We start from the raw sequence: 72,089 nt of genomic DNA, 5'->3' as shown, positions 1-72,089 counted from the left end.
TCCATGGGCGCTCAGAGCCCGGGAAAAAACAGAATGTCGTCATCCCAGCCCCAGGCTGAAACACATTATCGCCTTTCTCAAGTGGCCGATCAAGGGACTGTGGGCTTAGGCGCGTGACCTGGCCGCCCCCGTCTTTGTGATTTTTCCTCTGTTTGCCGAAAAGGAGATTCCCGGTCGGAATATTATCGCTTTTTTACGAGATAAATTGCATAAAAATTTATTTTAAACAGCGGTTGACATGCTTCGAAGTACGGTAATGGAATATTTCGATTTTTTTTTTGTCACGAATTGCGCCATGCGCGCGACCCTTATTTACCCTTTCAGATAGTGTCTGGGACGCACGAACAAAACGCCGCTATTCGCATATAACGATGGATTATTTTGGACCAAACCGACATTTGTTATTGAAGTAGCAGTCCTGGGAGTGCATTCTGACGAAGACAACAAAAGGTAATCAAACTTTTATAATAGTAAATCTGATATTGGTGAGTGCTAAACTTGCCGGGTGTCTAAATAGCTAGCCCGTGATGGCTGGGCTATGTACTTAGAATATTGAAAAATGTGCTTTCACCAAAAAGCTATTTTAAAATCGGACATATCGAGTGCATAGAGGAGTTCTGTATCTATAATTCTTAAAATAATTGTTATGCTTTTTGTGAACGTTTATCGTGAGTAATTTAGTAAATTGTTAGCAAATTCCCCGGAAGTTTGCGGGGGGTATGCTAGTTCTGAACGTCACATGCTAATGTAAAAAGCTGTTTTTTTTATATAAATATGAACTTGATTGAACAAAACATGCATGTATTGTATAACATAATGTCCTAGGTGTGTCATCTGATGAAGATCATCAAAGGTTAGTGCTGCATTTAGCTGTCTTCTGGGTTTTTGTGACATTATATATATATCCCGTGCTACTGGGTCGCGACTGTCCATATTTTCAAAAATTGTGGAAAGGAATACAGGACAAAGGAGATGGCTGTGCCAGTAATAGGGCATGCCAGGTACATTGTCCAGTGAAAATAAAATGAAACCGCTACCAAAGTACTCCCTGACCTATGAAAGGAAAATGTACAAGTTGGTACTTTACCTGCCTGACTCCATAGCCGACGCTCGAGTTCTCTTGGGAGAAGAAGGGGAATGAAACGACGAAGAGGCAGGAAACCCATTTGGGGTAAATGGGCAAGAAATGGTGGAAGGAACAGGAAGTGCAGGGCGAGGGGCCAGAATTTTTATGCCAATGAGATTTTTCCTTTTGAGTTAACACCATATAGGGGAAGGTTTGGTACTGCTCAGCTGAAAGACCCCACACTATGTCAAGGTAATAGATTGTGTACCTGTAAATCCTGCTAATGTACTCACCATTCCCCCCCCCCCCCCACCTTATACCAGGTCACAAAGTCCAATGATGTCACTGTGAAGCAGCTGTTGGTCCCAACCCAGTTTCGGAGGACAACGCTGAACCTTCGTCTGACTGGGGGTGTATGCGGATGTGGTAAGGTATTGTCAGGGGTGTCCTGACTGTCAGAGAACCTCACCCCTCCCTGATTTATGAAATCCCTTAATCCCATTGCCAGTGATAGACACACCATTCAATATAATTGCTATGGATTTAATTGGACAATTACCACGGTCTGCAAAGGGTTTTCAACATATACTGGTCGTAGTGGATTATGCCACCAGGTATCCCGAGGCTATTCCCCTGCGTAGTGCTAACACCAAGAGCATCGCCAGAGAGCTGCTACAGATGTTTTCCAGGGTAGGTTTACCCCGAGAGATCCTAACGGACCAAGATACGGTGTTCATGTCCAAGGTGATGAAAGATTATTGTCAATTGCTTCAAATCAAAAGGATATTGACCTCATTCTTTCAGTAGAGGATGCCTTGTTGCTCTTCAAAAGTGCTTTCCTCTCCATCTTAAATAAACATGCCCCATTCCAAAAAATGTAGAACTAAGAACAGATATAACCCTTGGTTCACCCCAGATTTGACTGGCATTGACCAGCACCAAAACATCCTGTGGCGTTCTGCATTAGCATCGAATATCCCCCGCGACATGCCACTTTTCAGGGATGTCAGGAACCAATATACACAGTCAGTTAGGAAAGCTAAGTCTAGCTTTCTCAAACAGAAATTTGCTTCCTGTGCACTAATTCCCCCAAAATTTGGGACACTGTAAAGTCCATGGAGAATAAGAGCACCTCCTCCCAGCTGCCCACTGCACTGAGGATAGGAAACACTGTCACCACCGATAAATCTACGATAATCGATAATTTCAATAAGCATTTTTCCACGGCTGGCCATGCTTTCCACCTGGCTACCCCTACCCTCGCCAACATGTCAGCACCCCCTGCAGCAACTTGCCCAACCCCCCACCATTTCTCCTTCACCCAAATTCAGAGTTTATGTTCTGAAAGAACTGCAAAATCTGGATCACTACAAATAAGCTGGGCTAGACAATCTGGAACCTCTTTCTAAAATTATCTGCCAAAATTGTTTCAACCCCTATTACTAGCCTATCCAATCTCTCTTTCGAATCATCTGAGATCCCCAAAGATTGAAAAGCTTCCGCAGTCATCCCCCTCTTCAAAGGGGGTGACACTCTAGACCCAAACTCTTATAGACCTATATCCATCCTGCCCTGCCTTTCTAAAATTTTCGAAAGCCAAGTTAATAAACAGATCACAGACCATTTCGAATCCCACTGTTCCTTCTCCACTATGCAATCTGGTTTCCGAGCTGGTCATGGGTGCACCCCAGCCACGCTCAAGGTCCTAAACAATATCATAACCGCCATTGATAAAAGACAATACTGTGCAGCCGTCTTCATCGACCTGGACAAGGCTTTCGACGCTGTCAATCACCGCATTCTTATCGGCAGACTCAATAGCCTTGGCTTCTCAAATGACTGCTTCGCCTGGTTCACCAACTACTTCTCAGAGTTCAGTGTGTCAGATCGGGGGGCCTGTTGTCTGGACAGTCTCTATGGGGGTGCCACAGGGTTCAATTCTCAGGCTGACTCTTTTCTCTGTATATATCAATGATGTTGCTCTTGCTGCTGGTGATTCTCTGATCCACCTCTACGCAGACGACACCATTCTGTATACATCTGGCCCTTCTTTGGACATTGTGCTAACAAACCTCCAAACGAGCTTCAACGCCATATAACACTCCTTCCGTGGCCTCCAACTGCTTTTAAATGCTAGTAAAACTAAGTGCATGCTCTTCAACCGATTGCTGCCTGCACCCTCCTGCCTGACTAGCATCACTACTCAAGACGGTTCGGACCTAGAATATGTGGACAACTACAAATACCTAGGTGTCTGGTTAGACTGTAAACTGTCCTTCCAGACTCACATTAAGCATCTCCAATCCAAAATGAAATCTAGAATCGGCTTCCTATTTCGCAACAAAGCCTCCTTCACTCAAGCTGCCAAACATACCCCCGTAAAACGGACTATCTTACCGATCCTTGACTTCGGCAATGTCATTTACAAAATAGCCCCCAATACTCTACTCAGAAAACTGGATGTAGTCTATCACCGTGGCATCCATTTTATCACCAAAGCCCCATATACTACCCACCACTGCGACCTCTATGCTCTCGTTGGCTGGCCCTCACTACATATCCGTCGCCAAACCCACTGGCTCCAGGTCATCTATAAGTCTTTACTAGGCAAAGACCCGCCTTATCTCAGCTCACTGGTCACCATAACAACACCCACCCGTAGCACGCACTCCAGCAGGTATATTGCACTGGTCATCCCCAAAGCCAACACTTTCTTTGGCCACCTTTCCTTCAGCTTACCGATCACTGTACCTGTACACAGCCAATCTCTAAATAGCACACCGACTACCTCATCCCCTTATTATTCATGTGTAGCTCTGTTGTTGTTTGTGTCGCACTGCTTTGCTTTATCTTGGCCAGGTCGCAGTTGTAAATGAGAACTCAACTGGCCTACCTGGTTAAATAAAGGTGAAATAAAAAGAAAAAAAGTGAAGACGGTCACTGCGATCCAGAATTGGCCTCGACCAGTAAATAACAGGTACGGGCTTTCCTGGGAATAAACGGTTATTAGACTTTTCATCCAGGGTTATGCATCATTTCAGGACTCCTGTTTGACCTGAACGGTAAGGCCCAACCTGCCACCCGGCTGAAGAGGCATTTCAGAACCTGAAAACAGCCATGTCGTATTTGCCGGATTTCTCGAAACCTCTGATTGTACAGACAGATGCATCAGACATTGGAATTGGAGCTGTACTCTCGCAGGAAGTTGATGGAGAGGAACATCCTGTGCTGTACATTAGCCGTAAGTTGATTGCCGGCGAAACCAAATATGCAACAGTGGAAAAAGAGTATTCAAATGGGCTCTGGAGTTTTAAGAAGAAAGGAAATTAAGATTTCAACGAGGGTTGAGTTTTTGTATATCAGGAACGTTGCCGAAGCCTGATAGTAATAGTAATAAACCGGTTTAACCCTTCACTTGGACTGGTGGTGTGTGTTTGTGTAAACCGCCTTACAAAGATCTTGGCGCCGAAACCACCACAGTATATCTTGTTATTACCTGAGCAGATCACTGTGAATCCAGAACTGAGAGCAAAGGTTCTCCCACACTCCCTCAGTGCAGGCTCAGACCCATTACAGATAACTCCAAACACTCTAGTGGTGCTTCCAGGTAGTACTGAAACAGTGGAGCCACAACCCAGCTGTCAACACACTACTGCAGCGACACGTGTACTGGCCCTGTCCCACTCCACAGCTCCCACAGTCCTCCACTCTCCCTGGTCGTTCCTCTCCACTCTACCAGCACAGCGACTGCCTCCTCCCACCAGCCTCACATCATCAGGCTCTGAGAAAAGAAAAGAGAGAGACAGTAATCTTACTATTTTCTCACTAAAACACACCTATATTGTCTCTCATATTCTTTACTCCAGCTGAGAAACAATGTTGATTGAGTGACAAACTGTTTCTTACCTGAGCAGGTGAGTCCAACAGCATTACCAGGTAGACAGGTGTTGTTTTTTCTGTCTGAGGTGTCACAGTCCAGGAGAAGGGACTCTTTGCCTTTACACTGGAACTCTTTATCCCAGGTCTGACCCTCACCTTCTCCATAGAGCCCCCCCTGTAGAGCTGCAGGAGCCCCACAGCCAAGCTCCCCACAGACTACCTCTGCATCCTGCCGGTCAAAGTCAGCTTCACACACTGAGACCCAGGACTGATTGGACTTCACCTCCACTCTCCCAGAGCAGAGACCAGCTCCATCCACAAGCCGCACAGACTCTGGAGAAAAAGACTTGGTTGAACATTAAATCAGTTTTGTTGATGACACGTTCATAGACTAGACACTAATGTTGAATAACATATTGTAGTTTGCTATATTTGATACTGTAAGAGGTAGAAATGGGTTCTTAGTCACTCAGAATAGGGTTGGGAATAATGCAATTAGGAGACAGGAATAAGTTCACTTCACTTTATAGAAAATAAACAGAAAATAAACAGCTGGACATCCATCAGGAAGCTTCACTTCAGTACCATCTGAACTGTAATGATCTGCCCATGAACATCTCCCATAAACATCTCCCATAAACCAATATGACAAACACAAATATAATGTTTAAATACATCTGACATCTCTCCCTCTATTTAAATGAAATAAAAACACATAAAACATGATACACGGTAATACTGTAAAATGTATAAATTAATCTCTGAATATGACCAGTCTCTTACCTGAACAGATCACATGATGATAATATCCCCCATTACAGACACTCGGCTCTCTTCCTATGATCACACACTGTCTTATAGAAGACTCATCTCCATAGCAACTACTTAGTGTGACTCTTCTTCTTCCATCTTCAAACAGAAGTCCTCTAGATTCAGCTACAGGATTCCCACAGTCCAGCTCTCTACACACAACCTTAACCTCTCTCATCATGCCCCACCACCTAGAACATAGACCCAACCACTCTCCTCTGTAGAAGACTTCCACTGTCCCAGAACAGGAAGTGGTCCCATTCACCAGTCTGACTGAGAGTTCAGCTGTAAACAGCAGAGAGGAAAACACAGTGGTGAGGACAGATGATGACAGTGATTCTGTTATTCTAACAGCAGTAATGCTTTGTGGTTGACAAGTATTAGTAGTTCCATAAAACACTACTTGTGATTGGGGTTTAGAATGGTTTGTATAGACACATAAATTTCTCCATGTGGGATAATAAAGTTGACTAATATTGAACTGCTATATCCCAGGAATGGCGCCGGAGGAAATGGCTGCCTTTTTATGGGCTCCTAACCAATTTATTTTTCGCGTTATTTGTAACTTATTTTGTATATAACGTTTCTGCCACCGTCTCTTATGACCGAAAAGAGCTTCTGTATATCAGGACAGCGATTACTCACCTCGTTTGGACAAAGATTTTTTCTTTAACCTGTTGGGGCTAGGGGGCAGTATTTGCACGGCCGGATAAAAACGTACCCAATTTAAACTGGTTACTACTCTTGCCCAGAAACGAGATTATGCATATAATTAGTAGATTTGGATAGAAAACACTCTAAACTTTCTAAAACTGTTTGAATGGTGTCTGTGAGTATAACAGAACTCATATGGCAGGCAAAAACCTGAGAAAAATTCAACCAGGAAGTGGGAAATCTGATGCTTGTAGTCTCAAGTCTTCAAGTCATTGCCTATCTAACACACAGTGACTTAGGGTTCATTTTGCACTTCCTAAGGCTTCCACTAGATGTCAACAGTCTTTAGAACCTAGTTTCAGGCTTTTGCGGTGAACACAGAGTGAACAAGAAGGCCGGGAAGTTGGTGACTCAGAAAATGACATGAGTTTTGTGGTGCGCATTAACGTGATGAGGTAGCTGTGTTCCATAACGTATTTCAAGACATTGGAATCGTCCGGTTGGAATATTATTGAAGTTTTATGTTAAAAAGGCCCTAAAGATTGATGCTATACAACGTTTGACATGTTTCAACGAATGTAAATATAACTTTTTTTGACTTTTCGTCGTGAAATTTTGGGTGCACTTCCTACAATTGGAGTAGCTCACTGAACGTGCAAACAACAAGGAGGTATTTGGACATAAATTATGGACTTTATCGAACAAAACAACATTTATTGTGGACCTGGGATTCTTGGAAGTGCCTTCTGGTGAAGATCATCAAAGGTAAGTGAATATTTATAATGCTATTTATGATTTTAGATGACTCCAAAATGGCAGGTATCTGTATTGCCTGGTGTATTTTTCTGAGAACCGTACTCAGATTATTGCAAAGTGTGCTTTCCCCGTGAAGCTTTTTTGAAATCTGTCACAGCGGTTGCATAAAGGAGATGTTTATCTGTAATTCTTTGAATAACAGTTTAATATTTTATCAATGTTTATGATGAGTATTTTTGTAAATTGTTGTGCTGATTCACCGGCAGTATTGGAGGCAAAATATTTTCTGAACATCACGCGCCAATGTAAAATGCTGTTTTTGGATATAAATTTGAACTTTATCGAACAAAACATACATGTATTGTCTAACATTGAGTCCTAGGAGTGTCATCGGATGAAGATCGTCAAAGGTTAGTGCTTAATTTTAGCTGAATTTCTGGTTTTTGTGACCCCTCTCCTGCTTGGAAAATGGCTGTGTGGTTTTTCTTGTGTTGTTGCTCTCCTAACATAATCTAACTTTATGCTTTCGCCGTAAAGCCTTTTTGAAATCGGACAATGTGGTTGGATTAAGGAGAGGTTTATCTTTAAAATGGTGTAAAATAGTTGTATATTTGAGAACTTAGAATTATGACATTTTGTTGTTTTGAATTTGGCGCTCTGAATTTTCACTGGCTGTTGAATAGTGTGAACCGTGGGTGGGACGGTAGCACGCAGCCCTGAGAAGTTAAGGGTCTCTGCCTTGGCCATGCTGTCAATCCAGCATGATTTTTGCTGCCCTCAAAAAAAACTGTTAACTCAGAACTGGGAAGAAACGAGCTCCGACTGGGAAAATACGTTTTGAATGGTCATCCAACTCGGAATTGTAAGTCTGGTATTCGGGCCTCTTTCTAGAGCATCGGCCTGACGTAATCATGATTCGACCTTGTTTTTTCAGAGTTCTCAGCTGTCTTGAAAGAACCATAAACACAGAGAATGCCAGACTTTGATGACAACATTTGCCCACTGTCACGTTGGTAAAAGGGGTGGGAGAGAAGCGCAGGAATGCATAATAGGGTTTTTTATGATACCCAAATTACAGCATGCAATGTAAAGGCACGGGAACGAAGACCAAACAAAAACGTACACAAAACACAGGGTTGAGACCCAAACAAAAGAGCGAAGAGTCCCTCGAATAAATACACGGGACGAGACCCGAAAACACACGCGCACAATGATACAACACGGGACGAGACCCGTAATCATCTGCACAATACATAATTTGTACATCTCAATTGTCAGTAGAAACCACATTTGTTTAAGCAAGTCAGCCATATCAGCTATTTGTTTCTATAAGGCAGTAAATGAGGCTGAATGAACTGTTTCGCTGCCAGACAAGGCTCCGCTGATAGCCAGGTGTAGCAGTGGTATATTGCATTTAATTCATTGTTTAGTATTGTGTTGTGTAGTGGCTTTGCTGGAATACATCCCACATTTTTGGAGCTGGCTGAGAGGGCCCTAGTGGAGCGGGCTGGCTGAGAGGGCCCTAGTGGAGCGGGCTGGCTGAGAGGGCCCTAGTGGAGCGGGCTGGCTGAGAGGGCCCTAGTGGAGCGGGCTGGCTGAGAGGGCCCTAGTGGAGCCAGCTGGCTGAGAGGGCCCTAGTGGAGCCAGCTGGCTGAGAGGGCCCTAGTGGAGCGGGCTGGCTGAGAGGGCCCTAGTGGAGCCAGCTGGCTGAGAGGGCCCTAGTGGAGCCAGCTGGCTGAGAGGGCCCTAGTGGAGCGGGCTGGGTGAGAGGGCCCTAGTGGAGCGGGCTGGCTGAGAGGGCCCTAGTGGAGCCAGCTGGCTGAGAGGGCCCTAGTGGAGCCAGCTGGCTGAGAGGGCCCTAGTGGAGCCAGCTGGCTGAGAGGGCCCTAGTGGAGCCAGCTGGCTGAGAGGGCCCTAGTGGAGCCAGCTGGCTGAGAGGGCCCTAGTGGAGCGGGCTGGGTGAGAGGGCCCTAGTGGAGCGGGCTGGGTGAGAGGGCCCTAGTGGAGCGGGCTGGCTGAGAGGGCCTTAGTGGAGCCAGCTGGCTGAGAGGGCCCTAGTGGAGCCAGCTGGCTGAGAGGGCCCTAGTGGAGCGGGCTGGCTGAGAGGGCCCTAGTGGAGCGGGCTGGCTGAGAGGGCCCTAGTGGAGCGGGCTGGCTGAGAGGGCCCTAGTGGAGCCAGCTGGCTGAGAGGGCCCTAGTGGAGCGGGCTGACTGAGAGGGCCCTAGTGGAGCGGGCTGGCTGAGAGGGCCTTAGTGGAGCCAGCTGACTGAGAGGGCCCTAGTGGAGCCAGCTGGCTGAGAGGGCCTTAGTGGAGCCGGCTGGCTGAGAGGACCCTAGTGGAGCGGGCTGGCTGAGAGGGCCCTAGTGGAGCCGGCTGGCTGAGAGGGCCCTAGTGGAGCCAGCTGGCTGAGAGGGCCCTAGTGGAGCCGGCTGGCTGACAGGGCCCTAGTGGAGCGGGCTGGCTGAGAGGGCCCTAGTGGAGCGGGCTGGCTGAGAGGGCCCTAGTGGAGCGGGCTGGCTGAGAGGGCCCTAGTGGAGCCAGCTGGCTGAGAGGGCCCTAGTGGAGCCAGCTGGCTCAGAGGCCCTAGTGGAGTGTTTCATTTTTGTATATAGTTAATATATGTTATTTTTAATATACTTTCTCTTTTGAAACTTTTGTGTTTTTAATGTTAACTGTTTGTGATTGTTGGGGAGAGACGAGAAATGAACATCAACATGACCTTTCATGATGTGATGGGGAAGATAGACTTATCGCTGGTATGGTGTAACAACACCCATGTGTACACACATTCCACTTCCATGTGAACATCTATTTGCAGATGAGTTTACAGTATATCTAGTTTAATAGATCAGCTTTTCTTTTTTTTCTCTATAGTTCAGTTCCAGAGGTCAGAAGTCAAGCTGAGCTGGGCCAACAGCGGAAACGATTACTGGTTAGGATGATATCACTGGTGAGAAGTCAGTTATTAAAATATATCTCCCTTCCTTTACTCTTTCTCTCTCCTCCACAAATATGTCTCTCCTCTACCCTCCTCTCTCCTCTGCCCTCCTCTCTCCCCAACACTCCTCTCTCCCCTACACTCCTCTCTCCCCTACACTCCTCTCTCCCCTACACTCCTCTCTCCTCCACCCTCCTCTGCCCTCCTCTCTCCCCAACACTCCTCTCTCCTCTGTCCTTCTCTCTCCTCTACCCTCCTCTCTCCTCTACCCTCCTCTCTCCTCTACCCTCCTCTCTCCTCTACACTCCTCTCTCCTCTACACTCCTCTCTCCCTCCCCTTATCTCTCTTAGCAACTTATCTTGGCTCCGTGGTTGAACACACTACAGCAAACTGACCTGGTAAAAAAACTCCACAGGAAACTGCTGACAGAGCAGCAACGTTTCACATCTCTCCTCCACCCTCCTCTCTCCTCTACCCTCCTCTCTCCACTACCCTCCTCTCTCCACTACCCTCCTCTCTCCACTACCCTCCTCTCTCCACTACCCTCCTCTCTCCACTACCCTCCTCTCTCCTCTACCCTCCTCTCTCCCCTACACTCCTCTCTCCTATACCCTCCTCCGCCCTCCTCTGCCCTCCTCTCTCCCCAACACTCCTCTCTCCTCTGTCCTTCTCTCTCCTCTACCCTCCTCTCTCCTCTACCCTCCTCTCTCCTCTACCCTCCTCTCTCCTCTACCCTCCTCTCTCCTCTACCCTCCTCTCTCCTCTACCCTCCTCTCTCCTATACCCTCCTCTCTCCTCTACCCTCCTCTCTCCCTCCCCTTATCTCTCTTAGCAACTTATCTTGGATCAGTGGTTGAACACACTACAGCAAACTGATCTGTTAAAAAAACTCCACAGGAAACTGCTGGCAGAGCAGCAACGTTTCACATAGTGTTCTATAATATCACCTCTAACTTTCTACTGCTTGAGTTCACCTCTTATAGAATATTGGCTTAATGTTCCAGCACCTAAATATAAACAGTACCAGCACCCAAAATGAGTACTGATGAGGTCTCATGTTAGAGCAGGAGAAGGGGGGATGTGGTGTAGAAGCTAGAGGTCTGTTACCCAAGTCAACTCAACAGGTCTGATGCTATATGTCAGGGTCAGGCTGGACTGGGACAAGAGAGGAAAAGGTTACTGGTTATGATGACATCACTGGTGAGAAGTCAGTGGTACAATGATATTTTCTCTCTCCCCCCTCCTCCATCTTGTCCTCCCCCTTCCCTCCCCTCTCTCTGGTTCTTACCATTACTCCCTCCCTTCCCCCCAAGGTAGCCTTGTGGTTGATTAAAAGAGCCCCCCCCCCCACATATTTGCATAGTTGCGTATGTTATGGTCTTATCTCAGCATGTCTACAGATTCTCCCTGTATTTGTTGGCTTGGAAATGTTGATACCGGAGACTGTTATCAGAAGAAACTGTGTAACCAACCATTTATAGCAGCTCAGAAATGCATTATCATTAATTAGAAGGTTGGTTATCCTCCAACAATGTCACAATGGATGGCAGAAATGTCTCGTTATGTATCACTGGATTTGATTTACTGGTCAACTTTCATGAGGTCAGGATGCCTTATATGGAATACTGTACGACAAAAGGAGTCTGTATTAAAAACATGACCACTTCATGTCTTCAATAGCTGCTGGGTTGTTCAGTCCTGCCCTGGTGGTCTGCTGTCCTGTGGGTTGTCACTCTGGCCTTGACCTAACACATCTGAAACCAATAATGAATGTTTCACTAAGATCCTAAAGCTGAGTGGGATGTGTTGGGTTGGTGGAGGAGGACGGGCCGACCCAGCTACACCTTACAGTATATACAAAAGTATGTGGACACCCTTCAAATTAGTGGATTTGGCTATTTCAGCCACACCCGTTCCTGACCTGTGAATAAAATCGAGCACACAGCCATGCAATCTCCATAAACAAACATTGACTGTAGAATGGCCTTACTGAAGAACTCAGTGACAATCAACATGGCACCATCATAGTATGTTACCTTTCCAACAAGTCATTGAATACCTTTAGGGATGAATTGAAACACCGACTGTGAGCCAGGTCTAATCACCCAACCTCACTAATGCTGTTGTGGCTGAATGGAAGCAAGTCCCCACAGCAATGTTCCAACATCTAGTGGAAAGCCTTCCCAGAAGAGTGGAGGCAGTTATAGCAGCAAAGGGGGGACAAACTCCATTGTGTGGCCCATGATTTTGGAATGAGATGTTAGATGAGCAGGTGTCCACATACTTTTGGTCATGTAGTGTACATTCCCCTTCCATGCAAATGTGTAACTCTCTTTGCAGATGAGATTAAATCTAATTTAATACATTTGCTTTTGTCAGTTTTTTAAATCATTAATTTCAGAGGTCAGGGTCAAGCTGAGCCGGACCAAGAGTGGAAAAGGTTACTGGTTATGATGACATCACTGGTGAGAAGTCAGTAATGAAAAGATATTCAGTTGACTGCATGTTAGTCTGTCAGCCCCATCTTGTTGACATCTCCTTCTCTCTCCTCCCCTCCACTCTATCTCCCCTCCCGTCCTCTGTCCCCTCGTCTCTCTCCTTCCTCTCTCTCTGCTCCTCTCCCTCTCTTCCTGACAGACAGCATCAGACCTGTTGACTTGGGTAACAGACCTCTATCCTCTACACCCCCCTTCTCCTACTCTAATATGAGACCAATATAATATATAATATGACAAGTATTAATAGTTCCATAAAACACTACTTGTTATTGGGGTTTAGAATGGTTTGTATGGACACATGACTTTCTCCATGTGGGATAATAAAGTTGACTAATATTGAACTGCAAAAATCACTGTAGATTTATACTCTACCTACCTGGTGAACTGACGCTTTGAGCCTGGAGATCTGAGGAGAAAGAGAGAGACAGAGGAGAAAGAGAGAGAAAGAGACAGAGAGATAGAGAGAAACAAAGGAGAAAGGGAGGAGTCAGAGGAAGAGAGAGACAGAGGTTAAATGAACATCAACATGACCTTTCATGATGTGATGGGGAAGACAGGCTTATCGTTGGTATGGTGCAACAACACCATTGTGTAAACACATTCCCCCTCTCTCCTCCACAAATCTCTCTATCCCCTACCATCCTCTCTCCTCCACCCCTCTCTCTTCTCCACCCTCCTCTCTCCCCTACCCTCCTCTCACTTCCACACATCTCTCTCTCCCCTCCCCTATCCTCTCCTCTACCCAACTCGCTCCCCTACCCTCCTCTCTCCTCCACAAATCTCTCTATTCCCTACCCTCCTCTCTCCTCTACCCTTCCCTCTCTCCTCTACCCTCCTCTCCTCTCTCCCCTACCCTCCTCTCGTCCCTACCCTCCTCTCTCCTCTACCCTTCCCTCTCTCCTCTACCCTTCCCTCTCTCCTCTACCCTTCCCTCTCTCCTCTACCCTTCCCTCTCTCCTCTACCCTCGTCTACCCTACCCTCCTTTCTCCTTCTCAAATCTCTCTCCCCTACCCTCCTTTCTCACCTCCCATTCTCTATCCACTACCCTCCTCTTCTCTCTCCACTAATTTCCTCTCTCCTCTACCTTCCTCTCTCTCCCCTACCCTCTATCCCCAACCCTCCAGTCTCCTCCACCCTCCTCTCTCCCCTGCCCTCCTCTCCCCTACCCTCCTATCTCCTTCACAAATATATCTCTCATTTACCCTTCTCTCTCTCCTACCATCCTCTCCCCTACCCTCATTTCTCCTTCACAAATATCTCTCCTACCCTCCACTATCCCCTCCCATCCTCTCTCCCCTCCTCTTTCCTCTACCCTCTACCCTTCCCTCTCTCCTCTACCCTCGTCTACCCTACCCTCCTTTCTCCTTCTCAAATCTCTCTCCCCTACCCTCCTTTCTCACCTCCCATTCTCTATCCACTACCCTCCTCTTCTCTCTCCACTAATTTCCTCTCTCCTCTACCTTCCTCTCTCTCCCCTACCCTCTATCCCCAACCCTCCAGTCTCCTCCACCCTCCTCTCTCCCCTGCCCTCCTATCTCCTTCACAAATATATCTCTCATTTACCCTTCTCTCTCTCCTACCATCCTCTCCCCTACCCTCATTTCTCCTTCACAAATATCTCTCCTACCCTCCACTATCCCCTCCCATCCTCTCTCCCCTCCTCTTTCCTCTACTCTCCTCTCCCCTCCTTCTCCCTCCCCTCCCATCCTCTCTCTCCTCTACCCTCCTCATCTACCCTCATCTACCCTTCTCTCTCCCCTACCTTCCCGTTCTCTCTACCTTAGCCTCTATCCCCTCCCCCTTCTCTCCTCCCCTTCTCTCGCCCCTACCCTCTCTCCCCTACAGTTCTCTCTCCTCTACCTCTTTCGCTAACCCCCTTCTCCTCTCTCCCTTACCCTCCTCCTATTCCCTATACCCTCCTATACCCTTCTCTCTCGGCTCACCCTCCTCTCTCCCCTCACCTCCTCTCTCCTACCTTCCTTTCTCCCCTCCCCTTCTCTCTCACCTATCGTGCTCTATGCCCTCCCCTCCCATCTCCCCAACCCTCCTCTCTCCCTACCCTCCTCTCTCTCTCCTCCTCCTCAAATCTCTCTCCCCACCCCTCCTCTCTCTTCCATCTCTCTCTCGTTCTCTCTCTCTCTTCGTGACATATAGTGTTGGACCTGTTGATGTTGACTCAGCTCATAGACCTCTAGCATCTACAGCCCTCCCTTCTCCTACTCTAACATAACATCAATATAAAATATAATGTATACTCTCATTCATTTACATAGAGACAGATACAATCAATCATTGACACACTGAATATATATCAGTCAGATGCATGACACCATCACAACTTAACTGACATTAGTGCCTGTCCCCAGATGGACAGTTAGACTACAGTAAAGTACATTTACAGGTGATCACATCATTGTCCTGCTTTGAGACACATTTTTACTGTCTGCTTCCAGTTGCATGTTCTTTTACTAACCCTGCAAATGGTAATATATCTTACAATATCAAAACATATCTCAGTAAGTGTTACAAGTGTATATTAATATAACAGCATCTTACCTGTGCTCCAGAAAATGATCAGCAAAATCACTGCAGATATCATGTCTGTCTCCAACTGGGGCTCTACTGAGCTATAATGTCTACTGTCATGAAGAGAGGACTGAAGAGTGAGAAATACTACTAGGCTATATGACTTCTATCTCATTACTTCCTTACTTATATGACGTGACACACTTTTAAGCAGACAAGATCAGTGGTTAAACCCACCTAGCTACAGGAAACACTGACATTAGAAAAACTCCACAGGAAACTGCTGGCAGAACAGCAACGTTCCACATAGTGTTCTATAATATCACCTCTAACTTTCTACTGCTTGAGTTCACCTCTTATAGAATATTGGATTAATGTTCCAGCACCTAAATATAAACAGTACCAGCACCCAAAATGACTACTGATGAGGTCTCATATTAGAGCAGGAGAAGGTGGGATGTGGTGTAGAAGCTAGAGGTCTGTTACCCAAGTCAACTCAACAGGTCTGATGCTATATGTCAGGGTCAGGCTGGGCTGGGACAAGAGAGGAACAGGTTACTGGTTATGATGACATCACTGTTGATAAGTCAGTTATAAAAATATATTTTTTCTCTCCCATCTCCCCCCTCCTCCCTCTCTACTCTACTCCCTTTCCCCTCCCCCCTCTCTGTCTCCCTCCCATCCTTTAATTTATATTATATAAAGTCAGGGGAGGTAGAAGAAGGGGAAAGGGGGAGAAGAGGGGAGCCATGGGGGGAGAAGAGGAGAGGGGGGAGGAGAGGGGGGAGAAAAGGAGAGGGGAGAAGAGAGAGGGAGAAGAAGAGAGGGGGAGAATAGGAGAGAAGAGGGGGGAGAAAAGGAGAGGAGAGGAGGGAGAAGATCTGAGGGGGGAGAAAGGTAGAGGGGAGAGGAGGAGAGAGAGGAGAGGAGGATGGGAGAATGGGAGAGGAGGTACTGTTTGTTTCCCACAGGACTATTCCTTCTGTTATCAAGTGGGTTTTTCCACCATATTTAGTGTACCAGTCATTTCAGTGAAGGGAACAAGTGCACACTTTAGGAGAAAGGAGAGATAATTGGGACAATGCTTCTTTCTAGTCTACAGTCCTGCGTCTGTGACACCAGATTACCACCTAGTGGTCATAAGAGGAACTGTCCTGTCAGTGTGTTTTTACTGCTGGCTCAAAACAACACATGACCTGCATACATGATCTGATTCATGTGTGAGTACTAAAAGCATATGAATATAGTATATTATAGTATATTTATTATATATGTGGGTCTGACAAGTAAACACTCTTAATGTTTGCTGTTTTATCACTAAGCAGAACATTGGGCACTATGTAACCAAACACATGTGAAACCTCATGATGTGAGTGATAAGAAGTGTTTAAAAAGGTGAGTTCTGAACCCTGTAGACTACTGCACTACTTCTGAAGAAGACCAGAGTCATTTCAGAATGAAGACTACTATAGTTCTGATGGTGTTGCTGTTCTGTCTGTCTGGGGCCTGGACTCAGGGAGAGAGTGGAGGGGTGAGAAGTAGTTCTGTCTGTCTGTCTGTCTGTCTGTCTGTCTGGGGCCTGGACTCAGGGAGAGAGTGGAGGGGTGAGAAGTAGTTCTGTCTGTCTGCTCGTAATGTGTTGATAGTAATATACTCTGTTGTTAGGTACAGAATAGAGGGAGGTAAGTGGTTATCTATCTATAATAATAATATACTCTGTTGTTAGGTACAGAATAGAGGGAGGTAAGTGGTTAGGCCACCCAAGGGAGTTGGGGGAAGTTGCACCTCGATGCTGATCTTGGGTCAGTTTTGCTTTTTCTCAACAAGTGGTTAAGGATAGGTTTGGGGTTCGGTCATGCCTAAAAGGGATCCATCTTTTGTCAGATAAACGTCATATTTCACTTTTCATAGCAGGTTAGGAGAATTAGGTTAAGGTTAGGAAAAGGGTTAGGATTAGCTAAAATGTAAAAAAAGATCACCTTTTGATGTTAATTTGACAATAGCTGGATCCCTTCTTGCCATGACCTTGGGGTTGGGGAAGCTGATCCTGGTCTTTACTGAGGGAAAACCCTGAAGCTTAGGCCACAGTAAGACAGTCCATTTCCAGTACCCACATCCCACCCCTAGGGGGCAGTGCCTGGAGTACCAGCATGGTTGATAGTTGTTAACATAGTGAAGTTTCCCCTATGAACTCTGGTAACCCTAACTCTAACCCTGCTAAATAGTCATAAGACTGATAAATAGTTAATTCATGTTTACCTGGACTATCTGCACTGACCCTACATACACTCACAATACTATATATACACACACTCACTCATAATAATATATATACACACTATATATACACTATACTATATATTCAAACTATATACACACTATATATACAATAGTATATATTCACACTATATACACACTATATATACAATACTATATACACACTATATATACAATACTATTTATTCACACACTATATATACAATAATATATATTCACACTATATACACACTATATATTCACACTATATATACAATACTATACATTCACACTATATACACACTATATATACAATACTATATCCACACTCTATATACAATACTATATATTCACACTATATATACAATACTATATATTCACACTATATAGACACTCAATCACACACTACATTGACACACAAATCCCAAACCAACACAACAAAGACACACACACACACACACATTGACCCTCATCATCTGCTGCTGCTCTGCTCTCATCAAAAAGGCTGTTTTTTCTAAACTTTCAGCACATTTTCAGTTTACTTTCATATGATTCTCTTCTCATTTGTTTAACCTTTCTAGGGTCGGTGGGACGAAATAGTCCCACCTACGTAACAGCCAGTGGAATCCCGTGGCGCGTTATTCAAATACCTTAGAAATGCTATTACTTCAATTTCTCAAACATATGACTATTTTACACCATTTTAAAGACAAGACTCTCGTTAATCTAACCACACTGTCCGATTTCAAAAAGGCTTTACAACGAAAGCAAAACATTAGATTATGTCAGCCAGAAATAATCAGACACCCATTTTTCAAGCTAGCATATAATGTCACATAAACCCAAACCACAGCTAAATGCAGCACTACCCTTTGATGATCTTCATCAGATGACAATCTTAGGACATTATGTTATACAATACATGCATGTTTTGTTCAATCAAGTTCATATTTATATCAAAACCAGCTTTTTACATTAGCATGTGACGTTCAGAACTAGCAAACTTCCGGTGAATTTACTAAATTACTCACGATAAACGTTCACAAAAAACATAACAATTATTTTAAGAATTATAGATACAGAACTCCTCTATGCACTCGATATGTCCGATTTTAAAATAGCTATTCGGTGAAAGCACATTTTGCAATATTCTAAGTAGATAGCCCGGCATCACAGGGCTAGCTATTTAGACACCCACCAAGTTTAGCCCTCACCAAAGTCAGATTTACTATAAGAAAAATGTTATTAACTTTGCTGTTCTTTGTTAGAATGCACTCCCAGGACTTCTACTTCAATAACAAATGTTGGTTCGGTCCCAAATAATCCATAGTTATATCCAAATAGCGGCGTTTTGTTCGTGCGTTCAAGACACTATCCGAAGGGTAAATAAGGGTGACGCGCCCGACGCGTTTCGTGACAAAATAATTCTAAATATTCCATTACCGTACTTCGAAGCATGTCAACCGCTGTTTAAAATCAATTTTTATGCAATTTTTCTCGTAAAAAAGCGATAATATTCCGACCGGGAAACCGTGTTTTAGTTCAAAAAGAGAGAAAATAAAAACATGGGGTCGCCTCGTGCACGCGCCTCAGTCTCATTGTACTCTGATAGACCACTTACCAAAGGCGCTAATGTTTTTCAGCCAGGGGCTGCAAAGACACGATTCAGCTTTTTCCCGCCTTCTGAGAGCCTATGGGAGCCGTAGGAAGTGTCACGTTACAGCAAAGATCCTAAGGTTTCAATAAACAGAGTCAAGAAGCCCAAGGAATGGTCAGAGAGGGCACTTCCTATACAGAATCTTCTCAGGTTTTTGCCTGCCATATGAGTTCTGTTATACTCACAGACACCATTCAAACAGTTTTAGAAACTTTAGGGTGTTTTCTATCCAAAGCCAATAATTATATGCATATTCTAGTTTCTGGGCAGTAGTAATAACCAGTAATAACCAGTAGTAATAACCAAATCACACAGTAACTTTTCCACCAAACCTAATCAGTGATTCATTTAAAAATACACTTCATATGAAGTAATTTCCTTTCACAATGCAATGCTCACAATACTTTCATATGATTCTCTTCTCATTTGTTTAAGTACATTTGACCATCACTTAATACAACAACCTTACAGTTTTTCCTAATTGTTTCCACACTAAAACTGGCCCATGAGGACCAATGACCCAAACCTGTAACTAATTTATCAGAACCAGACACCACATCTACAATACTACTGGCCCATGAGGCCCAATGACCCAAACCTGTAACTCATTTATCAGAACCAGACACCACATCTACAATACTACTGGACCATGAGGCCCAATGACCCAAACCTGTAACTCATTTATCAGAACCAGACACCACATCTACAATACTACTGGACCATGAGGACCAATGACCCAAACCTGTAACTCATTTATCAGAACCAGACACCACATCTACAATACTACTGGAACATGAGACTCAATGACCCAAACCTGTAACTCATTTATCAGAACCAGACACCACATCTACAATACTACTGGAACATGAGACACAATGACCCAAACCTGTAACTCATTTTTCAGAACCAGACACCACATCTACAATACTACTGGTCCATGTTTAGCTTTACACTCAGATTTCAATTCTACAACAAACATTTGGCAAAACACAACACACAATTCTCTACCTTTGGCACAACCTTCACAACTAAAATCTCTCAAGCTGAGCTCAATTACCAATTGATAACTTTCACTCTGCACAAGTGGTAGCACCAGTTCTGTAAACGTTCACTTCACAATCAGACCTTTGGAATGGATAAAAACACACCAGATGAGTCCTCCTGTGTTTGGAGAACAATGGAAGCAAACTGGCAGAGAGAGATAGAGGAGGAGGAGGAAGACCAAGAACAAGGAGAGTAATCTGTGATGAAATTTGAGCGACTGTGGTGGACCATGTGGTCAACCATGGTTTGACCTTGATAGAGGCTGGACAGAGAGTGCAGCCCAATCTGAGCCACTTCACCATATCATCCATCATCCAGACGTTCCACAATGAGAAGAGGTTTGTACTGCAGACATTGGACCTCTCTACTACTTTTACTACTTGACAGAAGTACAACATAAAGCACAGTAAAGACTGTAGATTCCAATACATACTGGAAGGGGAAACAAAGTACATGTTTCATGTATTACTGTATGGAGGAAACTGGGAGCTATACTACTCTGTAACATGTTTATCTTGTATACTGTAATACTGTAGTGTTTACTGTACTGGATGGAGGAAACTGGGAGCTATACTACTCTGTAACATGTTTATCTTGTATACTGTATTACTGTAGTATTTACTGTACTGTATGGAGGAAACTGGGAGCTATACTACTCTGTAACATGTTTATCTTGTATACTGTATTACTGTAGTGTTTACTGTACTGTATGGAGGAAACTGGGGGCTATACTACTGTGTAACATGTTTATCTTGTATACTGCATTACTGTAGTGTTTACTGTACTGGATGCTATGTTGTTGTTGTAGAACTGAAAGACGACCATGTGGTACAACACGTCTATTTACAGGAGAACAGGATGCTGCCATTGTGTAAATGGTAGTTGAACATAATGCCATAAGACTGCAGGAAAGCCATCAACAGATGATTAAAAACCCTGTCATCTTCCATAACATCAGAGTGAGTTTATCAACCATAACCCACATCCTTAATAAACATCATCTCTGGGTGAAGCACATCTACAGTCCCATTTGAAAGGAATCCCCAAAGAGTGAAGGATAAACGCTACAAATATCTGCAGTAAGTAATATACTAGTATTACTCTCTAGAAACATCAGATACTCATTGATGTTACCAGTGAACTTTACTATACAGCAATTATAGTATTTTCTGTCATTTCAGCAAATCATGGAGTTGGATTCAAGTCCCATCCTCCAGGAACTCATATTCATAGATGAGGCTGGATTCAATTTAGCGAAGAAGAGGAGGAGAGGAAGGAACATCCTTGGCCAATGCATCATCATTGAGGTACCTGTCCAGCACGGGGGAAATGTCACCATAATATTATGTGCAGCTATGAGCCACAATAGGGTCCTCCACCACCATGCCACCCTTGGACCAGACCACACCGCCCATCTCCTTCATTTCCTCAACACCTTACATGACAGTCTTTACCAGCCAGAGCAGAGAGGGTCAGGTGATCCTGAGAAGCTAATGTATGTTCTAATTTGGGACAGCGTGAGTTTTCATCGGGCTGCTCAAGTCAACTGGTTACCCCGGTAGAAGATTAGGATGTAGTTAAATCCATTTAACCAGTTTTATTTAGAAATTCTTTAGTAGATGTCATTTCTCAATTATGAGGTTTGCATCTAATACTAGTATAAAATGAATGAGTAAAGATGAAACAATTTGTGAAACATGTAATGTGATGTTAAACCTTTAATGTGAGAGAATTGTATTCCCTTTAAAGTTTAACTAAGTCATTGGCCCGCCTCCGTGAGCGGAGACATGATCTGTCGTCATGGATCCGCCCTTTCCTGTTGTTATGAATAAAAACCCCTCCTGAGGAAATCCTCTTTAGACCATAAAAACCTCAGTGTACTCTAAGGTTGTAATGGTTGTTGAATTCCTAACTGTACCCCGTGGAGCATTGGCTACACGACGGGAAATGGTTCAACTCTGAGACTATCGATCCGACAGAATAAGAGCAAATCTTAGATACTAATTAGTAGTCCGCAGCTAGAAATTATATCAACCTGGGATGAGAAGACCGACAACCGCCGAAACATCTATTCTATGAGAACATTTCTGATTGGTACTCTGAAGTATCCATTGATGCATTTCTGTGATTATTTAGTTAGTTAGTAAATAAATGATTAAGCCAATTGGCGTATGGATGATTCATAGTAAAGGCTGGGTTCGTGCAGATAAACAACTGTTTACAACGTTTGGAATAAGACTAACGTGAGGTAAACAATCCTTAATTAATTAGAATACTAATTGATCAGATTTTAAAATATTTGAAGAGTTATATTAGGAAAATTATAACATTGTAATCTGATGATTTTCCTTGGTGCCCCGACTTCCTAGTTAATTACATTTACATGAAAAGTTTAATCACATAATAATAATAACAGAGAATTGATTGGATTAAATAAGTCTTCACTTTTAATGATGCCAAAGACACGACACCTGTCTGGTCCAGCGACAGAAGGTTTGTGCCCATAGGCAACGTTGTTGTCAGTGATGTCTGTTGAGGACCTGTCATACAACAGGCCTACAAGCCCTCAGTCCAGCCTCCCTCAGCCTATTGCGGACAGTCCGAGCACTGATGGAAGGATTGTGCTTTCCTGTTGTAACTCGGACAGTTGTTGTTGCCATCCTGTACCTGTCCCCCAGGTGTGATGTTCGGATGTACCGATCCTGTGTAGGTGTTGTTACACGAGTTCTACCACTGCGAGGACGATCAGCTGTCCGTCCTGTCTCCCTGTAGCGCTGTCTTAGGCATCTCACAATACGGACATCGCAATTTATTGCCCCGGGCACATCTGCAGTCCTCATGCCTCCTTGCAGCATGCCTAAGGCACGTTCACGATGATGAGCAGGGACCCTGGGCATCTTTCATTTGGTGTTTTTTAGAGTCGGAAGAATGGCCTCTTTAGTGTCCTAAGTTTTCATAACTGTGACCTTAATTGCCTAACATCTGTAAGCTGTTAGTGTCTTATTAAACAGGTGCATGTTCATTAATTGTTTATGGTTCATTGAACAAGCATGGGAAACAGAGTTTAAACCCTTTACAATTGTCACGTCCTGACCAGTAAAGGGGTTATTTGTTATTATAGTTTGGTCAGGACGTGTTTTATATGGTTCGGGGTGTGTGTGTTTGTAGAGGGGTGTGTGGTTTATGTATTCCAGGGGTTTTGTCATTGTTCTATGTTGTGTATTTCTATGATGTATCTATGTTGTGTATTTCTTTGTTGGCCTGGTATGGCTCTCAATCAGGAACAGCTGTACATCGTTGTTGCTGATTGAGAGTCATACTTAGGTAGCCATGTTTTTACCTGTCCCTTTGTGGGAGGTTGTTCTTTGTACTGCTGTGTGAGCCTACAAGACTGTTCGTTCGTTTATTGTTTTGTTTATTAGTCGTGTTCACAATAAAAGTTAACCTGTTAGGGCTAGGGGGCAGTATTGACACAGCCGGATAAAAAACGTACCCGATTTAATCTGGTTACTACTCCTGCCCAGTAACTAGAATATGCATATAATTATTGGCTTTGGATAGAAAACACCCTAAAGTTTCTAAAACTGTTTAAATGGTGTCTGTGAGTATAACAGAACTCAAATGGCAGGCCAAAACCTGAGAAGATTCCATGCAGGAAGTGGCCTGTCTGAGAAGTTGTGTTTCATCTTGGCTCTTTTTATTGAAGACTGAGCATCTTTGCTCTAACGTGACACTTCCTACGGCTCGCATAGGCTCTCAGAGCCCGGGAAAAAGCTGAACGATATCGAGGCAGCCTCTGGCTGAAACACATTATCGCTTTTGGCAAGTGGCCGATCAGAGTACTATGGGCTTAGGCGCGTGCCCGAGTCGACCGAATGCTTTATTTTCTTTCGTCTGTTTACCTAAACGCAGATTCCCAGTCGGAATATTATCCCTTTTTCATGAGAAAAATGGCATAAAAATGGAATTTAAACAGCGGTTGACATGCTTCGAAGTACGGTAATGGAATATTTAGATTTCTTTTTATTTCTGGAACGCACGAACAAAACGCCGCTATTCGGATATAACGATGGATTATTTTGGACCAAACCAACATTTGTTATTGAAGTAGCAGTCCTGGGAGTGCATTCTGACGAAGACAACAAAAGGTAATCAAACTTTTGTAATAGTAAATCTGATTTTGGTGAAGGCTAAACTTGCCGGGTGTCTAAATAGCTAGCCCGTGATGGCTGGGCTATGTACTTAGAATATTGCAAAATGTGCTTTCACCAAAAAGCTATTTTAAAATCGGACATATCGAGTGCATAGAGGAGTTCTGTATCTATAATTCTTAAAATAATTGTTATGCTTTTTGTGAACGTTTATCGTGAGTAATTTAGTAAATTGTTAGTAAATTCCCCGGAAGTTTGCGGGGGGTATGCTAGTTCTGAACGTCACATGCTAATGTAAAAAGCTGTTTTTTGATATAAATATGAACTTGATTGAACAAAACATGCATGTATTGTATAACATAATGTCCTAGGGTTGTCATCTGATGAAGATCATCAAAGGTTAGTGCTGCATTTAGCTGTCTTCTGGGTTTTTGTGACATTATATGCTAGCTTGAAAAATGGGTGTCTGATTATTTCTGGCTTGGTACTCTGCTGACATAATCTAATGTTTTGCTTTCGTTGTAAAGCCTTTTTGAAATCGGACAGTGTGGTTAGATTAACGAGAGTCTTGTCTTTAAATAGCTGTAAAATAGTCATATGTTTGAGAAATTGAAGTAATAGGATTTTTAAGGTATTTGAAAATCGCGCCACTGGATTACACTGGCTGTTAAGTAGGTGGGACGATTACGTCCCGCCTAGCCCATAGAGGTTAAAAAAACTCCACAGGAAACTGCTGGCAGAGCAGCAACGTTTCACATAGTGTCCTATAATATCACCTCTAACTGTCTACTGCTTGAGTTCACCTCTTATAGAATATTGGCTTAATGTTCCAGCACCTAAATATAAACAGTACCAGCACCCAAAATGAGTACTGATGAGGTCTCATGTTAGAGCAGGAGAAGGGGGGATGTGGTGTAGAAGCTAGAGGGCTGTTACCCAAGTCAACTCAACAGGCCTGATGCTATATGTCAGGGTCAGGCTGGACTGGGACAAGAGAGGAAAAGGTTACTGGTTATGATGACATCACTGGTGAGAAGTCAGTGATAAAATGATATTTTCACTCTCCCCCTTCCTCCATCTGGTCCTCCCCCTTCCCTCCCCTCTCTCTGGTTCTGATCATTACTCTTTTCTCCCTCCCTCCCTCCCTCCCTCCCTCCCGCCCTCCCTCCCTCCCTCCCGCCACTCTTCTAATGCATATTATATAAAGGAGATGGGGGAGAAGAGGAGAGTGTGGAGAAGAGGAGAGTGTGAAGAGGAGAGTGTGGAGAAGAGGAGAGTGTGGAGAAGAGGAGAGTGTGGAGAAGAGGAGTGTGGAGAAGAGGAGTGTGGAGAAGAGGAGTGTGGAGAAGAGGAGAGTGTGAAGAAGAGGAGAGTGTGGAGAAGAGGAGAGGGGGAGAAGAGGAGAGGGGGAGAAGAGGAGAGGGGGAGAAGAGGAGAAGGGGAGAAGAGGAGAAGGGGAGAAGAGGAGAGTGGGGAGAAGAGGAGAGTGTGGAGAAGAGGAGAAGGGGAGAAGAGGAGAGTGTGGAGAAGAGGAGAGTGTGCAGAAGAGGAGAGTGTGGAGAAGAGGAGAGTGTGGAGAAGAGGAGAGTGTGGAGAAGAGGAGAGTGTGGAGAAGAGGAGAGGGGGAGAAGAGGAGAGTGTGGAGAAGAGGGAGAAGAGGAGAGGGGGAGAAGGACATATGAGACAGTTAGGACCAATGTAACCTGTGACAGTTAGGACCAAGGTAGCCTTGTGGTTGATTAACCCCCCCCCCCCCCATCCACAAAAGGGGACATATTTGCGTATGTTATTGTCTTGTGAATTCTGGCTGAATTCTACAGATTCTCCCTGTATTTGTTGGCTTGGAAATGTTGATACCAGAGACTGTTAACAGAAGAAACTGTGTAACCAACCATTTATAGAGGCTGAGAAATGCATTATCATTAATTGGAAGGTTGGTTATCCTCCAACAATGTCACAATGGATGGCAGAAATGTCTCGTTATGTATCACTGGATTTGATTTACTGGTCAACTTTCATGAGGTCAGGATGCCTTATATGGAATACTGTACGACAAAAGGAGTCTGTATTAAAAGATGACCACTTCATGTTTCAATAGCTGTTGGGTTGTTCAGTCCTGTCCTGGTGGTCTGCTGTCTTGTGGGTTGTCACTCTGGCCTTGACCTAACACTCCTGAAACCAATAATGAATGTTTCCCTAAGATCCTAAAGCTGATTGGGGTGTGTTGGGTTGGTGAAGGACGGGCCGACCCAGCTACACCTTACAGTATATACAAAAGTATGTGGACACCCCTTCAAATGAGTGGATTTGGCTATTTTAGCCACACCTGTTCCTGACCTGTGAATAAAATTGAGCACACCGCCATGCAATCTCCATAGACAAACATTGTCTGTAGAATGGCCTTACTGAAGAACTCAGTGACAATCAACATGGCACCATCATAGTATGTTACCTTTCCAACAAGTCAGTTCATCATTTGTACCCTGCTTCAGCTGCCCCGGTCAACTGTAAGGGCTGTTATTGTGAAGTGGAAATGTCTAGGAGCAGCAGTGGCTTAGCCAGGAAGTGGTAGCTCACACAAGCTCACAGAACGGGACCGCGAGTGATGAAGTGCATCGCGCGTAAAAATCAGTTGTCCTCGGTTGCAACACTCACTACCGAGTTCCACACTTCCTCTGGAAGCAACTTCAGCACAAGAACTGTTCGTCTGGAGTTTCATGAAATGGGTTTCTATGGCAGAGCAGCGGCACACAAGCCTCAGATCACCATGCTCAATGCCAAGCTTCGGCTGGAGTTGAAATGCGTTCTCTGGAGTGATGAATCACGTTTCACCATCTGGCAGTCCGAACCACAAACCTGGGGTTGGCAGATGCCAGGAGGACGCTACCTGCCCCAAAGCATAGTGCCAACTGTAAAGTTTGGTGGAGGATGAATAATGGTCTGGGGTTGTTTTTAATGGATCGGGTTAGACCCCTTAGTTCCATTGAAGGGAAATCTAATCGCTACAGCATACAATGACATTCTAGACTATTCTGTGCTTCCAACATTGTGGCAACAGTTTGGGGAAGGCCCTGTCCTGTTTCAGCATGACAATGCCCCCTGTACACAAAGCGAGGTCCATACAGAAATAGTTTGTTGAGATCGATGTGGTAGAACTTTACTGGCGTGCACAGAGCCCTGACCTAAACCCCATTGAATACCTTTAGGGATGAATTCAAACGCCGACTGCGAGCCAGGCCGAATCGCCCAACCTCACTAATGCTGTTGTGGCTGAATGGAAGCAAGTCCTGGCAGCCATGTTCCAACATCTAGTGGAAAGCCTTCCCAGAAGAGTGGAGGCTGTTATAGCAGCAAAGGGAGACCAACTCCAAATTAATAACCATGATTTTGGAATGAGATGTTAGATGAGCAGGTGTCCACATACTTATTGGTCATGTAGTGTACATTCCCCTTCCATGCAAATGTGTGACTCTCTTTGCAGATGAGATTAAATCTAATTTAATACATTTGCTTTTGTCAGTTTTTTAAATCATTAATTTCAGAGGTCAGGGTCAAGCTGAGCCGGACCAAGAGTGGAAAAGGTTACTGGTTATGATGACATCACTGGTGAGAAGTCAGTAATGAAAAGATATTCAGTTGACTGCATGTTAGTCTGTCAGCCCCATCTTGTTGACATCTCCTTCTCTCTCCTCCCCTCCATCTCTCCTCCCGTCCTCTGTCCCCTCGTCTCTCTCCTTCCTGACAGATAGCATCAGACCTGTTGACTTGGGTAACAGACCTCTATCATCTACACCCCCCTTCTCCTACTCTAACATGACACCAATATAATATATAATATGACAAGTATTAATAGTTCCATAAAACACTACTTGTTATTGGGGTTTAGAATGGTTTGTATGGACACATGACTTTCTCCATGTGGGATAATAAGTTGATTAATATTGAACTGCTATAATCACTGTAGATTTATACTCTACCTACCTGGTGGACTGACGCTTTGAGCCTGGAGATCTGAGGAGAAAGAGAGAGAGAAAGAGACAGAGAGAGAAAGAGACAGAGATAGAGAGAAACAAAGGAGAAAGGGATGAGACAGAGGAAGAGAGAGACAGAGGTTAAATGAACATCAACATGACCTTTCATGATGTGATGGGGAAGACAGGCTTATCGTTGGTATGGTGCAACAACACCCATGTGTACACACATTCCTCCTGTCTCCCCTACCCTCCTCTCACTTCCACACATCTCTCTCTCCCCTACCCTCCTCTCTCCTCTACCCTCCTCTCGTCCCTTCCCTCTCTCCTCTACCCTCCTCTCTCCTCTACCCTCCTCTCTCCCCTACCCTCCTCTCTCCTCTCTCTTCTCCACCCTCCTCTCTCCCCTACCCTCCTCTCACTTCCACACATCTCTCTCTCCCCTACCCTCCTCTCTCCCCTACCCTCCTCTCTCCTCTACCCTCCTCTCGTCCCTACCCTCCTCTCTCCTCTACCCTTCCCTCTCTCCTCTACCCTCGTCTACCCTACCCTCCTTTCTCCTTCTCAAATCTCTCTCCCCTACCCTCCCTTCTCACCTCCCATTCTCTCTCCACTACCCTCCTCTTCTCTCTCCACTACCCTCCTCTCTCCTCTACCTTCCTCTCTCTCCCCAACCCTCCTCTCTCCTCTACTCTCCTCCCGACCCTCCTTTCCCCTCTTCTCTCCCCTACCCTATATCCCCAACCCTCCAGTCTCCTCCACCCTCCTCTCTCTCCCCTGCCCTCCTCTCCCCTACCCTCCCATCTCCCCTCCCCCTTCTCCTCTCTCTCTTACCCTCCTCCTATACCCTATACCCTCCTATACCCTTCTCTCTCCCCTCACCTTTCTCTCTCCCCTCTCCTACCTTCCTTTCTCCCCTCTCCTCAAACATTTTTTCTCCCCTCCCCTTCTCTCTCACCTATCGTGCTCTATGCCCTCCCCTCCCATCTCCCCTCCCCCCTCCCTTTCTCTCTCCCCAACCCTCCTCTCTCCCTAACCCTCCTCTCTCTCTCCTCCTCCTCAAATCTCTCTCCCCACCCCTCCTCTCTTCCATCTCTCTCTCGCTCTCTCACTCTTCCTGACATATAGTGTTGGACCTGTTGATGTTGACTCAGCTCATAGACCTCTAGCATCTACAGCCCTCCCTTCTCCTACTCTAACATAACACCAATATAATATATAATACATACTCTCATTAAATTAGAGACAGATACAATCAATCATTGACACACTGAATATACAACAGTCAGATGCATGACACCATCACAACTTAACTGACATTAGTGCCTGTCCCCAGATGGACAGTTAGACTACAGTAAAGTACATTTACAGGTGATCACATCATTGTCCTGCTTTGAGACACATTTTTACTGTCTGCTTCCAGTTGCATGTTCTTTTACTAACCCTGCAAATGGTAATATATCTTACAATATCAAAACATATCTCAGTAACAAGTGTATATTAATATAACAGCATCTTACCTGTGGCCCAGAAAATGATCATCAATATCCCTGTAGATATCATGTCTGTCTCTAACTGGGGCTCCACTGACATATACAAGTCACTGTCATAAAGTTTGGACTGAAGAGTGGAACATACTGCACGGCTATATGACTTCTCTCTCATTAGTTCAGTACGTCTTTGATGTGAGATAAACTTCTTAGCAACTTATCTTGGATCAGTGGTTGAACACACTACAGCAAACTGATCTGTTAAAAAAACTCCACAGGAAACTGCTGGCAGAACAGCAACGTTTCACATAGTGTCCTATAATATCACCTCTAACTTTCTACTGCTTGAGTTCACCTCTTATAGAATATTGGCTTAATGTTCCAGCACCTAAATATAAACAGTACCAGCACCCAAAATGAGTACTGATGAGGTCTCATGTTAGAGCAGGAGAAGGGGGGATGTGGTGTAGAAGCTAGAGGTCTGTTACCCAAGTCAACTCAACAGGTCTGATGCTATATGTCAGGGTCAGGCTGGGCTGGGACAAGAGAGGAACAGGTTACTGGTTATGATGACATCACTGGTGAGAAGTCAATGATACAAATATGAAGAGGAGACAAGAGGAGAGGGGGGAGAGGAAAGAGGAGAGTAGGGGAGAGGGGGAGAAGAGGAGAGGGGGGAGAGAAGAGGAGGATGGGAGAAGGGGAGAGGAGGTACTGTTTGTCTCCCACCATTCCACTCAGAGGACTCTACCTTCTGTTATCAAGAGGGCGTTTCCACTATATTTAGTATACCAGTCATTTCAGTGAAGGGAACAAGTGCACACTTTAGGAGAAAGGAGAGATAATTGGTGCAATGCTTCTTTCTAGTCTACAGTCCTGCGTCTGTGACACCAGATTACCACCTAGTGGTCATAAGAGGAACTGTCCAGTCAGTGTGTTTTTACTGCTGGCTCAAAACAACACATGACCTGCATACACGATATGATTCATGTGTGAGTACTAAAAGCATATGAATATAGTATATTATAGTATATTTGTTATATATGTGGGTCTGATAAGTAAACACTCTTAATGTTTGCTGTTTTATCACTAAGAAGAACATTGGGAACTATGTAACCAAACACATGTGAAACCTCATGATGTGATTGATAAGAAGTGTTTAAAAAGGTGAGTTCTGAACCCTGTAGACTCCTGCACTACTTCTGAAGAAGACCAGAGTCATTTCAGAATGAAGACTGCTATAGTTCTGATGGTGTTGCTGTTCTGTCTGTCTGGGGCCTGGACTCAGGGAGAGAGTGGAGGGGTGAGAAGTAGTTCTGTCTGTCTGTCTGTCTGTCTGTCTGTCTGTCTGTCTGTCTGTCTGTCTGTCTGTCTGTCTGTCTGTCTGTCTGTCTGTCTGTCTGTCTGTCTGTCTGTCTGTCTGTCTGTCTGTCTGTCTGTCTGTCTGTCTGTCTGCAGTATATTCACCGAATCAACAAAAGTATGTGGTCACCTGCTCGTCAAACATCTCATTCCAAAATCATGGGCATTTGCATGGAGTTGGTCCCCCCCTTTTCTGCTATAACAGCCACCACTCTTCTGGGAAGGCTTTCCACTAGATGTTGGAACATTGCTGAAGGGACTTGCTTCCATTCAGCCACAACAGCATTAGTGAGGTCGGGCACTGATGTTGGGCGATTAGGCCTGGCTCGCAGTCGGCGTTCCACTTCATCCCTAAGGCGTTCGACGTCGTTGAGGTCAGGGCTTGTGAAGTTCCTCCACACCAATCACGACTAACCATTCATGTATTTAACTCGCTTTGTGTACAGGGGCATTGTCATGCTGAAACAGGAAAGGACCTTCCGCAAACTGTTGCCACAAAGTTGGAAGCACAGAATCCTCTAGAATGTAATTGTATGGTGTAGCGTTAAGATTTCCCTTCACTGGAACTAAGGGGCCCAAACCATGAAAAACAACCCCAGACCATTATTCCACCAAACTTTACAGTTGGCACTATGCTTTTGTATAAATAGTGTATCCCCCAGCTGTCTGGTCCAGGAGAATATCACCTGTGATGCTGTCTGGTCCAGGACAATATCACCTGCGATGCTGTCCAGTCCAGGAGAATATCACCTGTGATGCTGTCTGGTCCAGGAGAATATCACCTGCGATGCTGTCCGGTCCAGGAGAATATCACCTGTGATGCTGTCTGGTCCAGGAGAATAACACCTGTGATGCTGTCTGGTCCAGGAGAATATCACCTGTGATGCTGTCTGGTCCAGGAGAATATCACCTGTGATGCTGTCTGGTCCAGGAGAATATCACCTGTGATGCTGTCTGGTCCAGGAGAATATCACCTGTGATGCTGTCTGGTCCAGGACTACAAGTAATCTAGTAAGAACCATAACAAAATCAAAAACAGCAAATTAAAAACATTGACAGGTCAGGGAATCAGTCTCAAGATCATTAATCAGTGATTTGAAAATACCAATCGGGACAAGTTCTTCCAGTTTAAAAGTATTTTGTAAGGCGTTCCAAGACGATGGAGCAGAGTACATAAAAGCCCTTTTACCAAATTCAGTTCGGACATTTGGAACAGTTAGCAGGATAAAGTCCCGCGAACGAAGAGAGTACCCACCACATTTCTGAACAATAAAAATGCCCAAATAAAAAGGTAGTAAACCCAAAATGGCTTTGTAAATAAAAATATACCAGTGACTCAGCCTACGAGTGACTAGAGAAGGCCAGCCAACCCTGGTATATAAAGTGCAGTGGTGCGTAAGGGTTTTGCAATTTAAAATAAATCTCAAAGTGCCATGGTAAAGGGTGTCAATTGATCTCAAACACTGAGCGGAAGCATTCATATATAAAATAGTCTAGTAAAGGCATAAATGTAGCTGATACTAGCCTCCTTCTGGCTTCAAAAGAAAAACAAGCCTTATTCCTAAAATAAAATCCTAATTTCAGCTTCAATTCTTTTGTAATTTGTTGAATATGCATTTTAAAAGAGAGGCCATCATCAATCAAAATTCCAAGATATTTATATGAGGTTACGACCTCCATCTCCTTGCCCTGACAGGTAGTAATAGGTGAAAAGTTCAGAGGTCTATTTCTTGCTTTAGAAAACACCAGTAGTTTAGTTTTGTCAGTATTGAGGATAAGCTTCAATTGAGACAAGGTATGTTGAACAGTATTAAAAGCAGTTTGCAAGTTCTGGAAAGCTTTTGTAAGAGATGAAGCACAACAGTAAATAACAGTATCATCAGCATAAAAATGAAGTTGTGCATTGGACATTTTTGTCTAAATTATTTATATAAATAGTGAATAAGAGAGGACCAAGTACAGAGCCTTGGGGCACACCATTTAAGACAGACAATTTAACAGACCTAAGCCCATCAAATTGAGTGCACTGAGTTCTATCAGACAGATAGTTAACAAACCATGCAACTGCATGCTCTGAAAGACCTACACTCGACAATCTCTGCCTTAGTATAGCATGATCAACTGTATCAAAAGCCTTAGAGAGATCAATAAAAAGTGAGACACAATGCTGTTTTTTGTCAAGAGCTTCAGTGATATCATTTAAAACCTTCATGGCTGCTGTAATTGTGCTATGCTTCTTCCTGAAACCCGATTGATACATTGATAAAATAGAGTTAGTATATAAAAACTCTTTTAGCTGGTCACTCACAAGGGTTTCAAGTATTTTCACCAGGGGTGACAGCTTTGAGATTGGCCTATAATTATTTAAAAGAGTTGGATCTCCCCCTTTTAAAAGTGGCAGGACAAATGCTGATTTCCAGATCTTTGGAATTTCATTACATTCCAGGGTTAGATTAAACAGATATGCAAGTGGTTCAGCTATGAAATCAGCTGCCAGATTTAAAAAGCAGGGATCCAAAAGATCAGGACCTGCAGGCTTTCTCTGATCTAAGGATTTCAGGGCCTTATGTACCACCTGCACTGAGAATGGCAAAAAGCTAGAAGTTTGACCAGCTCTCACTGGTTCATCAACACAAGGTTGTACAGAGACAGAGGACACTGAATCAAACAGTCTACCAGATGATACAAAGTGCTCATTGAAACAATTCAGCATTTCAGTTTTGTCATATATAGCAACAGAGTCCTTCAATACACATGACGGTAATTCATTAACATTACTGTTACCAGACATACACTAATAGCCTTCCAAAACTTTCTAGGGTCATTCAGGTTATCAGTGGTAACAGACATAAAATATTCAGACTTGGCCTTCCTGAGAAGAGAAGAACACTTGTTTCGTAACTGCCTAAAAACAAGCCAATCAGCATCAGAACACGATTTCCTTGCTTTAGCCCAGGCTAGATTACGGTCGTGAACAATGCAAGAAAGCTCAGACGAAAACCATGGATTATCCCTCCCTTTAACCCTGAACCTGCGGAATGGAGCATGTCTGTTTACTATTTGGAGAAAACCATCATGAAAGAATTTCCAGGCAGTTTCCACATCAGGGATAAGCTCAATCTTGCTCCAGTCAAAATAAAACAAATCATGAAAGAAAGCCTGCTCAATGAAACACTTCAGATTTCTCTTACGAATAAAACGCGGGTTAGACTTAGAAATCTTAGTATTTCTAATAGCAACAACAGCACAATGGTCACTTAAATCATTACAAAAAACACCAACCGCAGAATATTTATGTGGAACATTTGTCAATATCAAATCAATCAGGGTAGATTTATCTGGGCATTTTAGATTATGGCGAGTGGGTGAGTTAATCAACTGGGTAAGATTCATAGAATTACAAAACATTTTTAAATCATCAGACACCGGCATTAACCAACACCAGTTGAGATCACCAATCAAAATCATTTCACTGTAAAGAAGTTTAGACATGAGGTGCGTCAAAGAAGAAAATGCATCACCGAGAGCAGAGGGGGGTCTATAACAGCCAATCACAGTTAGAGAGAGCAGAGGGGGGTCTATAACAGCCAATCACAGTTAGAGAAAGACCCTTAGAAACCTCAATATTCAAAGCAAGAAATTCCAACTGTTTACAAATAGTTTCAGACTTTGCCACACTTACAGGGAATTTCGTTTTTACATATATAGCCACACCCCCACCTTTCTTAACCCGATCAGTGTGATAAACATTGTAACCAGTTATACAAATATCCGTATCAAGAACAGACTTGCTGAGCCAGGTTTCAGAAAACACAATTATATCAGCATCAGTTGATTTAGCCCAAATCCTAACCCCATCCATTTTTGACAACAGGCTGTGTACATTTAAATGAAAAATACCAAGACCAGGGGCCTGTTGCACAAAAGTAGAATTAAGACATCCGGGATAAATGACTCAGCTGAGCTCAATGAAGCCAAAACATGTGCGTCCAGGCTTAATTGGTTGCACAAAGACCAAGCCAGGATGAGCAGACACGGATTCATTAAGCCAGGTGAAACCAATCCTGGATAGGTGCGCGCTCACGGCTCACTCAAATAGACCCCGCCACAGATCACAGATTAACTGATTTACCATGGCAACTAGAGCCGCGTACTTTTCCCCGTCGGAAGCACAAATCCTCATGGAGGCATACGAGGAGGTAAAATATATAATTAAGAAGAAAGGCAACACCGCCACAGTGATAAAGCAAAGAGAAAAAGCGTGGCAAAGTATTGCAGACCGCCTGAATGCGTAAGTAGTGCACAATTACACAGTCACCGCTCCGCTGAAACATCACAATTACAATTCAAATATTTAATTCACATCTCCAAAAATGCAGTTGTACTGTAATTATGAAACGGTTAAATTTTTAATTGAAATGCACTGCAGATATGAGTGAAATTGTGTAAAGTAACTCCATCACACTGTATAAAGCTATGATAGATTTTTTGATATTTTTACTGAAAACAAGACAAAAATACCAAGTAATTTTTTGCAGTGTGACTCCATTAAATGTGTGTGTGTGTGTGTGTGTGTGTGTGTGTGTGTGTGTGTGTGTGTAGATTAAACATGAACGGGCCAAAACGGACATGGCAGCAGGTCAAAATCAAATACAAGAACATTCTGCAGAATGGTATGGTCCCTGACTAATATTTAACAAAGCACAAGCATATATTGTACCCAGAAGGTGCCTGCTCACACATTGTCTGTACTGTTTTAGCAGTGAAAAAGAATACCCACAGACAAGGCACGGGTGGTGGGTCACCAAAGGCTGACCTTACCCCAGCAGAGGACATGGCCTTGGAGCTAAATAAAGGCAGGCCCGTCTTAGAGGGGATCCCTGGGGGGAAAGAGACGAGCATAGGTTCCTCCCAAGATGCCACCCGCTTCATTCAAGGTATGTCCTTCCATCTCTACATGGGATACAACCACATTCATATTGAATCAATTTGGACTGTCTGACTTTGGTTTACCTATTGCCTTGCAGTGTCTGGCAGCACTGTGTTCCTGTTAGAGCCACCAGCACAAGCACCAGACGATGCTGATCCAGTGAGTACTCCATCAAAGGCATACTGTAGGCCTGGCATGTCTTGTCTACTAGCTTCAATATGAATCCGATTAAATGTGATAGGGTGAAGGCCCCAGTGCAGCAGCAACAGCACATGATGGAGACGATGATGAGGAGGAGACCATCTCTCTGGATTCCAGAAGGCATGAGGTATCATGTTAAGACTGTGAAAGTACTATTTACTCTACAATGGTGAGGAGTCCTCATCAAAATCAAAAAATCTAATTTCTTTTACAGGACCCAGATGCTATACAGTGGGAAAACCAGCCTGGCAACATAGTGCGTATTAATAAAAGGACACCACATCCTGCCAAATTCCAGCTGCGCTAATTGTATTGTGTTCACAGAGCTCACAAGCTATCAGAAAGTTGTATGGCAACCACCTCCGGCGCCAAATAGAACTGGCAGACATAGACATTCAGTACAAGAAGAAAAAGATGGAAAATCTTGCACTGGAGTCCGAAATAAAAAAGAGGACAATTAGGAAACTGGACCTTGAAATAAAAAAACTTGAGAGGGAGGTGAGATATGCCTTCAATGTACACTGTATGCTAACTGTAACACAAATGTATTAATCATTATTTTTCTTTCCTCCCCCAGCTCCAAGAAGATGACACAGCTCAAAATAAAAATTAGGTATATTCTCGTAAAGTCAAGTGAGCCATGACATATGAGCTCTTATTGTGAGCACACAGGACGGTGGCATCTTTCTAAGGTTTTTTTTATTTTCCCAGCAATCAGTACAACCAAGTCATCGTTATAAGGCATCGCCCTCTTTTGCCCACCCCCCCAGCACCAGGTGTGGCCACTAGCCTATATGAAGGCCCAAAATTGTGTGTTCCTTTCTGCTCTGACAATGGCATGCCCATTCGTGCGAGATGTGGTGGATGAAGAAGCACTTGTGCTGAGGAGAGCCTTCAGGCGAGAAAGGGTCTTCAGGGACCGGTTGGACCCACTGGCCTTCCCTGATGACCATCTATATGAAAGATACAGGTTTTCTGCAGATGGCATCAGGTATCTATGCAGACTACTGGGTCCCAGGATTAAGCACCGCACTGCACGGAGCCATGCACTGAGTGTGGAGCAAATGGTTTGTGTGGCCTTGCGCTTTTTTTCTAGTGGAGCCTTCCTGTACTCAGTGGGGGATGCAGAACAGCTGAACAAGGCCACAATTTGCCGCACAATAAGGAGTGTGTGTCTGGCTATCAAAGCATTAGCAGATGTCTTCATCTCCTTCCCTGGCCACAGAAGACTCTGTGACATCAAAGAGGAGTTCTATAGGATTGCAGGAAAGAGGATCTACAAATTACAGGACAACTGTTAACACATAGTAGGATACTCATTACTTTGTGTGACAGGTTTCCCCAATGTCATTGGTGCAGTGGACTGCACACACATAAGGATAAAAGCCCCCTCAGGTGCCCATGAGGCCGATTTTGTGAATAGGAAATCCTTTCACAGCATTAATGTTCAGGTGAACATAACTTTTTGATATTGTCCATTGACGAACACTCTGCATTGCCAGTGATGTGCATTGATTGGTGTAATATTCCTCATCTTATGATTTCAGATGGTCTGCAATGCTGACTGTGTGATCAGCAATGTTGTGGCAAAATGGCCTGGCTCAGTCCATGACTCCAGAATCTTTCGGGCCTCTGAAATCTATCAGTGCCTATCACAAGGTAAGCCACACAACCCCTATTTATAACCATCATGGCTGTGTCAAGAATATCACTGTGTTTATGAGGTAGTAATGATGAGATTTTGTGTTGACAGGTGAATTCTCTGGTGTGCTGCTGGGAGACAGGGGGTATGGCTGCCAGCCTTTTCTCCTGACACCTTTCACAGACCCCCAGGAAGCACAGCAGGCCTACAACCATGCCCATGCCAGGACCAGGGCCAGAGTTGAAATGACCTTTGGCCTCCTGAAGGCACGCTTTCACTGCCTTCACAAATTAAGGGTCAGCCCTGTTAGGGCATGTGATATTACTGTGGCTTGTGCTGTCCTCCACAATGTGGCCTGCCTGAGGAAGGAGAGGGCCCCCAGAGTGCCACCAGCCATGGACTGGGACAATCCGGCAATCTTCCCTGATGACGACAGTGGTCGGCTGCTGAGGGACCAATATGTGTTGAATTATTTTAGTTAGTATGTGTGCTTTCAATTTTGGTTAAATATGTCCTGCGGTGGCAGAGGAATTGGTTTTTTTTTGGGTTCGTTTTTTTACGAATTTGGCCTCTTATGATGTTTGTGCGGTATACTGTGTGTAATACAAGGCTGCAGGGAGGCTACTGCATCCATTCATTTGTCTGTTCAGTTGATGTGTATGGATTTGTCCTGCATTTATTTTAGTGTGCAGACATGCAGGGTGTGTTATATACAGACCTTTGAATGTGTATGTATCATTTTGTATAATATGCTTGGATTCTGTGCTTTCCATCTTGTAGTCACTGTGACTTCAGTTTCGAAAGGAGCTGATGGTTTACCTGCTTTGTTTTGTCCTTATTCAATAAAGGAACATAATGTTACACATTGTGTTTTTATATTCATATGGAATGTGTATTTGTTTATATGACAGAGTACTAGGGCCACACTGAAGAAAAAGGATAAAGTCATAAATTTATGAGGCTGGTTCTTTCTGCAGAAAAGCTACATATTGTTTTTACAGTTTTGATACTTATGACAATGTGATACTTAATATTCTGGCACATCAGCATGTCTTTGTTTATGAAACCATACTGAAGTACAATTTCACGAAATGCCCCACATCTGTCATTTTAACAACTGTCCTCCTTTAAAACAACCGGTTACAATATTATTACTTGTGTTTTTTTCCCCTCTGTGGCCCTAATATTCTATCATTTTATATATAGCCTTATAGTCTATGGGAAACTGTAAATTATCTAATGATAGCAACATAATCTAAAAATTATTTTTTATCCAAAATCATTGAAATTAATGATCACAAACGTTTAAATAATGACAGTGGGTCTAGTTATGTGATAACAATGTATAGTGAGCAGTGAAATAACTATTGGTTTCCATTTGTGGTGACTGCTGACTGACATTAGGGATGAGATTAAATAGATCCTGGAATTTAGCCTGGTCTGGAGCAGGCTAGCTCCACAGAATAAATCTCCATGGTAATTTATACCATAACATATCCTCCTGCCCCCTATCCATCTTTAGTGCAACCGGATTACGGATCAATTGAGCCAGGATCACCAAGATATCCTGGCTTAATCCCTTATCCTAGTTTTGTGCAACAGGCCCCAGATCTTGATTTCAAATCAGAGGGGGTTTGGAGACATTGCATATCAGGGCCAGGGTTAGGCTGCACGTTACCTGATATCAACAATAGAAGAATAACTAGGCACCTCTGTTTAATAACTTTGCACGGCTTCTCTTTTTTAAGAGACCTACTGCAAGCGAAGTCTACAAGTGAGTTTCCAGACAATACAAAACAGTCATTTAAAACCATTAGACTTTGGTAGTGACACAAATTCGTAATGTTCACATCATGCCACAAATACATCGGCACTTGGACGAGTGGAACGAGTAAAAAGGAGCGAGTTCCTGCAAACAAAATGTCCAATGGACGGGAGAGCACATTGTCAGATGTACTCACCCAGCGACAATGTTCGTTTTCTCCAGATCTCGTTAAAGTCAGTGCATAAAGCAATACCATGAAAACTGTCATTTTCTCTGACAAATGTAAATAGAGCCCAATGAAGGTAAGGGGAGAGAGGGACAGCGTATATGTAAATCTGAATGTGAGTAGATTGGGTGTTGAGGTCGATTGAGAGAGCGGGTTGGGGATTGATGAGCTGCCACTGACAGCCAGACGAAGAGCAAAAAGGAGCGGCTTGGACGAGACACTCCGTGGATGAAGAAGGAACTCAGGCCAGCCAGAGATAGGGTTACTTTGGTAAACTTCAGTGCCGAGTTGAAGTGCCAAGTTGAGGAAGACCCGTGATCTTTGCAGCAGCAAAAATAAAATAGTTTGCACTACACAACAAAGAAGTTACTCAGCCATAAATAAATAGGTTATTAGTAGGTTAAAATGTACTAGACACAGACAAACGACTTGACATGCTACCATCTTGGGAACAGCTTATATACATCTATATACATCTGTAGACATGATCCATCCCACCAGAGGGTGGAGGGGCACCTGTATCAGTGGTTTTGACCAGATAGACACCTGCAGACACACAGTATAGTGCCTCCCATGTACTCTCCTAAGATTGGACTTTTCTATACCACGTATCACGTGACTGTGTACAAAACTGCCAATGGTAGAAAACTTTGCCAGCGGTAGACAGTGCATTCGTTAAGTATTCAGACCCATTCACTTTTCCACATTTAGTTACATTTCAGCCTCATTCTAAAATGGAATAATATTTTTTCCCCTCATCAATCAACACACAATACCCCATAATAACAAATCAAAAACAGATTTTTAGACACTTTTGCACATGTATTTACTTAAGTATTCAGACTCTTTGCTATGAGACTCGAAATTGAGCTCAGATGCATCCTGATTCCATTGATCATCCTTGAGATGTTTCTACAACTTGATTGGAGTCCACCTGTGGTAAATTCAATTGATTAGACATGATTTGGAAAAGCACACACCTGTCTATATAAGGCCCCACAGTTGAAAGTGCATGTCAGAGCAGAAACCAAGCCATGAGGTCAAAGGAATTGTCCGTAGAGCTCTGAGACAGGATTGTGTCGAGGCAAAGACCTGGGGAAAGGTACCAAAAAATGTCTGCAGCATTTACGGTCCCCAAGAACACAATGGCCTCCATCATTGTTAAATGTAAGAAGTTTGTAACCACCAATACTCTTTCTAGAGCAGGGATTTGTAGTCTTGCATGTCGTCTACTTTGATACTAATTAGCATTTTCGAATCCGAGAGTAAAGAGAGACAAATATATTGATAAAAGTATTTGTATTTATTATGGATCCCCATTAGTACCTGCCAAGGCAGCAGCTACTCTTCCTGGGGTTTATTATGGATCCCCATTAGTTCCTGCCAAGGCAGCAGCTACTCTTCCTGGGGTTTATTATGGATCCCATTAGTTCCTGCCAAGGCAGCAGCTACTCTTCCTGGGGTTTATTATAGATCCCCATTAGTTCCTGCCAAGGCAGCAGCTACTCTTCCTGGGGTTTATTATGGATCACCATTAGTTTCTGCCAAGGCAGCAGCTACTCTTCCTGGGGTCCAGCAAAAATAAAGGCAGTTATACCATTTTAAAAACATTACAATAAATTCACAACACACTGTGTGTCCTCAGTCACCTTGTCCTAGAGATATTTACATGGTTATCAAAACGTCACATCAGGGTAAGCCTAAACAAAACACAGCCCTATGGGAAAAATGAATGGTGGAAAAACGATGTGAACCATCTCCCCGTTTGACCTCTAGTTTTTATGGATATTATGACTCTACAGAGCCCCACAGTGGACATGTCAAAATATGTTCCATTGATAAAGCACACTTTATTTAACCTCAATGTCATCTTGTTTTTACATGGCATTGTAGATGTTAGCGGTATATAGTATGTATTTTGGATGTTTTCAGTGTGTTTTTAACCTTTTCAGACAATGGGTTAATCACAATTAAAAAAATAGTGCACTAACATTACACAAAGTGAACTGAAGTCTGACAGCCCAAACAAAAACACAAATTCTCAGTCAAAAACACAAGTCAGAACACAGCCTCTTGATTCTCTCATGTGTTTTCAGGTTCTCTGACTGGGAAAATGTCTTTCCACAATGAGAGCAGTGGTATGTCTCCTCCTGTGTATTTGTATGTATTCGTTCATGCTCTTTCAGGTACCTTAACCGGGTAAATCTCTCTCCACACTGGAAGCAGCGGTACATCTTCTTACCTGTGTGTGTCCTCACATGCTTGTTCAGGTTTCCTACCTGGCCAAAACTCTTTCCACAATGGGAACATTGGAAAAGCTTTTCCCCTGTGTGTCCCCTCTCATGGTTTTGCAGGCTCCCTAACTGGGTAAACGTCATTCCGCATTGGGAACAGTGGTAAGGCTTCTCTCCAGTGTGTATTCTCTTATGTATTCTCAGGCTCCCTAACTGAGTAAAACTCTTTCCACACTGGGAGCAGTGATGTCGGCCTGCTGGTTTGGACGTCTCGGGGTCTGGTTTCCCTGAAGGACTCTTCCTGCTGTCAGAAGGAGAGTCTGGTCTCTCTCCTGTCAAAGACAAACAGATTATTTAATTAAACAGAGACCTGAATGAAACCTCCACATGATAAAACTTCCTATGACGTATTCCTGTAATTTCCGGACTATTAAGCGCACCTGAATATAAGCCGCACCCACTGAATTTAAAAATATATATTATTTTGAACATAAATAAGCCGCACGTGTCTATAAGCCGCAGGTGCCTACCGGTACATTGAAACAAATTAACTTTACACAGGCTTTAACGAAACACGGCTTGTAACAAAAAATAAGCAGTAAGCTTTAGTTGTCTTTTTGCACTGAGTGAATTCCTCACACTGCTGTTTCCAACGTCTTATCATCGACTCATTAAGACCAAGCTCCCGTGCAGCAGCTCTATTTCCTTTTCCAACAGCCAGATCAATCGCCTTCAACTTGAAAGCTGCATCTCCGTGTCTTTGCCATGATGAGGGTGACAAAATGACTACCGTAATCAGAATGATGGGAAGTTTGAGAGCGCTCGATTTAATCTAAACAGTAAACAAAAAAGTTGTTTGACCTTAACCCGTCCGGCAATTTCATTGGTCTAATGAAAGCTTCATACCGCCAAAAAACTGAGAACGTCACAGAATGTGTTTTTTTTTTGAAAAAAAAATTGAAAGCGGGAAAAATCCATATATTAGCCGAGTCATTGTTTAAGACGCGAGGTTCAAAGCGTGGGAAAAAAGTTGCGGCTTATAGTCCAGAATTTACGGTCATCTAGACTAGATCCCTCAATCACCTAAAGTCAGTTTTCACAAGTATTATTAAGGTGACTAGAAAATGCAGGTCTCTGTGTGGTTCTTAGTCAGAGACTCTGTCAGTCAGTATGGTCAGGAGGAGTTGAGGAGTCTGGTTGCCTTTTACAAGGAGCACTTGACTAAGGCATAATTACACCAGAGGAAGTCATGTCAGAGTACTCCCAGTACAGAGATTTGCCCAGGGCCCATCAGCTGGCCCAATGAGACATTTTCCTCAATGTCCTGCAGTCAGGTGTTTACTAGGATAATGTTACCAATGTCATAAACGTGAGCTGTATATTTTGATAAAATTACACAACACATAATTGAAAGAAACAAATTTGCTCAAGGCACATTATACATAATTGAATGAACCATGAATAAATAACTTGTTAATGTTATGAAAGAATTAAGCATAAACAAATATATTTTTCTTTAGAGGAGAGCCAGATTCAGGTGACGGAGGTTTCCTTGGTGCTTCCTGTCTCCACTGACTGAGATTTCCTTGGTGCTTCCTGTCTCCACTGACTGAGATCTCCTTGGTGCTTCCTGTCTCCACTGACTGAGATTTCCTTGGTGCTTCCTGTCTCCACTGACTGAGATCTCCTTGGTGCTTCCTGTCTCCACTGACTGAGATCTCCTTGGTGCTTCCTGTCTCCACTGACAGAGGTCTCCTTGGTGCTTCCTGTCTCCACTGACTGAGATCTCCTTGGTGCTTCCTGTCTCCACTGACAGAGGTCTCCTTGGTGCTTCCTGTCTCCACTGACAGAGGTCTCCTTGGTGCTTCCTGTCTCCACTGACAGAGGTCTCCTTGGTGCTTCCTGTCTCCACTGACAGAGGTCTCCTTGGTGCTTCCTGTCTCCACTGACTGAGATCTCCTTGGTGCTTCCTGTCTCCACTGACAGAGGTCTCCTTGGTGCTTCCTGTCTCCACTGACGGAGGTCTCCTTGGTGCTTCCTGTCTCCACTGACGGAGGTCTCCTTGGTGCTTCCTGTCTCCACTGACGGAGGTCTCCTTGGTGCTTCCTGTCTCCACTGACGGAGGTCTCCTTGGTGCTTCCTGTCTCCACTGACGGAGGTCTACTTGATCACACACATCCACAGTTGAAGTCAGAAGTTTACATACACTTAGGTGGGAGTCATTAAAACTTGTTTTTCAACCACTCCACAAATTTCTTGTTAACAATGTATAGTTTTGGCAAGTCAGTTAGTACATCTACTTTGTGCATGATACAAGTAATTTTCCCAACAATTGTTTACAGACATATTATTTCACTTATAATTCACTGTATCACAATTCCAGTGAGTCAGAAGTTTACTGTGCCTTTAAACAGCTTGGAAAATTCCAGAAAATGATGTCATGGCTTTAGAAGCTTCTGATAGGTTAATTGACATCATTTCAGTCAATTGGAGGTGTACCTGTGGATGTATTTCAAGGCCTACCTTCAAACTCAGTGCCTCTTTGCTTGACATCACGGGAAAATCAAAAGAAATCAGCCAAAACCTCAGATTTATTTTTTAGACTTCCACAAGTCTGGTTCATCCTTGGGAGGAATTTCCAAATTCCTGAGGGTACCACGTTCATCTGTATAAACAATAGTATGCAAGTATAAACACAGTGGGACCACGCAGCCGTCATACCGCTTTGGAAGGAGACGTACTTTGGTGCGAAACGTGCAAATCAATCCCAGAACAGCAGCAAAGAACCTTGTGAAGTTGCTGGAGGAAATAGGTACAAAAGTATCTATATCCACAGTAAAACGAGTCCTTTATCGACCTAACCTGAAAGGCAGCTCAGCAAGGAGAAGCCACTGCTCCAAAACGCCATAAAAAAGCCAGACTACGGTTTGCAACTGCACATGGGGACAAATATCATACTTTTTGGAGAAATGTCCTCTAGTCTGATGAAACAAAAATAGAACTGTTTGGCCATAATGACCATCATTATGTTTGGAGGAAAAAGGGGGAGGCTTGCAAGCCGAGGAACACCATCCCAACCTTGAAGTACGGGGGTGGCAGCATGATGTTGTGGGGGTGCTTTGCTGCAGGAGGGACTGGTGCACTTCACAAAATAGATGGCATTATGAGGGTGGAAAAGTATGTGGATATATTGAAGCAACATCAAGACATCAGTCAGGAAGTTAAAGCTTGGTTGCAAATGGGTCTTCCAAATGGACAATGACCCCAAGCAAACTTCCAAAGTTCAGGAAAAATGGCTTAAGGACAACAAAGTCAAGGTGTTGGAGTGGCCATCACAAAGCCCTGACCTCAATCCTATAGAACATTTGTGGGCAGAAATGAAAAAGCGTGTGCGGGCAAGGAGGCCTACAAACCTGACTCAGTTACACCAGCTCTGTCACGAGGAATGGGCCAAAATTCACCCAACTTATTGTGGGAAGCTTGTGGAAGGCTACCCGAAACATTTGACCCAAGTTAAACAATTTAAAGGCAATGCTACCAAATACTAATTGAGTGTATGCAAACGTCTGACCCACTGGGAATGTGATGAAAGAAATTAAAGCTGAAATAAATAATTCTCTCTACTATTATTTTGACATGACATTCTTAAAATAAAGAGGTGATCCTAACTGACCGAAGACAGTGAATTTTTACTAGGATTAAATGTCAGGAATTGTGAAAAACTGAGTTTAAACGTATTTGGCTAAGGTGTATTTAAACTTCCGACATCAACTGTATCTCTGTCCGCCTACCTGCTAGGATGATATACAGGAAAGTGTCTATGCCTGCCTGCTAGGATGATATACAGTAAATATCATGATCTAGTCATAGACCATGTCTGACTTCCTTAATAAGTCCTATAGATACTGTTCATAATCTAGTCATAGACCATGTCTGACTTCCTTAATAAGTCCTATAGATACTGTTCATAATCTAGTCATACACCATGTCTGACTTCCTTAATAAGTCCTATAGATACTGTTCATAATCTAGTCATACACCATGTCTGACTTCCTTAATAAATCCTATAGATACTGTCCATAATCTAGTCATACACCATGTCTGACATCCTTAATAAGTCCTATAGATACTGTCCACTGTTTCAGAGTAGGAGTGGCCATGACCCTTCCAAATTGTAAGGATTACGCTAGCTGCTGTAACCACAGCAACATTTATTTCGGTGACAGAATTATAGAGTAACTTTGGAATACGCTAGATACACTACATGACCGAACGTATGTGGACACCTGCTTGTCAAACATCTTATTCCAAAATCAAGTGAATTAAAAAGGGGATTGGTCCCCCCTTTGCTGCTATAACAGCCTCCACTCTTCTGGGAAGGCTTTCCACTAGATGTCGGAACATTGCTGTGGGGGACTTGCTTCCATTCAGCCACAAGAGCATTAGTGAGGTCGGGAACTGATGTTGGGCGATTAGGCCTGGCTCGCAGTCGGCGTTCCACTTCATCCCAAAGGTGTTTGATGGGGTTGAGGTCAGGGATCTGTGCAGGCCAGTCAAGTTCTTCTACACCGATCTCAACAAACCATTTCTGTATGGACCTAGGTCCAGGGGCATTGTCATGCTGAAACAGCAAAGGGCCTTCCCCAAAATGTTGCCACAAAGTTGGAAGCACAGAATGGTCTAGAATGTCATTGTATGCTGTAGCGTTTACACCACTCCAGCCTACGCTTGGCACTCTAGCAATGATAAAGTACTTTATGATAACGCGAAAATTAAATAAACGATTTGGTATCATTTTTATTATGGAAGATTGAATAAGTTTGCTTCAAACGGTTTGCTTGGAATGATTTGTAGCCATCGTCTCGACTATCTGTGCATGAGAGTCCATTCAACTCAGTTTCCCTACCTGAAAAAACGCCATTCCGTAAAGTGTATTCACGCACGCAAATTCAGGAAGAAACTGAAGAGCAGATGGCCTGACCGCGTTTTGCGACTGTCGGCACACTTGACCGCAGTCAACAGTGGGCTCGGAATCGCCTCCAGTTTAGTACGATGGAATTGCAGTATTGAATGAAGACAAGTCCATTCCGTGAGACATTTAAGTTGTGATTTTGCGTGCAAATCCATTGTTAAAGTTTTGTTGTTGGCCAGCTTGTTGATGGTATTCACATCTTACAGTGTAGCTTTATCAATTCCTACATTAAAACGGCATTTAAGATCAGAACTAGAATAGAATGCCGTTTAAAACCACGCATCAGTAAAACAACTATTTTCAAGACAGGACTTACTGGTGTTACTCAGATCTTCTGTCTCCTCTTCTTCCCTCTCCTCCTCCTTCAAAATGACAGTTATCTCTCCTTCATTCACTCCAAAAAAAGTATAATCGTTTTCTTCCTCTTCTTTCTCTGTAACAGCCTCTCCCTCTACTTCTTCATTTACTGTGACATCCTCCTCTTCATTCTCCTCTTTCACGACAACGTTCAGCCAAATACCTTCTTTCTCCTTCCAGCAGACCTCTTTTTTAGCAGGTGGGCAGTAGCTTGGTGAGCTCATGGTCGGGGATGTTAGCCAGCTAACCTAGCTAGTTAGCGACTAGCCTAGTGACAGGCTCATTTATCAAGCCAGCTACCGTTACCTGACTAAACGGAAATATCACATTAAATGGGGAAACTAGTTAAAAGACAGAATTATGTTCCAAATACAGAGGCAAATATACACCGAAGCAGTCTGAACAGCTTGAATGTTTCGGCTAGGAAGCTACCGAGGTGGCTGACTAGATGTTGTTGAAGAAGCGTCCCGTCCACTACATTATACGTCACGCTGAAAGCATCGCCTGAAAAACACATATCGCCATCTGTTGACTGGAGTGGTTAACGCAGATAAATGTTTCTTTTATTTCCAGACAAAAAGTGCATTTTTACATTTCTTTCATTAAATAATAATATAATAGTCAGACAACTGCAGATTTGTAATAATTATGAATTAAAACCTACTTCTACATTCTACCAACACAACAGATGTTTCTACTACAGTGAATATTAACCAATGAGGTGGGTCTTTACACATTCTACCAACACAACAGATGGTAATACTACAGTGAATATTAACCAATGAGGTGGGTCTTTACATTCTACCAACACAACAGATGGTAATACTACAGTGAATATTAACCAATGAGGTGGGTCTTTACACATTCTACCATCACAACAGATGTTTCTACTATGAACACTTTCAGGTTAATTGAAGTTAAATTCCCAAATAGCCTCTACAGGTTTGGTCATTATCAGGTATTGGAGCGTTGAAAGATGATGCACAACAACGGTTTCTTCCACAAAACCACAACTTCAATAACCACCGCGGTCTAAATAACTGTAAAGTAAGTCGCCATCGAAATGACTACCGCTACAATCGACCAATCAACCATGACTTGAGCCTGTCGCCTGCAGTCCGTGGAGAAAAGTAGCTTTTTTTTCTGGTAAAGTTACACTGGGTACATGGGCCACATCAATAATATACCGTCCAGCACATTGTCTAGGAAAGTACTACGTGGCTCTGGTGGAAGATCAGACCTCACCACCATTTGACTGATGTTGGGGGCGTGTCTGAAGGCTACCCGTCGGGGTTCTTTAATCGTCTTTTCCAGTTGTGGATCAATGATCAAGACGTGCCAGTGTTTTAATGATGTGGTCCAACTGTTTACCAAGTGGGGAGAACTGAAGGAAGCATTGAACGTGTTGGTCTGGAGGGAGGGGAGGTTTGGGGAGTACTGAAGGAAGCATTGAACGTGTTGGTCTGGAGGGAGGGAGGTTTGGGGAGTACTGAAGGAAGCATTGAACGTGTTGGTCTGGAGGGAGGGAGGTTTGGGGAGAACTGAAGGAAGCATTGAACATGTTGGTCTGGAGGGAGGGGAGGTTTGGGGAGAACTGAAGGAAGCATTGAACGTGTTGGTCTGAAGGGAGGGAGGTTTGGGGAGAACTGAAGGAAGCATTGAACGTGTTGGTCTGGAGGGAGGGAGGTTTGGGGAGAACTGAAGGAAGCATTGAACATGTTGGTCTGAAGGGAGGGGAGGTTTGGGGAGTACTGAAGGAAGCATTGAACATGTTGGTCTGGAGGGAGGGGAGGTTTGGGGAGTACTGAAGGAAGCATTGAACATGTTGGTCTGGAGGGAGGGAGGTTTGGGGAGAACTGAAGGAAGCATTGAACGTGTTGGTCTGGAGGGAGGGAGGTTTGGGGAGAACTGAAGGAAGCATTGAACGTGTTGGTCTGGAGGGAGGGAGGTTTGGGGAGTACTGAAGGAAGCATTGAACATGTTGATCTGGAGGGAGGGGAGGTTTGGGGAGTACTGAAGGAAGCATTGAACATGTTGCTCTGAAGGGAGGGGAGGTTTGGGGAGAACTGAAGGAAGCATTGAACATGTTGATCTGGAGGGAGGGGAGGTTTGGGGAGTACTGAAGGAAGCATTGAACGTGTTGGTCTGGAGGGAGGGAGGTTTGGGGAGAACTGAAGGAAGCATTGTCGCTGTCTGAAACGCTCATCCAGACAGTCCTCTGGGTTACCCCGCTTTCTGAAACGTTCATCCAGACAGTCCTCTGGGTAACCCCGCTGTCTGAAACACTCATCCAGACAGTCCTCTGGGTAACCCCGCTGTCTGAAACACTCATCCAGACAGTCCTCTGGGTAACCCCGCTGTCTGAAACACTCATCCAGACAGTCGGCTTGTTTGTCATAGTCACTCTGTGTACCACAAAACCTGCTTATGCGACAGTATTGGCTGACGGAGAGACTATTTTCTAGGGGTGTAGGGTGGAAGCTAACAGGGATTTCCTGTCCGTTGGCTTCCTGTATAGGTCTGTGCTAAAGCCACTCCTCTCCCTCTTAATCAAAATGTCCAGATAACTTGTTTCATGCACATCAAAGGTGAGGGTGAATTTTAGATGACAGAAGTCACATTTAGGTGCCAGGTGTAACTGAGGCCATAGATGCTCCATATCCATTACTTTGAGTGTTTTATATAATACAACTAAATATGTTTCTGTGTTGCAGCGGCTGTCAAGAAATGGAACGGCAAGGCCACAGAACATGATATAAGAGGAGCTGTGGGAGACCACCTCAAGCCCCTGGTAGAGCCAGGGGTGGTGTTTACCACTCCTTCAGCAGGCTGGAAAAGTCCGACTGATACTGTTTTTCATACTAAGTTGGACTAAGATATGTGTTGCTTTGCGCATATTTCTTCAATATGTTCAAATCAAGCTTTATTTATACAGCACATTTCAGACATGCATGCAACACAATGGCTTCACAGGAAAATACAAAGTAAATAAACATAAATATTTACCACAACAGGATAAAAAAAATATATAAGAATAACAACTGAAAGATTAATGAGCATTGTAAGGAAATATCATTGATTAAAATATTAAGAATTGGATGCAATATCCAACCCAAAATATAAGCTTGTTTTACTCCATTGTTTGTTGTTACGTTCCCCAGCAAGAAAACCAGAAATGTCCCTTAAATAGAAGAGGAACTAACAAAGAGTCACTGACAACAACCACAACTAAACAGGTGGGGTTTTAGGAGGGGTTCTGAAAGACACTATGGGGGTGTCCACTGAAAGTTGACTAGTAACAACAACTGGGACCTAAAAGACAGCCACTAAATCTGCCCAAGAAGAGGCAAACAAAAGAAAAACCCACACCAAACTTAAAGACAGGACGCAAACCAAAAAGGTAGCGTAACTAAAGTTGTTGACCCTCCACGTCTTTGAAGACAACTGGCATACTGGGCCAGACACTCTTAAATAGCACCTGGACCAGCTCAGGTGAAATACCTTCCCACAGCACAGGTGGAACACAAACTGACTAATGAGGTGACACCAATCAGTGTGTCCTACGTGCTAACGAGCTAGACGTGCTAACGAGCAAGACCTGCTAACGAGCTAGACCTGCTAACGGGCTAGTCGTGCTAGACGTGCTAACGACCTAGACGTGCTAACGACCTAGACGTGCTAACGACCTAGACGTGCTAACGACCTAGACGTGCTAACGAGCTAGACGTGCTAAAGTCCAACCTCAAAACATAAATGGAAAAACCAAAGCCTGTAACACCTTCTCCCTTAAGACAACAAATACGTCCTATATTTTTGTTGGACAAGTTTGCTCACCATCAACAGAAAACAACTTCCATTTCACATTATAATCAACTACAATGCTTCACCTTCACCAATATAAACATGGTGTCTACTGGCTGTCAACAATTAAAAACAAGAAAACACACGTATTTTTAAATATATATATTTTTCTACAATGTAATTTTTTTTTAAACTCACTAGCTTCTAGAACTCTCGTCTTCCTAAAACTCACTAGCTTCTAGAAATCTCGTCTTCCTAAAACTCACTAGCTTCTAGAAATCTCGTCTTCCTAAAACTCACTAGCTTCTATAACTCTCGTCTTCCTAAAACTCACTAGCTTCTATAACTCTCGTCTTCCTAAAACTCACTAGCTTCTAGAAATCTCGTCTTCCTAAAACTCACTAGCTTCTAGAAATCTCGTCTTCCTAAAACTCACTAGCTTCTAGAACTATCGTCTTCCTAAAACTCACTTGCTTCTAGAACTCTCGTCCCCTTGGAACGAGCCCAAACAAAACTCATCTCCAATACAGAGAAACATGCAGTCAAAGTAAATTGGGATCCATGGCAACGCACTGGCGAAACGCAAAACATTTTTGACTGCCCACCATTGAGAATTTCAGCAACCAAGTTGTCCTTACCACGGTCTGATTTCAAGAGGAAACTCCTGCAATATCGGTAGTAGCTTTCCACCTCACTGCGGAGCTTCTCTCTCTTTTCAGGGTTCACTAGATAGGCATGTTGTTGGATCTGGGTCCAGTCCCCAATGTCATGCTCTAGTACATTTGGGTTGGCACCTCCGAGAATGAACCCTGATATTCTAATAGCAGGGCAACAATGTCAATATAATTGTACCCAAAAATGGTAAGCTGGTTGCATAAATAATTATCATTACTAAATGTTACATAATATGAAATATGAAAATCAAATGTACACCCCTTTGTTAATATGTATTGGCAATAATTCACTTAATGGTGAGGCATGGAATAATAAAACATGTATATACACACAAACATCTGCCATAATCATATTACTTGTATGTTTTTAAACACCTTATAAACTGCACCAGCAACAACATCACTGCTGTTTAGTAGCAATACATCACTGATATCCATTAAGGGGAAAATCAGGTTGTACGTGCTGTTGAAACTAACACCACTGAAAAACATGGAAATGGGAGATATATTTTACCTCACTGGTTAGAGGACAACCTGCAGAAGACAGTCAGCTACATTTTGGAGTGATACCTTACAATTTAGGGGTCGCTAAACAAAGGAATGAAACACTTATTTGTCATCACTCATCGATATCATGTTGAAATCAATTGCGTGAGAGTGGGGAGATAAGGTTGCATGTCCTGTTAAAACTAACAGCTCAAAAACCACATGGAATCTGGGAATAATGTGTACATCACTGGTTAGAGGACAACTTGTAGAAAACAGCTAGCTACATTTTGATTCAAGTGGGTCACCAATGCTGTAAGTGTAACACAGCTCTTTTTTTGTTAGTCACTTTTTGTTAAATCACATAAATAGTACTCTTTCAATTCAGAGCCTGGATTTTTCCCCTGATGAGGCTAATATCCATATCATGCTGAAATCAATAGAACAGGGGGCAAACGATTAGGGTTCTACATTGTGACATCATTAAAATACTCCTACTACAATGTTAAAACATTCTACATTATGACATAATTTAATTGATATCATGAAACAACTCCTTCATGTATGTATTTTCTGATGTTTGATCAGAGATCTTTTATCAGAGTATCTCTTGTCACATTGATCACAGCTATAAGGTTTCTCTCCAGGGTGTGTTCTCTGGTGTATAGACAGATAGCTAGATGTAGTAAAACTCTTCCCACATTGACCACAGCTATAATATTTCTCTCCTGGTGTGTTCTCTGGTGGTATATCAGGCTGAATGACTGAGTAAAACTCTTCCCACTTTGATCACAGCTATAAGATTTCTCTCCTGTGTGTGTTCTCTGGTGTGAAGTCAGCTGGCTGGATGTGGTAAAACTCTTCACACATTGATCACAGCCATAAAGTTTCTCTCCTGTGTGTGTATGCTGGTATACTATCAGGTTGTTTAGCTGAGTAAAACTCTTCCCACATTGATCACAGCCATTAGGTTTAACAGGTTTAAGGTTTAACAAATCTTTTGTTTACAAAAGCTTTGTTAAATCAGCACAACAGTTTTCAGCTGGGCTAACATAATTGCAAAAGGGTTTTCTAATGATCAATTAGCCTTTTAAAATGATAAACTTGGATTAGCTAACACAACGTGCCATTGTAACACAGTTGTGATGGTTGCTGATAATGGGCCTCTGTACGTCTATGTAGATATTCCATTAAAAAAAATCAGCTGTTTCCAGCTACAATAGTCATTTACAACATTAACAATGTCTAAACTGTACTTCTGATGAATTTGATGTTATTTTAATGGACAAAAAAAATTGATTTTCTTTCAAAAACAAGGACTAAGTGACCCCAAACTTTAGATTGTTAGTGTACATCTACATGATGTATTGTTACACCATGTAGGAGCAGTATAGACCTAATCTGTTCATTATATACATCTACATGATGTATTGTTACACCATGTAGGAGCAGTATAGACCGACAGTAGCTGGCTACTTATTTAAATTTATTTTGACTTAATGAAACTGCCTTAAATGTGCTGTAGTAAACATTTTTTTATTCTCACTAATCAATCAACACATTCCTGTCTTTGTATATCTCAATACAATAGTATTATTTAATGAAATCCATTTAAAATAATATTTTCCCCAACTGCGTTTTCCATCCAGTCAGCAGACGGCGATGTGCGTCTTTCAGGCGAAGCTGCAGCGTGACGTATAATCTAGTGGACGGTTCTTCAAAAACAACTAGTTAACCACCTCGGTAGCTTGCTAGCCAACATAGCCGAAAGATTCAAGCTCGTTAGATGCTTTCGGTGTATATTAGCGGCTGTGTTTTAGACACACTTCTATCGTATCAACTTGTTAACCTATTTAATATTACGTTGTTTTTTGTTAGTCAGATATAGTAGCTGGCTGGTTAAGTTAGCACTAGCTTAGTTGCTAATGATAGCTAGCTAGCTAACATCCACGAAAATGAGGTCACTAAGCTTCTCCCCTCCTGCTAAAGAAGAGGAGGTCTGCTGGACGGAGAAAGAAGCTCTGGGGCTGAACATTGTAGTGAAAGGGGAGAAGGAAGAGGAGGATGTCACAGTAAAAAAAGAAGTTGGGGATGAGGCTGTTCCAGTGAAAGAAGAGGAGGAAGACATGTTCAGAGTGAAAGAGGAGGAAGAGGATGTTACTGTGAAAGAAGAGGAGGAAGAAAAAGAGGATACAGTTTTTGGAGTTCAGAAGGAAGGGGACATTTCTGTCACATTGAAAGATGAAGAGGTGGAGGTAGGAGATCTGATTTACACCAGTAAGTACCGCCTTAAATTGTTTTTTCACTTTGGATATTCGGAGTTGGCTCATCAATACCTCTTCACCGGAGGGCCCTAGGATGATTACTGATATGTCTACAATCAGACGACATAGAGGGCAAGCTACCCCTTGTTTTCTCCGTTCCGTTTCCAAAAAGTGACTTGACATATATATTTGAGAAGGGTCTATCTGCTGACAGCAGACTGGGGGCCACGGCATGTAGTGATTTTAATGTAGTGATGATTTACTACACACCGTTCCCCCCAATAGAGCCATGTGAGAGTTGGGTTGGCTACACCAAAGATGATGGATATGCTGACAAGAAGTCTCTGCCCTAACAAGGGGAGTCGTTGTCCACAAAGCAGCACTGTGGGTTGTCTAGCTCCCGCCTATCCTTTCTTTGGATTGGTGGATACATCTTATTATTGTTATCTATTGTTTATATTCTATGAGGGTTGTTGTCGTCAACTGCCTGTATTCAATGGAGAGAGATGCTAAGCTACTAGCATGAATATGCATAGCGATCTGGAGACAACTCCTATAGTGTTTTTATCAAAGTTGTTGGTATGTCACGTGTCCACATAACAACTTAATCATTATGAAACTTCTGTTAGATCAAGTAAACCTCACGTAGCAAATAAGTCATTCATTTTGTTGTTGACCAAATTCGACACTTTCCACATTGGGTTGATAATTGTTTCCACTTGGATACAATCTACTGTAACCTAACGGCAGGACCTACAGAGATACAACCTACTGTAACCTACTGGCATGACCTACAGAGATACAACCTACTGTAACCTACTGGCATGACCTGCAGAGATACAACCTACTGTAACCTACTGGCATGACCTGCAGAGATACAACCTACTTGCATGACCTACAGAGATACAACCTACTGTAACCTAACGGCAGGACCTACAGAGATACAACCTACTGTAACCTACTGGCATGACCTACAGCGATACAACCTACTGTAATTGCATGAGAAAATAATTGTACCAGTCAAAAGTTAAGACACATACTCATTCAAGGATTTTTCTTTACTTTTACTATTTTCTACAATGTAGAATAATAGCGAAGACATCAAAACTCTGAAATAACACATATGGAATCATGTAGTAACCAAAAAAGTGTTAAACAAATCAAAATATATTTTATATTTGAGATTCTTCAAAGTAGCCACCCTTTGCCTTGATGACAGCTTTGCACACTCTTTGTATTCTCTCAACCAGCTTCACCTGGAATACTTTTTCAACAGTCTTGAAGGAGTTACCACATATGCTGAGCACTTGTTGGCTGCTTTTCTTTCACTCTGCGGTCCAACTCATCCCACACCATCTCAATTGGGTTGAGGTTAGGTGATTGTGGAGGCCAGGTCATCTGAAAATATAAAATATAAAATTTGATCTCATCAGACCAAAAGACAGATTTCCAATGGTCTAATGTCCATTGCTCGTGTTTCTTGGCCCAAGCAAGTCTCTTCTTCTAATTGGTGTTCTTTAGTAATGGTTTCTTTGCAGCAATATCAACCATGAAGGCCTGATGGTCCTCTGAACTGTTGATGTTGAGATGTGTCTGTTACTTGAACTCTGAAGCAAGCTTAGTGAGCTCATGGTTGGAGATGTTAGCTAGCTAGGCTAGTGCTAACTTAACCAGCCGGCTAGCTGACTAATAACAGAAACACCGTAAATATGAAATTAAATCGGATAACTAACTCGACAACAGAAGTGTTTAAAACACAGTGGCTAATACACATGAAAGCGTCTAAAGAGCTTTATTGGTTCGGCTATTTTGGCTAGCAAGCTACGGAGGTGGCTGACTAACTGTTGCTGCTGTTGAAAAAAGCGTCCCATCCACTAGATTAAACATCACACTAGCAGCATTGCCTTAAAGCCCCACATCGCCATCTGCTGACTGGAGTGGGTAACGCAGTTGAGTAAAATGTATATTATAATTATCAGACAAAAAGTTAAAGGGTGGGAAGCATGAGTTTTTACTCACCAGTGTAACAATACAGTGTGGTTAAAGACTTAGTAACCTAGTTGTATTCACGATCTGGTTACCTATAAGTACAAACAGTTGTTTTTCGTTATTACACATGTTTTCATTTATTTTGGGATATCTTCTAAACTACCCACAATGCAGTATTTCTCAGCGTCATATGGAGGATCTACTCTGTGCTATTGAGTTTCTATGCTAGCTCGGTAGCTAGCTTAAGCTTGCAAACGTTAGCCACACCTCATGCTTTTCATGCACTGTGTGGTTGTGTTATCTAGAGGGAACCCATTAGCACGGTAGGCTCTGGTGCCTTCTTACCGTGGCCTCAAAACAAAAGAGAAAATCACACCTGCTTGCTCCTTTAAAAAAACAAAACTTTTAGGTAGGTACTTTACATTTGATACCGACAGCTACGAGTCACGCGTTAAAATCGCTAAGCAATATACTTCAAAGCAGTGTGCCGATGCCTGTATCAATTTATCAGCAGCACGTGATCAATGATGTTCGAAGCTTCATTTCATCGAACAACCGCCTGCAGCTCACACTGCAGGCGACTGCAGACTAATTGATCTACAAATCACCTTGCATCATAAATAACTACTCATTGTTATTTATAAATCAGTCAGCCAGTCACCATTTACCCAAAATATAGCATGGACTTGATGCTCACGAATGCTTCAGGGAGATGTTCCCCATCACTACTTTTCAGCATTCTCTGTGAAGTACACTACGGGAGTTTTGTTCGTTTTTCCACCTTGGCTTACTGCTAGCTGACTGACATCTGGAATCTATCTATTTTGGATGTTGGGGATTTTCCATGACATCATTCTGTGTGTCTCTGCTCTTTTGATCTGCATGTTTTAGTTGGGTTTTGTTAGTTGGGTTCTAACTGGTCTCCAGTAGTTGGGCTCCAGCTCGCTGACCATAGCTAGTTGGCTAAATAGCTAATGTTAGCGGGCTGGCTAAGAGAACTGCATATAGCTAACATTCTTTGATATTTGGTTCGATGGCATTATGTATTTCCAAAACTGTGGTTTACTTTAATCACTCAAGTCATGAGTGGAAACGGTTGGTTTAATTTCAAGTTCTACATTTGAAGTTATTTCTGTTGTAGTTTACATCATAGGGAATAGGCTGGTCCTCCATATTACTTCACACCTGACTTTGGCATTCTTCTGAATTCTGATTGGTTTTATGTAATAACTCCAAAAATAGAACAGTGAGGGGTGACTGCATTGGGACTTAAAAAAATATTTTTCATTTGATAATTTATAAACAATACAAAAAATACAAATGACAGCATCATACAAATATTAACTACATCACACCTGCCCAGACCCACTAGAACACACCTCCATCTCCATTAACTCCATCACACCTGTCCAGACCCACTAGAACACACCTCCATCTCCATTAACTACATCACACCTGCCCAGACCCACTAGAACACACCTCCATCTCCATTAACTCCATCACACCTGTCCAGACCCACTAGAACACACCTCCATCTCCATTAACTACATCACACCTGTCCAGACCCACTAGAACACACCTCCATCTCCATTAACTACATCACACCTGTCCAGACCCACTAGAACACACCCCCATTAACTACATCACACCTGTCCAGACCCACTAGAACACACCTCCATCTCCATTAACTACATCACACCTGTCCAGACCCACTAGAACACACCTCCATCTCCATTAACTACATCACACCTGTCCAGACCCACTAGAACACACCTCCATCTCCATTAACTACATCACACCTGTCCAGACCCACTAGAACACACCCCCATCTCCATTAACTACATCACACCTGTCCAGACCCACTAGAACACACCCCCATCTCCATTAACTACATCACACCTGTCCAGACCCACTAGAACACACCTCCATCTCCATTAACTACATCACACCTGCCCAGACCCACTAGAACACACCCCCATCTCCATTAACTACATCACACCTGTCCAGACCCACTAGAACACACCCCCATCTCCATTAACTACATCACACCTGTCCAGACCCACTAGAACACACCTCCATCTCCATTAACTACATCACACCTGTCCAGACCCACTAGAACACACCCCCATCTCCATTAACTACATCACACCTGTCCAGACCCACTAGAACACACCTCCATCTCCATTAACTACATCACACCTGTCCAGACCCACTAGAACACACCTCCATCTCCATTAACTACATCACACCTGTCCAGACCCACTAGAACACACCTCCATCTCCATTAACTACATCACACCTGTCCAGACCCACTAGAACACACATCCATCTCCATTAACTACATCACACCTGTCCAGACCCACTAGAACACACCTCCATCTCCATTAACTACATCACACCTGTCCAGACCCACTAGAACACACCTCCATCTCCATTAACTACATCACACCTGTCCAGACCCACTAGAACACACCTCCATCTCCATTAACTACATCACACCTGTCCAGACCCACTAGAACACACCTCCATTAACTACATCACACCTGTCCAGACCCACTAGAACACACCCCCATTAACTACATCACACCTGTCCAGACCCACTAGAACACACCCCCATTAACTACATCACACCTGTCCAGACCCACTAGAACACACCTCCATCTCCATTAACTACATCACACCTGTCCAGACCCACTAGAACACACCTCCATCTCCATTAACTACATCACACCTGCCCAGACCCACTAGAACACACCCCCATCTCCATTAACTACATCACACCTGTCCAGACCCACTAGAACACACCTCCATCTCCATTAACTACATCACACCTGTCCAGACCCACTAGAACACACCTCCATCTCCATTAACTACATCACACCTGTCCAGACCCACTAGAACACACCTCCATCTCCATTAACTACATCACACCTGTCCAGACCCACTAGAACACACCTCCATCTCCATTAACTACATCACACCTGTCCAGACCCACTAGAACACACCTCCATCTCCATTAACTACATCACACCTCCATCTCCATTAACTACATCACACCTGCCCAGACCCACTAGAACACACCTCCATCTCCATTAACTACATCACACCTGCCCAGACCCACTAGAACACACCTCCATCTCCATTAACTACATCACACCTGTCCAGACCCACTAGAACACACCCCCATCTCCATTAACTACATCACACCTGTCCAGACCCACTAGAACACACCTCCATCTCCATTAACTACATCACACCTGTCCAGACCCACTAGAACACACCTCCATCTCCATTAACTACATCACACCTGTCCAGACCCACTAGAACACACCTCCATCTCCATTAACTACATCACACCTGTCCAGACCCACTAGAACACACCTCCATCTCCATTAACTACATCACACCTCCATCTCCATTAACTACATCACACCTCCATCTCCATTAACTACATCACACCTGCCCAGACCCACTAGAACACACCTCCATCTCCATTAACTACATCACACCTGCCCAGACCCACTAGAACACACCTCCATCTCCATTAACTACATCACACCTGTCCAGACCCACTAGAACACACCTCCATCTCCATTAACTACATCACACCTGTCCAGACCCACTAGAACACACCCCCATCTCCATTAACTACATCACACCTGTCCAGACCCACTAGAACACACCTCCATCTCCATTAACTACATCACACCTGTCCAGACCCACTAGAACACACCTCCATCTCCATTAACTACATCACACCTGTCCAGACCCACTAGAACACACCTCCATCTCCATTAACTACATCACACCTGTCCAGACCCACTAGAACACACCTCCATCTCCATTAACTACATCACACCTGTCCAGACCCACTAGAACACACCTCCATCTCCATTAACTACATCACACCTGTCCAGACCCACTAGAACACACCTCCATCTCCATTAACTACATCACACCTGTCCAGACCCACTAGAACACACCTCCATCTCCATTAACTACATAACACCTGTCCAGACCCACTAGAACACACCTCCATCTCCATTAACTACATCACACCTGTCCAGACCCACTAGAACACACCTCCATCTCCATTAACTACATCACACCTGCCCAGACCCACTAGAACACACCCCCATCTCCATTAACTACATCACACCTGCCCAGACCCACTAGAACACACCTCCATCTCCATTAACTACATCACACCTGTCCAGACCCACTAGAACACACCCCCATGTCCATTAACTACATCACACCTGTCCAGACCCACTAGAACACACCTCCATCTCCATTAACTACATCACACCTGTCCAGACCCACTAGAACACACCTCCATCTCCATTAACTACATCACACCTGTCCAGACCCACTAGAACACACCTCCATCTCCATTAACTACATCACACCTGCCCAGACCCACTAGAACACACCTCCATCTCCATTAACTACATCACACCTGTCCAGACCCACTAGAACACACCTCCATCTCCATTAACTACATCACACCTGTCCAGACCCACTAGAACACACCTCCATCTCCATTAACTACATCACACCTGTCCAGACCCACTAGAACACACCTCCATCTCCATTAACTACATCACACCTGTCCAGACCCTCTAGAACACACCTCCATCTCCATTAACTACATCACACCTGTCCAGACCCACTAGAACACACCTCCATCTCCATTAACTACATCACACCTGTCCAGACCCACTAGAACACACCTCCATCTCCATTAACTACATCACACCTGTCCAGACCCACTAGAACACACCCCCATCTCCATTAACTACATCACACCTGTCCAGACCCACTAGAACACACCCCCATTAACTACATCACACCTGTCCAGACCCACTAGAACACACCTCCATCTCCATTAACTACATCACACCTGTCCAGACCCACTAGAACACACCCCCATTAACTACATCACACCTGTCCAGACCCACTAGAACACACCTCCATCTCCATTAACTACATCACACCTGTCCAGACCCACTAGAACACACCTCCATCTCCATTAACTACATCACACCTGTCCAGACCCACTAGAACACACCTCCATCTCCATTAACTACATCACACCTGCCCAGACCCACTAGAACACACCTCCATCTCCATTAACTACATCACACCTGTCCAGACCCACTAGAACACACCTCCATCTCCATTAACTACATCACACCTGTCCAGACCCACTAGAACACACCTCCATCTCCATTAACTACATCACACCTGTCCAGACCCACTAGAACACACCTCCATCTCCATTAACTACATCACACCTGTCCAGACCCACTAGAACACACCTCCATCTCCATTAACTACATCACACCTGTCCAGACCCACTAGAACACACCTCCATCTCCATTAACTACATCACACCTGTCCAGACCCACTAGAACACACCTCCATCTCCATTAACTACATCACACCTGTCCAGACCCACTAGAACACACCCCCATCTCCATTAACTACATCACACCTCCATCTCCATTAACTACATCACACCTGCCCAGACCCACTAGAACACACCTCCATCTCCATTAACTCCATCACACCTGTCCAGACCCACTAGAACACACCCCCATCTCCATTAACTACATCACACCTGTCCAGACCCACTAGAACACACCCCCATCTCCATTAACTACATCACACCTGTCCAGACCCACTAGAACACACCTCCATCTCCATTAACTACATCACACCTCCATCTCCATTAACTACATCACACCTGTCCAGACCCACTAGAACACACCTCCATCTCCATTAACTACATCACACCTGTCCAGACCCACTAGAACACACCTCCATCTCCATTAACTACATCACACCTGTCCAGACCCACTAGAACACACCTCCATCTCCATTAACTACATCACACCTGTCCAGACCCACTAGAACACATCTCCATCTCCATTAACTACATCACACCTGTCCACTAGAACACACCTCCATCTCCATTAACTACATCACACCTGCCCAGACCCACTAGAACACACCTCCATCTCCATTAACTCCATCACACCTGTCCAGACCCACTAGAACACACCTCCATCTCCATTAACTACATTACACCTGTCCAGACCCACTAGAACACACCCCCATCTCCATTAACTACATCACACCTGTCCAGACCCACTAGAACACACCTCCATCTCCATTAACTACATCACACCTGCCCAGACCCACTAGAACACACCTCCATCTCCATTAACTACATCACACCTGTCCAGATCCACTAGAACACACCTCCATCTCCATTAACTACATCACACCTGTCCAGACCCACTAGAACACACCTCCATCTCCATTAACTACATCACACCTGTCCAGACCCACTAGAACACACCTCCATCTCCATTAACTACATCACACCTGTCCAGACCCACTAGAACACACCTCCATCTCCATTAACTACATCACACCTGTCCAGACCCACTAGAACACACCCCCATCTCCATTAACTACATCCACCTGTCCAGACCCACTAGAACACACCTCCATCTCCATTAACTACATCACACCTGCCCAGACCCACTAGAACACACCTCCATCTCCATTAACTACATCACACCTGTCCAGATCCACTAGAACACACCTCCATCTCCATTAACTACATCACACCTGTCCAGACCCACTAGAACACACCTCCATCTCCATTAACTACATCACACCTGTCCAGACCCACTAGAACACACCTCCATCTCCATTAACTACATCACACCTGCCCAGACCCACTAGAACACACCCCCATTAACTACATCACACCTGTCCAGACCCACTAGAACACACCTCCATCTCCATTAACTACATCACACCTGTCCAGACCCACTAGAACACACCTCCATCTCCATTAACTACATCACACCTGTCCAGACCCACTAGAACACACCTCCATCTCCATTAACTACATCACACCTGTCCAGACCCACTAGAACACACCCCCATCTCCATTAACTACATCCACCTGTCCAGACCCACTAGAACACACCTCCATCTCCATTAACTACATCACACCTGCCCAGACCCACTAGAACACACCTCCATCTCCATTAACTACATCACACCTGTCCAGACCCACTAGAACACACCTCCATCTCCATTAACTACATCACACCTGTCCAGACCCACTAGAACACACCTCCATCTCCATTAACTACATCACACCTGCCCAGACCCACTAGAACACACCTCCATCTCCATTAACTACATCACATTTGAGAGTAGTTACATGTCTCCAGCCCCATCCATCATCTTATTACCAAAACAGTGGTGGAATGACATCTTTGTTATTGTTTCAACTGCAGATTGGTTGTTTGATTGTGTGGTTTATTAAAGGGGCAACCTAGGATTTAAACAGAAACAAAATGGCAGCCCAGAGACCTGAGCTGTGTTGGAATAATCATACTAACCGTACTATTTGTGAAGTACATTGAGTTTGTAGTATGCTTATTGGTTGTAGTATGATATAGTTGGTTTTGCCAAAGGTTCCCTGGTATGCAAGCATTTCTAAACTTTATTCCCTGTTTGGGGTATTGTGATGTCATTATGGGTTATTGTTATGTCATTATGGGGTATTGTCTGAAGATTGATAATAAATAAAAAGATGTCATCCATTTTGGAATAAGGCTGTAACATAACAAAATGTGGGAAAAGGGAAGGGGTCCAAATGCACTGTATGTTCTAGGGCTGTCCCAGATAAAAAAAAAAATAGTATTTTCTTTCTACCAATTGATTGGTTGAAATTTTATGACGTGTATTTTTTCATATAGACACACCCCACATGTTTAATAAAATCAACTGTATGTACGGAACTTGAACTGATGCTTCAAGCGTTTGATTAACTAATTAACACACACAAATGACTTGAGGAAGCCAGAGATCAATATAACCAGAAGAAAATAACCAATTACCGACCTGCTGCTGATCTTCGTAAATTTGGACGTTATGCTCCTGAAGTTTCCGGTAAATCCGCAAACTTTTTCCTTTTCCATTTGGAGTGCCAATTTATCTTACCATTTCTACCGATCTGCCAGTTATGAACGAGTTACAACACCTGTTTGGCCCCGCCACTTCCTGGGTCGGTGAAGAGCGGAATTAAATTGAAGGAATAAATCAGAGTCTCACGCTCATAACCTGTGGAAGGCGGGGCTTCCAGCGAGGCGTGGATTTAATAGTATGTTGTACCTAGTTTCCCTCCTTCAGGGAACAGTAGTTATAGTCATAACGTTATGATGAACTTTAACTTAAATACTGGATCTTGCTGTCGGACAGTTGTTTTTGTATTCAGATCTCTGAAATGCTCTCTAACTACGTAACATTTAGTGTCTTCTTATGTTATGCTGGGAAAACAGTTTTCATGGGCACATAAATCCTAAATCATTTCAGAGTTTGCTAAATCCAATGGTTGTAACAGATTCACCTTAAGTTGATTCACAACACCCAAATGGATACTGTCATTAACGCAGTTCTTCAATAATTACACATAATACTTAATACAGTAGCTGTTTACTTAGTCACATGTTCAACTATCATCAGCTGATCCAGGAAATCATTTTCTGAATGCCAGTCAAATGTGCTTCTTCATTCATTACACCGGTAAAGACAGTTATGCCGTGATCCACGTTGGATCCAATATCCCAAACAAATTGATGTTTATAATGTGATATTGTCTGCTTGATTTACAGTAGGATCTCGTTAGTCTGTTTGCGCACAGAGATACTTAGCTCATAATGTGTGGAGAACTGTTCCTTGATGGATAGGCTATTGCACAACACACAGAGCTATTTTCCTTTATTCAGGACATTTAGCCTACTGGGACTATTCACAACATTATCTGGTGATGAGGTTATGAAATGTCATGACAAATACATTTTAGTTTCCAAGTTTCACCTGAAATATTAAATGATTTATAATCCTAGGTCTATGTTATTGTTAGGTGAAGTTATGGGTCCTACAGTAGGTCTATGTTGTTGTTAGGTGAAGTTATGGGTCCTACAGTAGGTCTATGTTATTGTTAGGTGAAGTTATGGGTCAATTTGTTAAACACTTAGTGGACAAACCCTCATTGTCAGGCTGATGGAAAACGAGCCAAAGAGCATTTTACTGGTTGAAGACGTTTTTAAATATAAAGTAGTAGATTTTCAACAATAACATAAACATTATATAAATCAGGACATTCAAATGAGTCTTACAATTATAATCCAAAGTATTGTGAAATGCACTCATAATCAACCTGGAAATGGAGGCTATATTTGCTGTCAGCCGATGAGAACTCCCCTGAGTTTTCCCCCACGGTGGTGAATTAGTGAATAGACACAGAGCTTAATGTGAGTTTCCTTGAGTAGCACTCCTGATCTTGCACTGATAGTGTGTTGTAATATTCAGAATACATTGTGGAAAAACTAAAATTTTTGCTCACCGTTTTTGCTTCAGGCAGATATACAACATCCATAACTAGTGGTTTCCTCATTAGCAGGGAGGTGTTTCTGCAACCAAATTGCGTGTGCATCGCCATTGTCGCAATTTTAGAAAACACAGAAAGGGGCCTATTTTGGAGACCAAAAATTCATCTGGCACACTGCTTAGGATTTCAAAATGTTTTACTTTTTTCTAGCCTAAAATCATTGATGTTACTACTAATGTGAAAACAAGACTAAATATGACTATTGTTGCTCACTTGACTGTCTTAAGACAATTGTGAAGTAATTTTAACATTCATTACAGACGTCAATTGTTGTATAACATTATGGCTACGCTGTTGGCATCACCTTTTACAATAGATTTCTGCTGTTGTGGGCCTTTAACCATCTGTCTGACTTGTTGTTCACACAGGAGAGAGACGTGACTATCTTGGATCCTCTGGGGAGCCTCAACAACATGATGATGCTAACGAGGCAGAGAAGAGTCTCTCCAGATCATATCACCTCAAGAAACCCACAGGGAAGAAATCTCACCTCTGCTCTGACTGTGGGAAACATTGCAAATCTTCATCAGAACTTAAAATACACCAGCGAGTACACACAGGAGAGAAATCTCACCACTGTTTTGAGTGTGGGAAGAGTTACTTAAGATCAGAATCACTAAAAGTACACATGAGAATTCACACTGGAGAGAAACCTTATAGCTGTGATCAATGTGGGAAGAGTTTTACTCAGTCAAGCTGCCTGAAAACTCACCAGAGAATACACACTGGAGAGAAACCTTATAGCTGTGATCAATGTGGGAAGAGTTTTACTCACTCAAGCTGCCTGATAGTACATCTGAGAACACACACAGGAGAGAAACCTTACCACTGCTCTGGCTGCGGAAAGAGATTTGTTAGTTCAACAGATTTAAAATCACACCAAAAAATACACACAGTTGAGAAATCTTAAAACTGTACTCAATGTGGGAAGAGTTTTAATCACTCAAGCTGGCTGATAGTACATCTGAGAGCACACAGGAGAGAAACCTTATAGCTGTGATCAATGTGGGAAGAGTTTTGTTACATCTAGCCATCTGACTCTACACCAGAGAACAAACACATGAGAGAAACCTTATAGCTATGATCAATGTTTGAAGAGTTTTACTACATCCAGCCAGCTGACTTCACGCCAGAGAACACACACAGGAGAGAAATCGTGTAGCTGTGATCAATGTGGGAAGAGTTTTAGTCACCCAAGCACCCTAATATCACACCGGAGAACTCACACAGGAGAGAAACCTCATAGCTGTAATCAATATAAAAAAATATACTCTGATAAAAGATCTCTGATCAAACATCAGAAAATACATACATGAAGGAGTTGTTTCATGATATCAATGAAATTATGTCACAATGTAGAATGTTTTAACATTGTAGTAGGAGTATTTTAATGGTGTCACAATTTAGAAGCCTAATCGTTTTCCCCCTGTTCTATGAGCCTCATCAGTGGAAAAATCTTTGTACTTTGCTCCGTTCATCTTTCCCTCGATCCTGACTAGTCTGCCAGTCCCTGCCACTGAAAAACATCCCCACAGCATGATGCTGCCACCACCATGCTTCACCGTAGGGATGGTGCCTGGTTTCATCCAGGTCTGAGAGTCCTTTAGGTGCTTTTTGGCAACTCCAAGCGTTCTGTCATGAGCCTTTTACTGAGGAGTGGCTTCCGTCTGGCCACTCTACCATAAAGGCCTGATTGTTGGAGTGCTGCAGAGATGGTTGTCCTTCTGGAAGGTTCTCCCATCTACACAGAAGAACTCTGGAGCTTTGTCAGAGTGACCATCAGGTTCTTGGTCACCTCCCTGACCAAGGCCCTTCTCCCAAATGTATGTAGTTCTGTCCTTGAGCTGTTCTTGTCTATTGATCTGTATTATGTCATGTTTTGTGTGGGCCCCAGGAAGAGTAGCTGCTGCTTTTGCAACAGCTAATGGGGATCCTAATAAAATACCAAAATTGCTCAGTTTGGCCGGGTGGCCAGCTCTAGGAAGAGTCTTGGTAGTTCCAAACTTTTTAAATTTTAGAATGATGGAGGCCACTGTGTTCTTGGGGACCTTCAATGCTGCAGACATTTTTTGGTACCTTTCTCCAGATCTGTGCCTCAACACAATCCTGTCTCAGCTCTATGGACAATTCCTTTGACCTCATGGCTTGGTTTTCACTCTGAGAAAGGTGTGTGCCTTTCCAAATCATGTCCAATCAATTGAATTTACCACAGGTGGACTCCAATCAATTTGAAGAAACATCTCAAGGATGATTAATGGAAACAGGATGCACCTGAAAGCAATTTCGAATCTCATAGCAATGGGTCTGAACACTTAAGTAAATACATTTGCAAATGGTTTGTCATTATGGGGTATTGTGTGTAGATTGATGAGGGGAAACAATTCAACATTTTTAGAATAAGGCTGTAATGTAACAAAATGTTGAAAAAGTGAAGGGGTCTGAATACTTTATGAATGCACTGCATTCCGCTGGCAGTTTTCTACCACTGGCAGTTTTGTACACAATCACATGATACGTGGTATAGAAAAGTCCAATCTTAGGAGAGTACATGGGAGGCGCTATACTGTGTGTCTGCAGGTGTCTATCTGGTCAAAACCACTGATACAGGTGCCCCTCCACCCTCTGGTGGGATGGATCATGTCTACAGAGAAACCTAGATTCAAATACTTAGATTTGTGTGTATTGGGTATATGTTGTGAAATTGTTAGATATTATTTGTTAGATATTACTGCACTGTCGGAGCTAGAAACACAAGCATTTTGCTACACCCGCAATAACATTTGCTAAACACGTGTATGTGACCAATAAAATGTGATTTGATTTTGATTTGAAATAAACGTCCTATTTATCCAAGGTGCTTTTGGCTGGAGTCAAAATTACTCCAAAGGATTTGAATTTGTTAAAAGTCCATATTGATACAGAAACACTAAACCATGATTTAGATGTATTAAGATCAAGTTGATTGACAAAGTCATGAAAAATGTAATAAACCACATTTTGGCTATGATAAAAGATATGCCTCTGGGGTCAAAATGATCCATGTCAGAAGTATGGTTCAATGCAAATATGTAGTGGGTCTAAAGTTTGTTTTAAATTATCACTCATTAAACACGAATCAATCAACACATGCTTCTCTTTGAACGACTTAATATAATAATCAACTTTTATGGAATAAATGAAAAATAAACATTTGGTTCCTCAACTGCGTTACCCACTCCAGTCAGCAGATGGCGATGTCTTTTTATTTTTAATTGATTTTATATATATTTTTTAAATTCAAAATACAGATCAACAATTTACATTGTTACATCATACAAAACAGAATGCAGCTATTAACGAGAAAATACTAAAACATATCAATGAAGTAATAAAAAAATAAACAATTCTAGTGCAATTGTAATCACTCTGAAAAAATCTATAATGATTCAGGAAAATGTTATTCTTGTTGTTATTCACTGGGGTTAATGTTTTAATAAAATAGTTAAATTCAATTTTTGTCTTTGTATAAAGTATTTGGAAACAAGAATACAAATATTCACAATCATTTCAATGGTCTTGTTATCATTGCAATAGTAACATATAGTAACATATTATTTCTTTCATGTCAAAAACATAGACAGTGTTCATAATGGTAAAGAAGTATTTTGCAAGGTTTTCCCAAAATTCTGATACAAATTTACATTAAAGAACAAATGGGACAGATTCTCACCTTTTTCACAGAAAACGCAGATATCCTTTTTACAGATGAAGTCAAGAAAGGTCTTATTGATCTCTTTACAAGTAGAAGGATTTACAAATAAAGATAATGAGGGGTACACAAAATGAGACAGTCCCTCTGCCTTGGACAGAAGTACTCTCCCAAGTATAGAAAGATCTCTTTGTAGACAATCATTAAATATATTTTTGTTTTTCTTAATTGTAGGAGAGAAATTCATATGTTGTCTGACTAAGTGGTTTTTTGACAGATGTATTCCTAGATTTTAAACACAGTACTTTACAGGAATATTTTCTATTTCTTTATCATCAGATTCAAATAAACATACGATTTCACATTTAGAAACATTCCGTTTTAATCCTGATGCAATAGAAAATGCAGTTATAGCATTAAGGGCGACCTGGTTTTTGTCTCTTAAAAAAGAGTAGTATCATCAGCCAGTTGGGAAATTTTGATTTCTTTGTTAAAAATGGTTAAGCCATACAAATTTGCATTAGTTCCACAACCAAAATGAATAAAAATGGCAAAATTGGGCATCCCTGTCGTACACTTCTGTTGACACTGAACATTTAGGAAGTATTAAGGTTTAGTAACACAGAACTATTTATATCTTTGTAAAACATGCTTTGATAAAATTTTCACCGAATCCAAAAAGTTTAAGTGACCTAAAGAGAAATGAATGTTCAATTGTGTCAAAGGCTTTACAGAAGTCCAAAAATAAGACAACCGCATCTGAGTCAATTGCATCTGAATAATCTATAAGGTCCAAGACTAAACAAATGTTAGAGCTGATGTGACGGCCCTTCATGAATCCTGTTTGAGTCTCATTTATAATGGTATCTATTCCTTTCTTTAATTTTTGCCATAAACCAGAGCAATCAATTTGTAATCAATATTTAATAAAGTAATTGGTCTCCAATTGTCAATGAGAGAAGGGTCTTTATTGGGCTTCGGAATCAGTGAAACAAGGCCCTGTTTCATAGTGGAGACCATTTCACCATTTTTAATGCAATCTGAAACATATTAAAAATCGGGTCTTCTAGTAACTCCCCAAACTGTCTATAGAAGTCAACTGATAGGCCATCAGGGCCAGGAGATTTCCCTTTTTTTCATTGAATTCAGAGCCTCTCTAATTTCTTCAATTGACACAGGTGAATCGCAAACTGAGTGGAAATCATCCTCAATTACAGGGACATAATTCTGAATGTGGCAAATGTAGCTTTCACAACCATCTTCCTGAAATTGAGAGCTGTAAAGGTTTTCTTAAAAGGAATTGACAAATGATAATATTGTAATGGGATCTTTGCATAAAACATTGTTAATTTTGAGTGCAGTTTTCTATATTTTCTTTTGTAGTTTCTCTTTTCAAGTGCAAAAAAGTAACTATTGTTTCTTCCCCCTCTTCAATCCATTTTGCTCTTGACCTTACAAAGGCACCCTTTGACCCGTGTAAAGCTGTTCTAATTCTAGTTGTAAAGACTTAAATACAGACTCTTCTTCTTTCTAATTCTAGTTGTAAAGACTTAAATACAGACTCTTCTTCTTTCTAATTCTAGTTGTAAAGACTTAAATACAGACTCTTCTTCTTTCTAATTCTAGTTGTAAAGACTTAAATACAGACTCTTCTTCTTTCTAATTCTAGTTGTAAAGACTTAAATACAGACTCTTCTTCTTTCTAATTCTAGTTGTAAAGACTTAAATACAGACTCTTCTTCTTTCTAATTCTAGTTGTAAAGACTTAAATACAGACTCTTCTTCTTTCTAATTCTAGTTGTAAAGACTTAAATACAGACTCTTCTTCTTTCTAATTCTAGTTGTAAAGACTTAAATACAGACTCTTCTTCTTTCTAATTCTAGTTGTAAAGACTTAAATACAGACTCTTCTTCTTTCTAATTCTAGTTGTAAAGACTTAAATACAGACTCTTCTTCTTTCTAATTGTAGTTGTAAAGACTTAAATACAGACTCTTCTTCTTTCTAATTCTAGTTGTAAAGACTTAAATACAGACTCTTCTTCTTTCTAATTCTAGTTGTAAAGACTTAAATACAGACTCTTCTTCTTTCTAATTCTAGTTGTAAAGACTTAAATACAGACTCTTCTTCTTTCTAATTCTAGTTGTAAAGACTTAAATACAGACTCTTCTTCTTTCTAATTCTAGTTGTAAAGACTTAAATACAGACTCTTCTTCTTTCTAATTCTAGTTGTAAAGACTTAAATACAGACTCTTCTTCTTTCTAATTCTAGTTGTAAAGACTTAAATACAGACTCTTCTTCTTTCTAATTCTAG

General features: G+C 42.8%; 2 long non-coding RNA genes across 2 annotated transcripts; one reads left to right on the top strand and one right to left on the bottom strand.

Annotated features, from left to right (window-relative positions):
* Positions 1–41,656: 41,656 nt before the first annotated feature.
* Positions 41,657–47,920, bottom strand: LOC145878592 (uncharacterized). The gene is made up of 2 exons (XR_014392066.1): positions 47,349–47,920; positions 41,657–42,392 (listed from the first exon to the last, which is right to left on the bottom strand). It is a non-coding gene; the product is annotated as an uncharacterized LOC145878592 (long non-coding RNA).
* Positions 47,921–54,084: 6,164 nt separating this feature from the next.
* On the top strand, positions 54,085–68,944 carry LOC145878593 (uncharacterized). The gene is made up of 2 exons (XR_014392067.1): positions 54,085–54,627; positions 66,456–68,944. It is a non-coding gene; the product is annotated as an uncharacterized LOC145878593 (long non-coding RNA).
* Positions 68,945–72,089: the final 3,145 nt, after the last annotated feature.

The sequence above is a fragment of the Salmo salar genome, chromosome 04 (assembly GCF_965601325.2).
Source record: "Salmo salar chromosome 04, fSalSal1, whole genome shotgun sequence".
NCBI lineage: Eukaryota > Metazoa > Chordata > Actinopteri > Salmoniformes > Salmonidae > Salmo > Salmo salar.
Note: the sequence above shows the minus strand (reverse complement) of the source record. Positions and strands in the feature narration are given on the sequence as shown.